The sequence below is a fragment of the Helianthus annuus genome, chromosome 5 (assembly GCF_002127325.2).
Source record: "Helianthus annuus cultivar XRQ/B chromosome 5, HanXRQr2.0-SUNRISE, whole genome shotgun sequence".
Lineage (NCBI taxonomy): Eukaryota > Viridiplantae > Streptophyta > Magnoliopsida > Asterales > Asteraceae > Helianthus > Helianthus annuus.
In genome coordinates, this window is record NC_035437.2 from 103,809,988 (window position 1) to 103,882,076 (window position 72,089).

A 72,089-nucleotide genomic window follows, 5' to 3' on the forward strand; every position below is an offset into this window, starting at 1 on the left:
TAACCTTCCTATCAACCATCTTCCCGAAAATGTGCTTGACTTTCCCATTGAAAGCTTTTTCAACATCATATTCTCCCTTATCTGCGAAGAATTGATTTGAGATCTCAACTTTTCCCACTTTCTTCATTAAATTTTCCTTTAACAATGGAGGAAAATTTTCATCGTTCACCTCTGGAACGGAAACCACAATCTTCTTATCAACCAATGACTCCTCTGATTTTATGGAATCAGATTCATTGTCAGAACTACTTTCTGTTTTAACAACCCACTTTTGTTTGTTCAAATCACCTCTTCTTTTGTAAAAACGTTTTGAACTTTCACCCTTTTCAGAACTTGAATTTTCAAACAAATTAACATTTTTCACCAATTGTTCTTTTCTATCAACACAAATCTTTTTCAAATTTGAGTTAGAAGAAACTCCCTGTTTTTGGTAATTGGTCTTGGAACAATTCCAAGCCATGTGACCAATTTCTTGACATTTGAAACAGGTTCTTCTGTCAACTCTCTCAGCAAACTTTCTCACATTTTTCTTCACTTCAGCAAGAAACTTTTGATTTGATTGCTTCAAGAATGGTTTCTTCTGTTCATCCTCTGAGTTTCCTCCTGAAACAAATTTTGTTTTTGGTTTATACGTTTTCTGATTTTTATAATTTTCTGACGAACTAAAACCAAGACCTTTCTTTTTGAGATTACCATTATGGTTTGGTTTCTTTTGGAAATTATAACCACAACCGTAACCCATTTTCTTGTTTACTCTTTGTTGAATCCTTGACACTACGTCAAATGTGACCTACGGCCACACTTTTTCAAAAACCTCCATGCCACACTTTCAAATAAATGTGTGGCTAAAGGTCACTAATGACATTTCAAAACTTTCTAGCCTACTTTTAGCCACACATGTCTTTTATTCATGTGACCATTGTATAACAATTCAAAACTTTTAGCCACACTTTCATCACTTTGTTTTTTGTTTGTGTGACGGAATCATAGCAAATGTCATGGGAAATACAAATACGTGTGACCAAATGTTAGACAATAGCCACACCATCATTACTTTGTTTCTATTGTGTGACGATCTGATAACAAATGTCATAGGAAAACAAATATATGTGGCCAAAAGATAGACAATAGCCACACTTAACATTTCAAAAATGTTTTCTGTATCTATTAAAAGTTTTTAGCTACACTTATAATAAATTCATGTGACTATGTTATAGAATCGGCCACACTTACAGTAAATTCATGTGGCCGTTGCTACCTTTTAGCCATACTTAATAGACAAAACGTTTGATTACAACAACCCTTTTTGTCACACTTTTTTTAAATTGATGTGGCTAGAACATACTTTTTAGTAAATATATGTGACTATATAATAGAAACAGTCACACTTAAATTAAATTCGTGTGGCTGTTGCAACCTTTTAGCCACACTTAATGAAGGAAATGCTAGATTTTAACCAAAAATATTGGTACCCTTTAGCCACACTTTTAAGTTCTAAGGCCACTAAAACGTATGTGTGGCTGTATGATACCTACGATGACTCGAGCTTTGGTCACATCTGACATGAAAAAAATATGTGTGGCGAAAGATATATAGTCACACTTTTTTGTGTGGCTATATCCTTATTTTGGCGTAGTGTGAAGTGTAAGGTTTAGGTTTTGCAGAAAGATTTAAATCTTTTATTTCAGAAATATTAATTTCTGTTAATTTGAAAACCCTTTTGATCATTTCAGTTTTAACACTTCTTATTGGGAATTCTTCATCAGAAAATAATTTGTCCGAATTATTCAAGATATAGGCAACCTTAAACATTTCATCATTCAAATTATTCTTTGATAACAAGAATTTTTTATTATAAACCCTCTTGACCGGTGAACTCGGACTCTTCTCAGATGAACTCAAACTATCTGATTTAGACTCCGACTTTGACTCTTCATCCATATCCAACACCTGATCGACAACTTTCTTAACTAACTCAGCCTCATGATCAGTGTCAGATGCTGTGAATGTAACATCAATATTGTCTGGTAATTCATCAATGATTTCAGACTTTAATTTGATGTTTAGAGCCTTGTTTACTTGTTCCTCGTTTGGTTTCCTGGGGGAATAACTCTCAAAGATTGGAGGCGGACATCTGTTATACATGACACTTTTTGGCTTACCAGTATCCTCTTCTTTTTCTTTCTTCTTGAACGCTTCAAGACCTGCAACAGTAGGATAAACCCGATCAATCAGATAATCACAAGTAGTATAACTCAAAAGTAATCGGTTAATCCTTTCACTCTCAATTTTCTCAAGTTCCAGCTCCTTCTTCAGTTTAGCACAATCTTCGATGTAATCATTTATGACGCTTTGCTTTGTCATCAAAGTTGCACTCGATTTGTCATTTGCTTTCTCGATTTCAGCATTCGTTCTTTTCAAACTGTCAACTGTCCTGTTCAGTACATCGTATGACTCTTTCACGTACTTCACATCTGACAGTAAATCTTCCTTAATCTTCTCTAAATCAGCAATCTTTTTATCTTTTTCTTCACAAACTTTGCAAGATTCTGAACATTTATCACAAGGCTTCGTAACTTCAACTACCTTTTCAACTATCTTTTCTACTTCGACAACTTTTTCCACTTCAACTATTTTCTCAACTTCCACGAGTTTCTCGACTTCGACAATTTTCTCCACTACTTTCTCTACTTCAACAATCTTGTCTATTACAATCTCAGCGGCTGCTTCATCTTTTGTTTCTACAGTTTCAGTCTTCGCTTTTTCATCAGCGAGTAGCTTTGCTGCTTCTAGCTCTCTCTGCAATCGAGCAATCTTCTTCTGATTCAACATCTCAACTTTATCTGCATAGAAAAAATTAAAACTGTCAGGATCAATGCTTTTTCTACATTTGTTAAGATACTCTTCCTCATCATCCGTATCAACATCACTTCCAAGATCTGGAAATATCGGAATCCATTTCTGACAATCCTCATTTTGATCCAGAATCCTGGTAACAAGTGCCACATCAGGTTTAGTTCCACTAGGTATATACTTGTCCCAGCTAAACCCCCGTGCAACAACCTCATCACTTTGATCTATTATCCCAAAATAAGCTTTCCTATTGGCTTCTTCAATCATTTTCCCATGAGCAGTTTGCGGTTCCTTTTGTTGAGGTTGTTGATCGATTTGATGAAAGATTGATTTCTGATAATAATTGCTCTTTTCTTGACTTCCAGTTGACTCTTGGTTCTTACATTCCCGTTTAAAGTGACCTTTTCCTTTACATCGAAAACAAGTAACCTTTAACTTGTCAAAACCAAGTGGAGAGGTAGCCATTCCTCGAAACTCATCTTTGCCCGTAATCTGTTGAAATTTTTCAGCTCTCCTGCAGGTACTAGCTAAGCACCACTTCACATCCATCAGCTCAAGCTCTTCTGCATCGATTTGGTCGTAATCTTCCTTTGTGAGCATCGGATTACCAATTCTTCCAGCAATCAAACTTTCATACGACTCTAACATGGCGACAAGAGATGCCATGTGTTGCCTTGCCACCTCAGGAGAAAGATGTTGACCATTCTGAATGTTCAATGTCACATTACATTGCAGATTTGTAGAATTTTGCTTTTAAGGACTAGGTGTGTTGCTGTTTGGATCAAAGCTTGAGAAAGATGAAGTAGATCCACCACTTTGAGTTGTAGTACTTTCATTTGGACTTGCAGAACCAACAACACTGAATGCAGTACTAATCTTTTGACTTTGACTAGGAGTGGCCTCAAATTTGTTCCCTCGATAGTACAGACTGACATCTTGCTTGGCATTTGGATTTGTCATTATAGCAGTCTTCTGAATATCCAGCTCCTGTTCTTCAATCTTCTGGATAAACTGAGCCAAGTTCATACTCTCAGTCTTCCTCATGAGTTTCACAATCGTCAGATACGTTCCCCACTTCTGTTGGGGTAAAGCCTCAGCTAACTTATCAACCCACTCATCATCATCTTTCTGAATATCCAATCTTCCCATTTCTAGAACCAGATGACAGTATCTATCTATTGTCTGTTTCGTGGTTTCATGATCAAATGCAGTAAACATGTCAAACGACTTCTTCAATAACGCCTTTTTGTTTTTGATCATGTCAGCACTCCCTATAAATTTCTGGATTAATGCCTCCCAGATTGATCTAGCTGTTCCGTTATGTTAAAGTAATACGAAGATGTCTTCTTTAACTGCTTGCTGTAAAATGCTGATCATCATCTTTTCACTAGTATATTTCAGCTTGTCAGCTTCTGTAAAATCATTGAAACCCTTTTCCAACCCACGCTCATTCTTGGGTCTCTCATAGTCTTTCAGTAGTGAACACCAAGCATCGAATCTGTAAGCTTGAACCCAATTCTCAAATCGGTTTTTCCAACCCTGAAAATCCTCAATATACATCAACTTCGGTGGTTTCTGATGAGTACCAGTCTCATTCTCATTGTATAATGTCTCAGCAGCAGTGACAGGTGCAATCGGTGTCGCGAAAGCATTGTAAAACTCTTCGGCCATGATTTAATAACACGTTTTTCAATAACAATGACTTATGAGCGAAATCAGAGGTCCTGGATGGTCCTATGAGCGAAATCAGGGGTCCTGGGTGGTCCTATGAGCGAAATTAGGGTTATTGGGTGGACTTATGAGCGAAATCAGGGGTCCTGGGTGGTCCTATGAGCGAAATTAGGGTTATTGGATGGACTTATGAGCGAAATCAGGGTTCTGTATGGACCTTATGAGCGAAATCAGGGCTATGGGTGGACCTTGGAGCGAAATCAGAGGTTTAGGGTGGTCCTATGAGCGAAATCAAATCGGAAGGTAATTTGGTCCATTTTTAGTCCGAATTTCAGTGTGAAACTTTCAGGGATTTGTCTATGATCAATTTCCTATGATCTGTGAAATTTTGGTCCGATTCTAACCGTGAAATCTTCCCGAACTGATGAAAGAAGGTGTAGAAGTTAGAAATAGAGATGAAAACAAGCTGATATATGCAGAACTCCTCGTCCTGAGCTCTGATACCACTTGTAGGATCGCGTGCTGACCCGAACGAGTCAATCGGAGGTGTTCTAATCCGTTTCAGGTGCGGAATAACAAGAAACGGACACGAAAAACAGCTTGTTCTACTAAATCTTGCCTTGTATATTGATTTCACACTGATTACAAGTCAAACAGCACTTCGGCAGCAATTCGGTACCGGAAACAAGAGACTGATACTGATTTCGCTCAAATGACCCCTATATATAGGGTCCTGATTTCGCCCCAAGTACCACATGTACACAAGAGCGAAATCACTGATAGCACATATGAGTGAAATCACCTGCAAAGTACATATGAGCGAAATCAGCTTCCTAAACTCTAACATCTTCCTATTTTCTCGTAAAACGTGCCCTAATCTAACATTCTAAGACTAAGACTCGATACAAGACGAAGTCGACAGATGTATGCACCAACAGAAATCACTATTTATGAGAACTTTGTTTTAATATGTATATAATAATAATAATAAATGTACCATATTTATAATAAATTTTAATAAAATGATTGGTCGAAGATATTAGTGAACGAAAAAAATTGTAGTTAACCACCCAGTCGAAATTACTGACTTTCGAAACCATGTGGAAGGAAAATAAACCAATCAAATGAAGAAAACTCTATATATCCTTTAAGCTTTTATTTCCTTCTTTAGTGTATTTCAAATATTTAAAGATATAAATTATGTAATTTTATAATAAAAGTATACATAAATTTACATAACTAAATTATTATTATTGAATATTTTAAACTGTAGTGATTTAACTTACATATTTAAATCTATAAATATTTTTTCATGCTTATATCTTAAAATTATAAATCTTTCTATACTAATAAACAAAAATCTCTTTTGGACACGTGTCATTCTCTGGTAATTTATCACCCTTATTTTTCTATTTATCTCTTCTATTAAATAATAATAATAATAATAATAATAATAATAATAATAATAATAATAATAATAATAATAATATTGTTACTTTCAACCCAAAACTTTTCATCTTTTTCAATGTAACCTCAACACTTTTTTTACTTTCAACCCTTATACTTTTCATCTTTCACAAGTTCTCCGTTTAATGTGTCGTTCTAAATTTTCCGAGTTAATACACCGCAAATCATCTAATATTTCATTGGTTCTATCACATGTAATACACATGTTTCTAACCTAATAATAAATAAAAAAAAACAAAGTAAAATTTTAATAAGTAAAACGATCCATAGTGATAAACATAATAATTAAAGTAAAATTCTAGTTTTAATGATTTAGAATTCTAGATAATATTACTTTCAAAATTATTATTATTGAATATTTTAAGCTGTGATGATTTAACTTACATATTTAAATCTATAAATATTTTTCATGCTTATATCTTAAAATTATAAATTGTTAATGATTCCAAAACGATCCATACTGATAAACATAATAATTAAAGTAAATTTCTTATTTTAGTGATTTAGAATTCTAGATAATATTACATTTATAATGTTGTTACATAAATATATAATAATCTGATGAAAATAAAATGCATAAGATATATATTTGTTTTAGCTATGATGATAAATAAGATTATATATTTATTTAGGTGAATTTTTTTTCTAGATATTGAGTTTTGAAACATTAGTAATGTTATATGCATAATCGTTATATATGTATTTATTTAAATTTAAATTATTATGATACATAAAGATATGTATTTATTTAGATATATAAACCGAAAATTTTAAACATCTTGAATTAAGAATAAAGATGATCTCATCAGATTGTGATTGATCCATGGAAAGATGTTACACCTATCTATGAAATTACGTAAAGTTTATTGATGTAAATATTTGTGAATAACAATAATATTATGAAATTATATTTTTGAGGGAAGAGGAGCAATTGGCATGTGACATTAAATGGAATAATTATATTTTTTAAGGGGGGGGGTGGAATTGTCACGTAAGATTAAGTGGAATTAGTATTAGATTATCTTGAAGACAAGTTGCTTATCCTTTATTTTTTATTAAAGTTTAACTAAAAATTATTATTTTATTTTGAGAGCAGGTTGTCTATCTAAAAGTCTTCCACATTTTATTTTTAAACTTTATAATTTTAATGAAATGTTTAAGGGACTTATATATTTAAGATTCTATTATTCATTGGTAAAAATAACTTTGATTTTACTACCGTAATTTCTGAAACAAAAATTATGGTGCAAAAGGTTGAAGTGATAAAAATCATTGTTGTAAAAATCGCGACTAGGCGACGATTAGTCGGCGATTAATCGCTAGTCGTCCAGTTACTGAGTAATTTTTCTTAAATCGGTCCATTAACCGACTAGGTCCGACTAGGCACGACTAGGTCCGACTAGGCCAGCCAAAAGTCGACGATTCCAGCAAAAAACCTGTATATTCCGGCCAAAACCTCTAAATTCCGGTCAGTTTTCAACCAAATCATTTGAATTCCAACAATTAATCATGTATACTTAAATAAATGAGTTGTGTAAGATTTAAAACCTAGCTACTTAAAATATTTACCTATAAAAATGTATATATTTATACATAAAACTGAAAATTACATATAAAAAACCCGATCCGATTAATCCTGATTAATCCCGAGTAATCCCGAGTAGTCGCTAGTCCCCACTTCACCAGCCGACTAGCGACTAGCGAGTTCTCCAACCTTGATAAAAATTATGTCAAAATCAAAAGTAAGTATTTAAAAGTTTAAATCAAATTAAGTTAAGATTAAAGGTTCTAATTAATTTTATTAATATAAAATAGCATGAACTTGATTTTAGTGATGCATCCAGAAGCTGAACCACTAGATGAGCCAAACAATGTGGCTAATAATGGCAACCTGCCAACTGAAACTCCAAAGATTATCTTGTTAAGTGTTTGCCACGAACACAAGATTGTATGCTATTGATTCAACCATGAGTGCAGACAAGAATGTTGGCTGTTAGAATCTAGCTTGGCATCAACAAAATTATATGCAACATGAAAGTGACTCTTAAACAAATTAAAGAATCGAGTTAATAGCCAAAATGGTCCCTGAGATTTGCTCACTTTTGTCACTTTAGTCCAAAATCCAAAATTTTTAAATCTGGGTCCCTGAGGTTTGCATTTTGTTGCTATTTTAGTCCAAATTTCAAAACCCCCCTTTTTTACTGTTGAAACCTGATTGTTTTGTCTTTTTATGTAGGGACATTTTGGTCATTTTTATTTTATTATAACATATTAAAGCAATCAACACACCACCACACCCACAGACCCTGCATCTCTCCCTCTTTCTCTGCCATAAACAGCGATCAGAGCCGGGTTCAGCCGGAGCTCCAGCGACCCATGTATGCCGGCGATGTCAAACCACTCACAACTCTCCTCCCTTTACACCACTCCCACATGTCACCCCTGTAACTCTGGATGCGAAATAAAAGGGAGCCGCCGCACACGGCGGCGTGGCGGAAGGACCAGTAGAGACGGGAAAGAGAAAGAGTCTTCTTTCTCACTCTGCTCTCTCTCTCTCTCTCTCTCTCTCTCTCTCTCTGAACTACCACCACCACACCACCACCACCCCCACCACCGCATCATCCCCACCACCACCATCCCACTTCCATCCTCGACGGCTTCACCTCCACCCCCGCACCACCACCACTGCACTACCATCATCCCCACCTCATCTTCTTCCCTTCTCTCTCTCTCTCTCTCTCTCTCTCTCAAAACCCTAACCCTAATGACATTTTTGACATTTTTGAGAGGTTTGTGGTTTGGGAGGGTTTGGGTCTGACTTGCAGATCCGGTGGAGTGTTAGGGTTTTGACATTTTTGAGAGGTTGTTGACGGTGGAGTTCTGGTGCCGGTGATGAGGGTTTGTGGTTTGGGAGGGTTTCGGTCTGACTTGATTTGTGTTAGAGAGAGAGAGAGAAGAGAGAGAGAGACAAAGGGGTGAAACAGATGATGATGATTCATTGTTGATGGGTGGGTGTTAATGGTGGCGGTGGCGGTGGTGGAGTTCTGGTGGCGGTGGTGGAGTTCTGGTGCCGATGATGAGTGTTTATGGTTTGAGAGGGCTTGGGTCTGAACTTTGAGGAAGATTGTGGTGAAAATGGCAGAAATGGTGGTGGTTGATGATCGGAGTGTCGCGCTCCGGTCAAAGATAATATTTATATACCCTAATTACCCTTAACAAATAGCTAGTGGTAGCAAGGGGTCGAACCACGAAGAGTATGTGGTTTGTATGCGGATTTGATTGAATTATGAAAAGTTGTCACTTTTATGAAGCTTGCTAACTTGTTTCTTTTTTTATATTTTGGTTTGATTGAAAGATGTGAGTTGAAATTACTAAAACGATTAACTAAAATTAACTACTAATTGCAAGAAGTGAAAATGATTGTTTAAACAATAATAAGAAAACAAGGCTCACACCCGGTTTCAACAATTGCAAGACCTAGAGTTACTATGTATTTTAATTAGCTTTACTTGAATTAGTTCGTTAACGGGTCGCAATCACAAAGCTTAGGTGTCAATCGCTATCAACGTTGTAAACAACGGACCATGATACACTTCGTTACTTTGGACTAACAAATCCTACCAAAAGACAAAGCATAAATACGTGCATTCATTTCACAAAGTCAAATTTAATTATTCACTCGACAATTTGCAAATTCAATACCAACGTAGGACAATTGTCTAAGATTCAAACGCAATTCAAGTTGTCACAAAACAATCAACAAAACATAGTAAACCCTAAATCTTACAAAAGTCTACACCGGGGTGAAACCTCCAAGAAATTAGCCGCTCATGGTGTAAACGGTACAATCAACGGATGCACAAGACTTCAATTGGATCATCTTGGAGCTTGAGGATGGATGGTGGAATGATTCGGGTTTAGGAATGGTTGGTGGTGATGGATGGATTAAATGTGGAAGGATGATTGTGATGGTGATGAGCTAGGGTTTTGATTCGGATCGTGATTCGGTTGTTGAAAGGATGGAGTATGGATTGGAGAGCAATTCGTAGTCAAGGGATGATGAATAATGGCTCCAAAGATGTTTTTCAAACTCCAAAAATGTTGTAACTCCCGTAATCAATGAGCTTGAACCAATAAAAATCGAACTACACCCCCCAAACAAGAATCTGCGCGTTTTCACTAATGATGAGCCGTCGCCGACGGCCTGAAGCCCCGTCGGCGACGGTGCTTGCTTTCTCACTTTTAGCCGACGGCTTAGTTTCCTGTCTACGGACATTTTTAGGCGACGGTTGTATATGAAAACCGTCGGCGACGGTGCTTGGAAGTTGATTTTTCTGTTTTTCGCATTCCTTGCTTCCGGTTGACCCATATTGCTTCCCGGTGTTTCCGTTTCCACTTCGGTGACCCATAAAGCTTCCAAAAAGCTCCTTAAACTCTAATAAACCTGCAAAACACAAATCTAATCAAGAGTAGGCAATTCGAAACTAAAACTTGTGTAAAAACATCAAGTTAAACGATTACAAGCACCGGTTTTCAACCACGTATCACATCCCCACACTTGTCTTTTGCTTGCCCTCAAGCAAATCTGTTTTTCACTTTCACGTGGGTCAAACAACGAATGTACATCCCATTCCCGAGACAAAGGTTAAGGTCTAATGTCATACTAAAGTTCAAACTCTTTACAATGTTCAATGTATTTAACGGTGACGTGATTTAGATACACTAATGGTTACCCAAGATTAACCCGCCCTCAAAACTAACAAATCATGCATATCCCTCACAATGTGCTCTCCACTCGGCTTAAAGTTTGCTAACGTGTGTAATGTGTTAGCTTTTCGACAATTAATCGCTCAAAACCAAATAGAACACGTACCCGCATAAGCTTGCAACTCAATCATTCTCCACTATCGAACACAAATACTAAGCACAAGTCAAAAGGTCTTTGAGGGGTTGTAACGGGGCTAGGCGAAGGGTAGGAATAGGATAATTTTAAGTGGCTATGGTGATGAGAAATTCGAATTTTATTACAAAAGACTATCCTAAATAAAAGCACTATAAACATCCAACATGGGCAAAAAACTTTCGCCTTTTATTCAACAACTACTAACACATCTTTTTGTGTTTTTCTCACTGCTTTTTCATTCTTTTTCGCAATATTTTCTGATTTTTTTTTTTATTTTTATTTTTATTTTTATTTTTTTTTTATTTTTTTATTTTTTTTTTTTTTTACATATAAACCATAACTATACAAACAAATAATCCTAAAATCGAATTTCTCATCACACGGGTTTAAACGAGAAAAGTTTACGGTTATGGGCTATAGGGTAGTTAAATGAAAGGTTTAGGCTCAAAGTGGGCGACTAGGGGATTTATTTGGGTAAAGGTAAGCAAATGGTGTAAAAGAAAAAGGTTTACCTAATGCCTTAATCATTCTCGTGCTTGTATTCGGTCTATAGTCTCGAATGTATCAAAAGTTGCAAGTTCTACAATACGCGACTAATGGCCCACTCAACAAAGAAACATGTAAATGTGAATCTATGATGTAGAAAGGCTCAAACCTCACGTATAAGGGTATGATATGTGATATGCATACATTGCTAGTTCCTTAAGCGAATTATTCTCAAATAACCACCCACTAAATACCCGATATGCTTATTAATTTGAACTTGACCATGACGAAAGACCAATTGGTTTGTGACATCCCTCGTTGACTTGGTTACTTGTGCTTTTGAGATTGCTTTGAAAACAAGACATTTTTGAAAAAATTTTTGAAATTTTCCCCCATCCCCACACTTGAGGTAAACATTGTCCTCAATGTGTAGAATTTAAATGAACGGGTCAAAATCGAAAATTTTTACTACTCCCCCATCCCCACACTTGAGGTACATATTGTCCTCAATATGTAAGAACTAGAGTTTGTAAAGCACAAGGGATGTGACACGGCTATCCTCCCCAAAATTATACCCCGGAAAATAGAATACAAAATACAATCCACTTATTTGCTAACTAAAAAAAATCAAAGGTAAAAAGAAACGTATGCACCTGGTTTTTCATTAGTTCCTCGTGTGCTCTTCATCTTTTCAATCAAGCGGTCGTCTCACGAACATAGCGTACCTACAAATCTTAACCCTCGTGTAGAAGCATGCTTCTCACAACCATCAAAACTTGTTAGTTACCTAGTTCTACCACTTTTATGAAATTATCACCAAGCCATACATTATTGTACCTTTAACTTTATGTGGAAAAATAATTTACAACAATAACAATCCTAACTCACTTTCGTAGGAATCACGGTTGCATTTAGCGTATGCAACAAGCCCTTTAAACCTACCGATAGCTCGGGAGGACGAGTCGGTCTCGTGAGGGTTATATAGGGAACACACCCACAAAGTTCATTTAACTAGGCAATAATTTAAATAATCAAAAAAAAATGAAACTAAACTAAAAATATACAACAACAACAACAAAAAACGTACCTTGCCTCTACCGCTGATATCTCTCATTGGGGTTCACGGGCGGGTTCGGCTGGTACGGATAACCAGTAAGGGCCTCAAGCATATCCCTATAGTTATCCAACGGGCTTGACTCTTGTTGGGGTGGCGGTTGGTATGGCATGGGAACAAAACTCGAGCCAACTGCTTCGGGCCAGTGAGGGATTGGATCGGCTGGCCCTCGCGGATGAGGAAGGTTGGGGTAATCAGTCCACCCCGAATGTTCAGCATATGGAAGCCCGGCTTGATAATCTCGTTGATGGCGTTCTTGGTCATGGATTACCTTGAAATTGTTGATTGCCATCTGATTGGAGAAAGCCAACGCCCCCCATCGGCGTTGGTCCAACTCTGCCTGTGCATTCCGGCGTCTAGCATCCTCTTCCTCCCACGCTTGTCTGTGGGCCCTTTCCTCTTCTTGCAACTGTATCATGCGTTCCATTTGAGATTGTTGTAACGCATGTTGCAGTTGCTGTTCCTCCAACTGTTTTTCCACCCTCTCGCGGAAAGATGATTGAAAACCCCATTGTTGTTGAGAGTACGCCCCTTGCGCCTCTTCCCATTCTTTCCGACTAGCATGGTACTCTCTTGCTTCACCAATACATGCCGACACATTGTCGTAGATCCCTTGATCCGCACGGTTCCACAACCGATATGACGGTGTTTGTCTTTGATTCACAAAATCTGCCACATTGGCAGAGATTTCCCTATGCTTTTTTCGGTACCTACGCCTCGGTCCCCGTGGACCGGAAGGATCAATGTCCTCCTCAACATCGGGCATCTCCTCATCGCCCCCTTCTTCCTCACCTTCTTCATCAACCTCCTCGTCGTTGAACCGATAGCTATCCCCTTGGTCATCTTCAACCGTGTGCAAATGCCCAAAGGATTTCACGGTTATATTCCAATGTCGCCTCATAGAGGCAAAGTTGAATTGATCAATGGGTTTGGATACCCATAGTGAGTCTTGAGGTAATGCGTTTTGTTGGAGAATCATGGCGCTGATCAATCTTGGGTAAGGAATCATTTTGCGTTTAAATGATTCCCGTGTATCCCATGTGTTAATCATGACAATTTGACGCCACGAGAGCTTGGGCGTCCCATATAATAATGCACGCACCACCCGACAGTCGGGTGCCTTCACCGTCCCACGGTCTCCAAACCGTACCATGATGTTCTCCAACGAGATACCTTGCAATATTTTTCCCATCAGAGACAAATCTGCCCTTGCATTACCTGAACCCCCAGAGCCGGGTAATGTATCCTCCAAGAGAGTCACTGGGTCAGCATCATTCCTCTTGTTATCCAAAAACTGATCATACCCATAATAATCGTATGCATCGACCCCAAGCGAGTCAAACCTCGCTATAGCATTCATATGCTCGAAGGACATCACCATTTGATTTTTCCCAATGTTTCCAATCAACTTCCACATATGGGCTGGTCTATCGGAATGTTCAAAACGAAGAGTGGATAGCCACTCACAAACTGCCGCCAAGTATACCCGATTGGTAATGTCATCACACCAATCAATCACTCGCTCCCAACCGAGTTTCTCGAACCTCTGCACTATCCCAATCTTCCTAAACTCTTCGATATCCACCGTACGTTCACAAACCGCCCTGTCAGGTACGGGTTTCGAAATGCCCGTAACCATTTTCATCTTCCACATCTTGGCTTCCAGCTTCTTGTTCTTGTATCTAGAAAGAGCCTTTGTTTTCTCTTCCTTCCATTTCGAAGCCGACCCACTATTCTTCGCCTCTTCCCAAGCCCAATCTTGTCTTTCAAGTTGACCATCGCCTTCTTCTACATTACTAAGTTGTTCCCATTTCCTTTGGTAAACCCCAGAGCCTGAACCGGCTCCTGAAGATGACCCTTGACCAGAAGTTTTTGCCTTCTTGCTCCCACGTAACATGGCTACAATCATAAGACAAAGATAACAACAATTAGTATATTCTAACCTTCAACAATCTCAAACTTTGAACATGATATGTGATGTTGAACTTTAATCCAATTTGAGAATCATGGTTTAACAATGTTCAACATCACTATTATGTTCAATCATGCCAAAATCTTAGTGTAATCACATCACTAAAGCGAAGCATGCTCAAATCCTACCCAAATCAAATAAACACCCTTGAATTTATGCTTAAACATCCTACATTGTGATAAACAACCTACTCTTAAACAATAAGTCTAAAATTTCGGAAGAAATCACAGCAATATATGAAAATCATGCATAAATAGAGTGAAAGTTCATACCTTTAGTGAAGATTGACAAGAATAACCAAAGAAAAGTGTAAAGACAAGAACTTGGATGAACACTCTTCAAGAACCCTAACACACACGTCCAGAAATCTTACAATCAAGCAAGAATTGGTGGAATTGGTTATGGGGGTTTTGTTCTACGTCGAAAATCACTCAAGATGGACTCAAGAATCAAACGATTTGGTGGAGATTTGAGAGAGTTATGAAGAAAAGAAGATTTAGGGTTTTAGAGGAGATTTGGGGAAGAAGATGAAGCTAGAGGTAAAAGAATGGGAGATGAATGATGTGGGTCTGACTTGGGGGTGATTTAGGTTATTTTTGGGTCAAATGTGTGGTAAAAAATCGTCCCGGGTCGAGTTCAAATACCATTTAGAAGTTTGGAAGCGAACATGAGCCACAAAAAACGAGTCAGCGTCGGCTGACTTTTGGTGAACCGTCGGCGACGGACAAGCCCACCGTCGGCGACGGTGGGTGTTTGGTGGCTTGGTTGGCGACGGCTTATCTTCCTGTCTACGGAAGAATTTGGGCGACGGAGAAATTAGGGGCACCGTGGGCGACGACCAATGTCACCGTCGGCGACGGTGTGTATTTTTTCATTTTTTTAAATTTTTTTTTTTTTTTTTTTAAATATAGGAGGAAATATAGGAGGAAAATTATGAAGTTATATTAAAGAAGCTATGTACAAAAGAAATTCCTAAAAAAAAAAAAATACTAAAAATATTTTTGTGATTTTTTTTTTTTTTTTTTTTTTTTTTTAAGTTTATAAACCAATAACCGTTAACGGCCCTACCACCCCCAAAAAATTCGTGTATTGTCCTCAATGCACCAAATCAAGTCTAAAACATACCTTGTATCGTCATGACCCGTTTGGAATGCCCGAACTTCACACAATCAAGAAAGGTTAGTATGAACCGGAAACGATTCACATCCAATTACGCAAACAATTAAATAAGTGTACATAACTTTACAAAACGTGTTACCGGACCTTTTAATTTACCTCATATGTTGGTACGCTTCCCAAGAAACATACCAACTCCACATTTGCATCCTTTTTCTCTTCATTACCATCAAGGAATGGTTTAAGGCGGTGACCGTTAACCGTTTGCTTCGACCCGTCCTTCGGGTCCTTGATCGTAACATCTCCAAGTTTCCCGACTCGTGTTATCACATACGGGCCCATCCACTTGCTCTTGAGCTTTCCCGGGAAGTATTTAATCCTCGAATTGTAGAGCCAAACCTTTTGACCCACTTCAAACTCCTTTGGCTTCAACTTTGCATCGTGTGCTCTCTTCATGTCATCCTTGTACTTTGAAGCACACTCGTACGCTTCTTCCCTAAGCTCCTCCAACTCACAAAGCTTCAACTTTCGCTCCTTTCCTGCATCGTCATATTTCATGTTAACCTCTTTTATAGCCCACCAAGCACGATGCACAAGTTCCACTGGCAAGTGACAATTTCGCCCATAAACTAAGCGATAAGGAGTAGTTCCAATAGGTGTTTTATGAGCCGTTCTATAAGCCCATAAAGCATCATTCAACTTTGTTGACCAATCCTTTCGGTCGGGTCGAACAGTCTTTTGCAAAATTTCTTTTATTTGCCTATTGGAAACTTCAACTTGACCGCTTGTTTGTGGGTGGTAGGGAGTAGCAATTCGATGGTCAACACCATACCGTTTCAAGAGTTTGCCAAAATTAAAGTTCTTGAAATGAGATCCCCCATCACTAATGATTACTCGGGGAACCCCAAATCGAGAAATTATATTCGTTTGAACAAAATTGCAAACAACGGTATGGTCATTCGTTTTGGTGGCAATCGCTTCGACCCACTTGGATACATAATCGACCGCCACCAAAATGTATAAATTGCCATGCGAATTAGGGAATGGGCCCATGAAATCGATCCCCCATACATCAAAAATATCTACAATAAGGATCGGTTGCATGGGCATTTCATCCCTTTTTGAGATACTCCCCAACTTTTGACACTCAACACAGTTTTTAGCGAAATGAAAAGCATCCTTAAAAATAGTCGGCCAATAAAGACCGCTATTTAGCACTTTGTGCCCTGTTTTGTGACCACTAAAATGGCCCCCACAAGCAAATGAATGCAAGTGCATCAAGACGCTAGGAATCTCCTCGTCGGGTATGCATCTTCGAACGACTTGATCCGGACAAATCTTGAATAAGTCCGGTTCTTCCAACGTGTAGTACTTGATTTGAGACAGGAAATGCAACCTCTTCCTTCTATCCCAATGAGCCGGCAAGTCACCTGTAACCAAATAGTTGACAATATTAGCATACCATGGTAATATTCCAACTTTTAAAATGTGCTCATCTGGAAAAGTCTCATTAATTTCTTCACGGGAAGAATCCTCTACACTCAACCGAGACAAATGGTCCGCGACCACATTCTCACTCCCTTTCTTATCTCGAATCTCCAAATCAAACTCTTGTAATAGGAGTACCCATCGTATCAACCGCGGCTTAGCATCCTTTTTCTCCATGAGGTACCTGACAGCACTGTGGTCAGAATAAATAATAACTTTGCTACCCCATATGTAAGCCCGGAATTTATCTAATGCATAAACTACCGCAAGTAGCTCTTTCTCAGTTGTTGTATAGTTAAGTTGTGCATCCGAAAGAGTCTTACTTGCGTAGTAAATAGCAACCGGCTTTTTGTCTACCCGTTGACCCAACACGGCCCCAACCGCATAGTCGCTTGCATCACACATAATTTCAAATGGTAATGACCAATTTGGTGATTGCAAGATTGGGGCTTCAACCAATTTCTGTTTCAACACATTAAAGGCATTTTCACACTGTTTGTCAAAATTAAAGTCTCGGTCTTTTAACAAAAGATTACATAGAGGTTTTGTAATATCACTAAACCCTTTTATAAACCTCCTATAAAATCCCGCATGACCTAAAAATGACCTAACACCTTTAACGGTCGTGGGATAAGGTAGAGTAGATATGACTTGTACCTTAGCACGATCAACCTCTATCCCACGACTTGACACTACGTGCCCCAACACAATTCCCTCTTGAACCATAAAATGGCTCTTTTCCCAACTTAGGACCAAACTAGTTTCAACACATCTTTTTAACACTTTGTCTAGTTGGTCCAAACAAGTCTCAAATGATGATCCAAAAATTGAGAAATCATCCATGAAGATTTCTAAAGACTCTCCCACCATATCGGAGAAGATACTCATCATGCACCTTTGAAAGGTGGCGGGAGCATTACATAATCCAAACGGCATCCGCCTAAATGCGAAGGTACCGTAAGGACATGTAAAGGTAGTCTTTGCTTGATCTTCCGGATGGATGGCAATTTGGTTATAACCAGAATAACCATCTAGGAAGCAATAAAATTTTTGCCCCGATAATTTCTCAACAATTTGATCAATAAACGGTAAAGGAAAATGATCTTTAGAAGTTGCGTTATTCAACTTCCTATAATCAATACAAATTCGCCACCCGGTTACCGGCCGGGTAGCTACCTCTTCACCTGCGTCATTTTTGACGACTTGTATGCCGGCTTTCTTGGGAACCGTTTGTGTTGGGCTTACCCATTGGCTATCCGAGATCGGGTAAATGATACCCGCATCAAGCCACTTCAACACTTCTTTCTTCACGACCTCCCGCATGTTTGGATTTAACCGTCTTTGCGCATCTCTAACGGGAGTCACATTCTCCTCCGTGATGATTTTGTGCATCACCACCGAGGGACTAATACCTTTCAAATCCGCAATGGTCCATCCAATCGCCGCCCGATTGGTGACCAACACCTCCATCAACTTTTTCTCTTGCTCTCCGGTTAAGTTGGATGCAATGATAACCGGGAGAGTATTGCCCTCTCCAACATAAGCATATTTGAGATGCTTTGGCAATGCTTTCAACTCAACTTCCGGAGGCTCCACTAAAGACGGCTTCAGTTTAGTATCAATGCTCTCCGGTAAGCTCTCGACTTGGTGCGTCCATGTCGGTTTTCCTTCTCTAACCGCAAGCACCTCTAAACTCCTCACTTCCTCGTCCATGCTTCGTTCCACCTCCACCTGTGACCTGTCAAACACATAACAATCCTCCATTGTGTTTTCCCCATAAACGACTGTGTCGCAAAGAGGTATGCACGTGTCAACAATGTCTGCCATAAAGCATTCATCATCAACTGGAGGGTTCATAAGTCCGGAAAAAACATGCAACCTCAACCTCCGGTTTCCAAATGTCATGTCAACCGTCCCCGTTCTGCAATCAATTTGAGCATTTGCAGTTGCTAAGAACGGTCGACCCAAAATCACCGTAGGTTGCTTGGTTGGGTCCTTGGCCACATAGTCAAGTACAAGAAAGTCCACCGGATAGTAAAAATCCTCGATTTTCACTATCACATCCGAAACAACTCCACGGGGTAGCTTAGGTGTCAAATCGGCTAACACCACGGTGGTGTTTGACGATTGAAGTGGACCAAATTCATATTGGTCATATAAACTACCCGGTAGGATGCTTACACTAGCACCAAGATCTAGAAGTGCCCGGTTGATTTTAAAATCGCCCACTTGAATTGAAATGATAGGCGCACCCGGATCTTGGAGCTTAGGTGGAAGTGTACCCGAAAGGATCGAACTCACATTTTCGGTTAAATCTAATTTCTTTGGAAATTTGTGAGTGCGTTTTTGGGTACACAAATCTTTCAAATACTTAGCATAAGACGGTACTTGTTTGATTGCATCCAAAAGAGGTAAATTGATTTTTACTTGTTTGAAAATTTCCAACAACTCTTCTTGTTGTGGACCTCTTTTGTTTACAACTTTTTTCGTCGGTCCCTTCTGTTGATGCATATTTTTGTCTATCGCCTTCGTCAATCCGGTTAATCCAAGTCGTAGTGAAAAGCCGAGAAGAAATCAAGCGTATTATGTCATATCTAGTGAGAAATGGCAAGGTGGCAAACTTGTAATTAGTGGGAACTCTCACTAAGTTGCCTTGACCATATAAATAGGTAGTTATGTCATATTTTTAGATAGACTTTGAAGGATGCTTAAAAGACTTTTGGAAGAGATTTAGAGAGGAGACTTAAAGAAGACTTTCTAGAGAGAGAAAGTAGAGAGAGAAAGCTGTAAATCCGTGATTCGTGTATCGATCTTGTCAAGTTATCAATGGAATCACGTTAAATGTACGCTATCGTGTGTTCGGTCACGTTCGTTCACGAATTCCGCACGTGAAACGAACGTTACGCAATCGAACGGTCGACAAACCGATCCTACAATTGGTATCAGAGCCAAGGAGGAGGAGATCTCGCATATACAGCTCGTGTTCATCACTTTTTCTGCTTCTACACCTTTCTTTTTCAAAAAACGCAACTTTTTACGGTCAAAATCGCTCCAAATTCTCACAATATGTGCGGAATCATGATTTAACAAAACCTGGAAGTTTTCAGACCTTAATTCGGCTTAAAAGTGATTAAAATTGAATTTTCGCTCGCTGACATCACTTCTGGAACCGCTCGAAAATATTGTCTTGAACCGCTCGAAAATATTGTCTTGAACCGCTCATAGGAACATTGTGTGAACCGCTCATACGTCAAGTATTGAACCACGTGAACCGCTTTAGTGGACTACTGTGGCTCGCTTTTAAGTCAAACAGGTTCATTATGACAGCCGTTATATTATCCAAAGGAAATCTGCCATGTAATCACTAAAACATGTAAACATACCCGGCCACCTTTGTTCATAGCCAATCAGCTTCAAATTGTTATAGCAAAAAATGTGCCGCCCAAATTAACCAATCAAGAGGTGTCTTAGTGGCATAAAAGGTCCAATTGGGTGCATGTTGGCTGATTGATTTTGTGTGCACAGGAGGTGATTTTTGTTTGCACGTGAAGTCCATACAAAGCCCATTAAAGACAAATTTTTGTTAACCGCCCCATTTTTCAAGTCACCGCCCAATCAACATTAATATCCACCGCCCATTAGTGAACCGCCCCACTTATACAAAGACCCAATCAAGATTAAAGGAGGTTATTTTTTTTACATCGAATATCCGAAAAAGAAATATGGCAATGGTGTTTGATGAACAGGAGAACTATTATTTCGAAAGGTTTAATGATTGGCACAACGGATTTCTAGATGAGGGTTATAGAAAAGTGAGCAAAGATGGATGGGCAAAAAGGTTCAAATATTTCGTGTGTCTGAAAGACGAAACGTTAGATGATCTCAAAGACCGATATAGTGTTTTACTGAATTATCTGAAAGATCATGAGATATATCCGTCAACTGCTGAAAAAGTGGAGAAATTTGCAGATGCATTACCAATTGAATGGAGTGAATGTTTGAAAAATTTAAGAGAGGACTCAAATTTTTCAAAACTACCTTTAAATCAATTCATCAGCAAACTTAAAGCTCATGAACTTGAAGTCAGTAAGAAAAAGAAAGAGATGATTAAGGTTTTGGAGTATAACATGCTAGATTTGGATACAGATGTGATTGAGGAAATGTACAAAAGAGTTGCTAAATGTGTCAGAGCAAAAAACGTGCTAAAATACGATTTCAAACGAGGTTGTTATATTGATAATGTTGGTAATCCTCTTGATTTCGTTAAACTCTTTTGTGCAGGTAAATTTATGGAAAATGGAGAAAAAGCTCCAAAAGCTGAAGAATCGGTGAAGAATGAAACAATGTGCTCAACATGCGATAACTTTAAGACTGATAATGACAAACTCGTGAGAGATATAGAAAGTTTGTCATCTGAAGTCAAAAAGTTGAAAGACGAGAAGCACGTTGCTGAAAAACAGATTCTTTCTTTGGAAAAAGATTGTGAGAAGTTGAAAGCCGAAAACGACAAACTGTTGATTGATTTTAACAGTTTGACTTTGAAAAATCAAGAATTTGAGGGGCAAGTGAAAATTCTTGAAGATGGGAAAAATGTGTTTAGTAAAAACAACATTGAAAAACAAAAGATGATAAATTCCCATCTTCAGAAGATTGTCGAACTTGAAAAAGAAGGTGAAAGCGCTCAAAAGAGAATCAAAGAGTTGGTAAAAGAGCTTGAAAGCAAAAAGAAATCGTCAGAAGATGAGGCTTTCTGGATAAAGCTTGAAAACAAGAATCTAAAAGCCAATGAATCAAAATTTCAGGAACAGATCAAAATTTTGATAAATGAAAAGTCTGTTCTTGAAAGTTTGAAGGTTGAGAATGACAATTCCATCAAGTCTCATCTTGAGAGAATATCTCAGCTTGAGGAAGAAGCTAAGAATTCCAGGACCAAGATAGATAAACTTGAGAAGAAATTGATCAGTTTTGCGACTAAATCTGACAAGTTGAATATTCCTTGTCCAAAACCGATCAATTCAGTTCCAATAAGTGACTGTGTCACAAACTTTGACTCTGTCAAAGTTGAAGATTGTGATGATGCATCTGATGATGAAAATGTTAAGAAAGAAAAACAAAAATTGTTTTTAAAGTTGAAAGGAAAATTTCAGAAAACTGTTCTGCAATCAACTGAAAAAGGTGAATGCTCTAAGCAAAAACCTGTGAAGAAGATTGTAAAACAGAATCAAAACTTTAAAAATGAAAGAAAAGACTCATCAGTACGATCATCCAATCAAAAGAAAAAATTACAAAAAATTGAAAATGAAAATTCAAAATTTGTTGTGTGCAGGACGAACCACAGTGCAAAAGCGTCAAAACCAGCACATTTGAGGAAGGAATATCACCAAGCCAGACAATGCTATGATCTGAGCATTTGGTGTGAAAAAGGTGGTAACTGGTATGATAACAGGGTGTGCTACAGCTGCGGATATCAGGGGCATATTGCTGTTAACTGCCAATACTGGAGTTATGAGACCAGGAGGTGCTACAATTGCAATATCAAAGGTCACATTGCCAGAGATTGCCCAAGAAGATCGAATGACAGATTGAGGGCTAATTCTCAGAAAATGGCAAAGAAAATACCAGTCGTTGTCAAGCCCAAAGAATTGAAAGTTTCGGGCCAAAATGTCAGAGAACAGAAGGTCAAAGAACCTAAAGTTCAAGAAACAAAGATAAAGCTTTCGCAGGGGCAGAAGGATCGACTGAGGAAAAAGAGAAAGAAGGCGAGAGAATATCTCGAAAAGATTTTGTCCTCGGGTTCACCCGACAGATCGAAGAAGAGTTCTGATGAATCAACTTCCTCGGCTGCAAAGTCAAGCAAGATGAATTCTTCAGATACAAATCTGAGGACTAAAGAGGATAAGAAGAAGAAGAAAGTGAAGTTTTCACTTCCTGGCGATGAATCTGTTTCTTCGGAAACAAAGGAGCCACATGTCGGCGATGAATCTGACAGGTCAAAGTCAGACAAGCCACATTCAGGCAATGATTCTGGTATGGTAAAACCAGAAGAGCCATGTGTTGAGGTAAAGGTCGAGAATTCTAGTTTAACAATGGATGAGAAAAATTTTCCACCATTATTGAATAAGAATTCAAAATCACCCAAGGCTGGTCAGGCTTGGGTGAAACTTTTCAAATAGAAAAACCTGACTTGCCGGAGCTCCCAGGTTTGTAAGCGTGGAGCATGAATCGGCATCTTTTTAAATCTGTGTTTGAAGATTTTGCAGGAATTGCCGGAGATCCCAAGATGGTATCGTGGATCATGAATCGGCATCTTCCTTGAATTTTATTCGGTAACGTCAATCATGCAAACGGTAAAGAGTTTTGGTTGTGTTTGTGAATGTTTACAAGTGGTACAGAGGATTCTGGACTGCATATGGTAAATCAAGGACATTAACTTGTACTTGGATTTTCCTACTTTTGTGTAGAAAACAAGATGATGAAGTAACCCCGTACCTAAACTGTTTGGTAAACAAACTAAGTTTTCCGGAAAATCCATTTTGATTAAAACAAACTTAAGTGTTTTGAAATCACAATGGGAAAATAGTTTGTTGTGAGGGGGAGTTCTGATTGTTTATGCCAGGTGGATAGAGAATTGAAGTGATTCTCATCAGGTTGTCAAGTTTGTACAGTTTGTTTCAAATTTTCCCAGAAAATCAAAATTGAAACATATTTTGATTTTAGGGGGAGAAAAATTTTAAAAAATTAGAAAATTTGAAAACGTCAAAAACATTAGAAAATTTAAAAATGAGTTTTGTTGCGAAACAAGAGGAAATGATAGTAAATCAGTTAGACTATCACAGCATGCTAAAGAAATGTAATGCCAAATGTGATAAACGGTCTCACTGATGATGTGACGATAGGTTTTTGTACATTTAGTAGATTTATTCGGGATATAAACCTAAAATTTCAAACTTGTGAAATTCGTGGGGAACACTACTTGGATATATAGGTAACCCCTGAAATCTCGTTTGAAAGGTCTCGTATTCTGATATACTAGGTGTTTGTACTCTATGATGTCTGGGGTATTATTCCGGGACTTCTGCTGAACGGTAGTTCTGACCTAGTCCTTGGCTAATACTTTCCGCAAAATGCTTGAAATATAGCATAAAGCCCTCAGTTGATTAGACAATAAAATTGATAATCATCTGTTGTAGCTGAAAAGATCCTCTAAAGGGGACACACTGCTAAGTCGAAGCTGATATCTCTCTGCTGAACGGAAGTTCTGACCTGAGATCCCTCAGTTCTCGCATCTTTCTCCTAATTTATGTACAGACATCATTGTAGTGTTCATACCTGTAAGACTGAATATTGGGATTCTGGATACGGGAGTATATTCAAGAGGTGGGACACATGAATTGAACTAAGTTCATAAAATACCTAAATAGTATCCTGAATAGATTGAAAATTGTATGAAAATTTAAGAGGACAATTATATCGTCAATCTACGTGAATCGTTTAGAACTTAAAACGATTAAAAGCTTAACGGTGCTTGTGTTATGTCTCAAAAACTGATATGATCCTCTTGCACAAACTCACAAAAATATGTTTGTTTTGCATTTAAATTTTGTTTTTGCATTTATGTTTCATATTTTCAAAAATCCAAAAAGATTTTCGACAACTGATGGTGAAGAGCTGATTTTCGAAATCTCAAAGGCTAAACTTGATGAACATACAGGTTGGTTAAATCGTTTGAAATGTTTAAAATGATTCATTAGATTGAATCAGTAATTGAAATGTTTCAAATGTGTAATCAGTGTTTAATTTGTAAAAATTCTCAAATGATTTGTTGATTCATTAAGTTGAATCACAACTTTATTTGTTTGTGATAGAGTGTTTGAGATGATGCAGATGATGAGCTGAACAGAGAGAAGCCAGGAGATAATTTCGATGGTGGTAACAAAATCCCAGACAACTATCCTAGCAGAGTGATAGGGGGAGTCTGATGAAAGTTATAGCCAAAGAAAGATAGATCCAGGCAGAATTCTTGAAGAAGACCGAACTATATCCGAGAATGTCTTGTTGAAGACTCTCACTGAAGATTCCGTCAACATTCAAGGGGGAGTCTGTTGGTGCAGTTGTCTGTCGACTACATCTTTGTTCGAGTCTTAGAGAGAGAGAAAGACAAGTCGTTATGATTTTCACTACGAGATTGACTACGGCAATATCCAAGGGGGAGATTGTTGATGCATATTTTTGTCTATCGCCTTCGTCAATCCGGTTAATCCAAGTCGTAGTGAAAAGCCGAGAAGAAATCAAGCGTATTATGTCATATCTAGTGAGAAATGGCAAGGTGGCAAACTTGTAATTAGTGGGAACTCTCACTAAGTTGCCTTGACCATATAAATAGGTAGTTATGTCATATTTTTAGATAGACTTTGAAGGATGCTTAAAAGACTTTTGGAAGAGATTTAGAGAGGAGACTTAAAGAAGACTTTCTAGAGAGAGAAAGTAGAGAGAGAAAGCTGTAAATCCGTGATTCGTGTATCGATCTTGTCAAGTTATCAATGGAATCACGTTAAATGTACGCTATCGTGTGTTCGGTCACGTTCGTTCACGAATTCCGCACGTGAAACGAACGTTACGCAATCGAACGGTCGACAAACCGATCCTACACCTTCAATGCTTCGGGATAAGGGGCGGTATTAACCTCCACACCCTTTTCCTTAGCCTTGGGGACGGGGATGGCCACAACGGGAGTAACATTATTCTTTTTCAAATCATTTTTATTTTGACCCGTTTGGCCATCCTCAAGCTCATCATCACTAGCATCTTCCACCACCCCTTCAACAAATTGGGGTGGTGGTGTTTTGACACCATTATCAACAACTCGACCACTACGTAAAGTGACTTTATTAATTGGTACCTCACGTGTGTTCCTCGAGCTCGACCCTTGATGCTTAGGGTTTATGGTGGTGTCACTTGGAAGCTTCCCCGTGCCTCCCTTTATTTGAGCCACTTCTTCCGCTAGTTGGCCTACTTGTTTTGCCAATGCCTCATGTGCTTTGTCTCGAATCTCATTCTCCTTTTTGGATTCTTGCATCATCGAAAGCATCGCATCCATCTTTGCATTCAAATCATTACCACCGGTTTGGTTGTTTGACCCACTTCCGTTACCGCCTTGGTTGTTGTAATTCTTTTGGTATCCACCTTGGTACCCTTGGTTGTAATTCCGTTGGTAGCCTCCTTGGTTACCACCTTGGCGGTTTTGGTATGATGACCCGCTTCCTCCTTGATTACCCGATTGGAAATTTGGGTTCATTTGATTTGAAGCATTGCCATACCGAAAGTTGGGGTGATTTCTCAAACCCGGATGGTAAGTGTTGGAGTTCATGTCATATTGCTTTCTATCTCCATACACTTGATTGACTTCTTCGGTGTAACCACTCGAACCCATTGAACATTGCTCGGTCGCATGCCCAATATCCCCACATTCTTCACAAACCGCGAATTGAACCGCATTCACCTCTTTCTTCTTTTTCAATTGAGCTATCTCCCGTTCTAAGGTGGAAATCCGGTCTTTGGAATCGAGATCGGGAAGTGACCGGGAAACCGGATGCCTTTTGGCTCTATCGGCTGATTCTTTCTCCTTGGATCGTTTGCTCATCCTCTCCAAAAATTCCCAATCGTCATCCTCATGGTTGCTCAAGAGTGTACCATTGCTTGTCGTTTCAAGCCGATTCCACGTCGCATCATCTAAGCCCCGTACGAAACATTTCACCAATTCCCATTTTTCTATTTGGTGATGTGGGCATCTCCTCATTAGTTCTTTGAATCGGGTGAATGCTTCATGTAAAGGCTCACTTGAAAGTTGACGAAATGACCGAATTTCATCCCTAGCATCATCGGTCTTGGCCATAGAATAGTATTCGTCCAAAAATGCTTGTTGCATTTGTTCCCAAGTTTGAATACTATTGGCCGGAAGCGTAAAGAACCACTGCTTTGCTTTATCTTTCAATGAGAATTGGAATAGGCGAAGCTTTACTTCCTCTAATGCAAAATTGTGTCCTCCAATAGTGTCACAAATAGATGAGAACTCCGTTAAATGGTTGTACGGCTCATCGTTAGACCTTCCGTTGAAATGAGGAAGGATATTGATGTAATGTGGTTTACAATCAAACATCCTCCTTTCGCATACTATTGGAGAATTGTTTTCGGTCACTATCGGTCGGAAACGGTCATTGACTCCCCGTGGAGGTTGTTGACGACGTTGTGGCCCATTAACTTCCTGATCTACCGGTCTTCGATTATCCCGTCTTTCATCCCTTCGATCCTCTCTTCGATTATCCCTCGGGTTACCACCTCCCACAAAACGAGGAATCCGGTTAGGGTTTACATTGTTGTTGTTATTGTTGTTGTTGTAAAACCCTTCATTCCGGTTTCGTCGGTTGTTGTTTTGTGGTTGACGGTTGTTCCCATAACCATCATTTCTTCCACCTCCATAGCCATATTCCTCTTCCCCAACGTAGTTGGCGTTTTGATAACCAACTTCCTCATCATCATACCCTCTAGCATTGTAAACATTCCCCCGATTCAAATAGCCCCAATCTTCATCATCATTAGCTCGATCATCATAATAACCCCCATCGTCCGAGTTTTCCGTATGAATGCTCACGTGTTCCGGTGATTGATAACCGGGAACACTATACGGTGCATCATCGGGGATTGCGTTCCTTAGATCTTCGATGTTGAAAAACGGGTCTTCATTCGCGGGATTACCGCGATCACGGTTACCTCTACGATCGGAGTTGACATTCCGATCATCAAGGTTGACCGGTAATGATGCTTGTCGGTGAAGGGATTGTTGTTGAGGTGTTCGTTGGACGTTGTTGGTATTTTGGTTTCGGAAAGGTGGAGTGGGTGGTCTTGCATTGGTGTTACCACCCGGTTGCTCTTGAGTGGGATAAAAGGTTCCTCGGGATTGGAATTGATTTGGGTTGAGGTTTTGGTTTGGGTTAAATTCTTGGTTGGAGTTGTGGTTTGCCATTGAATCGGTTTCAATGGTCGGTGTGAGTGGTGGTGTTTGGTTGGTTTGATTAGAAGCGAGAGTTGCTTCTAACCGGCTTGCTAGGTTTCTTCTTGCAAGTCTTTCAATTTCCGGTTCGTAGACTAGAGGTGAAGTCCTCCCGGAATTTCGTGTACGCATGCACTACCTGTAACCTGCACAAGTAACACACCCCGCGTAACAAGGAAAAAGACAATACAAAAGAAAGCAAAACAAATTAAACAGTTAATCACACAAATTCAAACAATATCCAAACACAAAGCGCACGCACTCCCCGGCAGCGGCGCCAAAATTTGATCGGAGTGTCGCGCTCCGGTCAAAGATAATATTTATATACCCTAATTACCCTTAACAAATAGCTAGTGGTAGCAAGGGGTCGAACCACGAAGAGTATGTGGTTTGTATGCGGATTTGATTGAATTATGAAAAGTTGTCACTTTTATGAAGCTTGCTAACTTGTTTCTTTTTTTATATTTTGGTTTGATTGAAAGATGTGAGTTGAAATTACTAAAACGATTAACTAAAATTAACTACTAATTGCAAGAAGTGAAAATGATTGTTTAAACAATAATAAGAAAACAAGGCTCACACCCGGTTTCAACAATTGCAAGACCTAGAGTTACTATGTATTTTAATTAGCTTTACTTGAATTAGTTCGTTAACGGGTCGCAATCACAAAGCTTAGGTGTCAATCGCTATCAACGTTGTAAACAACGGACCATGATACACTTCGTTACTTTGGACTAACAAATCCTACCAAAAGACAAAGCATAAATACGTGCATTCATTTCACAAAGTCAAATTTAATTATTCACTCGACAATTTGCAAATTCAATACCAACGTAGGACAATTGTCTAAGATTCAAACATAATTCAAGTTGTCACAAAACAATCAACAAAACATAGTAAACCCTAAATCTTACAAAAGTCTACACCGGGGTGAAACCTCCAAGAAATTAGCCGCTCATGGTGTAAACGGTACAATCAACGGATGCACAAGACTTCAATTGGATCATCTTGGAGCTTGAGGATGGATGGTGGAATGATTCGGGTTTAGGAATGGTTGGTGGTGATGGATGGATTAAATGTGGAAGGATGATTGTGATGGTGATGAGCTAGGGTTTTGATTCGGATCGTGATTCGGTTGTTGAAAGGATGGAGTATGGATTGGAGAGCAATTCGTAGTCAAGGGATGATGAATAATGGCTCCAAAGATGTTTTTCAAACTCCAAAAATGTTGTAACTCCCGTAATCAATGAGCTTGAACCAATAAAAATCGAACTACACCCCCCAAACAAGAATCTGCGCGTTTTCACTAATGATGAGCCGTCGCCGACGGCCTGAAGCCCCGTCGGCGACGGTGCTTGCTTTCTCACTTTTAGCCGACGGCTTAGTTTCCTGTCTACGGACATTTTTAGGCGACGGTTGTATATGAAAACCGTCGGCGACGGCCCAAATGGGCGTCGGCGACGGTGCTTGGAAGTTGATTTTTCTGTTTTTCGCATTCCTTGCTTCCGGTTGACCCATATTGCTTCCCGGTGTTTCCGTTTCCACTTCGGTGACCCATAAAGCTTCCAAAAAGCTCCTTAAACTCTAATAAACCTGCAAAACACAAATCTAATCAAGAGTAGGCAATTCGAAACTAAAACTTGTGTAAAAACATCAAGTTAAACGATTACAAGCACCGGTTTTCAACCACGTATCAGTTGATAGAACGGTGGTGGTGAAAATGGCATAAAAATGAAATCTGTCTGGGTTTTTTGTTTGAGGTTAAGAGATGAAATCTGTATTCTTTGAGAGAGATGATCTGGTGAAAATGGCATAAAAATGACCAAAATACCCCTGCACAAAAGGACAAAATAGGCTGGTTACAACAGTTAAAAAATGGGGTTTTTGAAATTTGGACTAAAATGGCAATAAAATGCAAACCTCAAGGACCCAGATTTAAAAATTTTGGATTTTGGACTAAAGTGGCAAAAGTGAGCAAACCTGAGGGACCATTTTGGCTATTAACTCTTAAAGAATCTCTTACGTATATTTCTCTAATAAGTTTTTTTAGTAGAAATGTCTTCTCTTCTAGTATAAAGCTAGCCAACATTTTCCTTTCTTAATTTATACTAGTTGATTTTTTCCCCGCGCGTTGCGGCGGGGATCCAATGTCTGCAAAACGCGTGCCGGCAACGGCAAGCAGATACCGAATATCAAAACATAGATAAAAATGGCGTAGTAACGATAGTCACTCCGTCCTAAAAAACAATTGAAATAATCTAATATATAATAGTAGGACCCACACGTCCTTCACGTTGGAAATTCGGTTGTTTTCAGTTCAGTTATTACGGTACTAACATGTTAAAATATGGATGAGCTCGGTACCAGTAACGACACAGAAAGCACCAAGCCCGTAAATCATTGAAATTAGGTGTCGGCACCGAAAATGCCCGGTATAATATAGTATGGTATTTGAAGGTAAAAATCAGTAAATACAGGTATGGTGCCAGACTGGTGTCGAACCGAAAGTAACGATTCTGAAAACGCCAAAAGGTGGGTACCAAATTGGTACCGAAATGATTTGGTATAGTGAATTTGGTACCGATATGATACCGGTTTGATTACAGGATTTGATACCATTTGCTCATTAACAATCTAAATATCTAAGTTAATTTACATGCTACAATTCATCCATTACTAAGAAGATAAAAAAAGAAAGCAAAAGAACTTGTGTATATAAAACTTCATTCAAACGAAATACAATTTACTTATCACTTGTACAAAAGCAATCTAAGCGGTGCAATTACTTGCGTTGCTACATTGCATGAGCTCAAAGGTGATGTTAGGGATGAGCTCGGTGTACCAACCAGTACCAAAAATACCGATACTGAAAATCCCTAAAAGTGGGTACCGATACCGAATATACTCAGTACAGTATGGTTCGGTACTGGTATTTGAGGGTAAAAACCGGTAAATACCAGTACCGTACCAGACCTGTATCAAACCGGTAACGAAAATGTCAAAAGTCGGTAGAAAATCAGTACCAAAAATGTACCGAGTTTGATGAATTCGGTACCGATACCATTTACTCATCCTTAGGTGATGTTACCATTTACCATTTACTATTCATTAGGTTGTAATTTTAACCATTTACCATCTACTATTCATTAGGTTGTAAATTTAATATAGAGTTAATTGCGAAAATCGTCCTTCAAGTTTGGGCACGTTTGCCATTTTCGTCCAAAATGACACTTTTGTACCAAATTGCCCCCAAGGTTTGTAACTTTTTGCCATTTTCATCCAAACCACTAACTTAGTTTATTTTTTCTGTTAAGTTGAGGATATTTGGATGAAACTGGCAAATATAAAACCGCAGGGACGATTTTGGCAATTTACTCAAACCCTTTTTAATTTCTTTTATTTAATTATTTTTGTTACATATATAATAAAATAGAATATACATGGAGTTTTTAGAAAAAAAATTAATAGTTTTGTCACATAATTTTTATAAATTTTCAACCAAATCACTAACTCAGTTTATTTTTCTGTTAAGGTGAAGGATGTTTTAAATCTTATAAGTTAAGACAGAAATTAATTTACAGCTTCTTTATATAAATCAGTTTTATAAAGAGAAAACGTCATTGGTGTGCAACACATAACAATCGATTACAACTTTTAGTATTTATCAGTTGTAGAGATAGAAAAAAATTGTAAAACGTTACATATTTTTTAAATGTGTTGAGCACCTAGGAAATATGTTGTTAGATATAAAATATTTATTTAATTAAGATTATGAGGGTAACTAACTAATACTTATTCTAAGTGGCTTGAGTAAAGAAACTTTTGGTTTATAGCATTATAATTACAATTTGGTGGGTAATTTTAAGGTTTGGTAATGATACGTTGTTTGATGGGGGGGGGGGTGGCACTGGCTTCTGTTTTTCCTTAGGAGCGAATTTAAAACAGTAGAAGATGAATTACAAACTTGGTTGATATGATAAGATTTTTTTATTTGACCTTTTTCAATAAGGTCACCAGCATTTTAGTTTTATAAAATTTAGAGGTTTAAGTAGATTTTATTTTTATAAAACTAATCTATATAAACAATTAGAAATTAATTTCTGTCTTAGTTTATAAACATCCTTCGCCTTAATAGAAAAATTAACTTAGTTAGTGGTTGAATGAAAATTTATAAAAATTATGTGACAAAGCTATTATTTTTTTCATATAAAAATTGCATGTATATTCTTTTTTATTATATATATGTAACAAAATTAATTAAATACAAGAAATTTAAAAGAGTTTCAGTAAAATGCCAAAATCGTCCCTATGGTTTTATATTTGCCAGTTTCATCCAAATATCCTCAACTTAACATAACAGAAAAAAATAAACTAAGTTAGTGGTTTGGATGAAAATGACAAAAAGTTACAAACGTTGGGGGCAATTTGATACAAAAGTGTCATTTTGGACGAAAATGGCAAACCTGCCCAAACCTCAGGGACGATTTTGGTAATTAACTCTTTAATATATAGATAATATGGAATCGTAACCATGGTTGTAAAACAAGGTGTCCAAGACCGATTACTCCCCGAATAGCTGAGACGACTTTCTTCAACTGCGTCTAGTTACTCGGAATCGATCAAACGCGGTCAATATCGACAAGAATCAAATCTAGTAGGTCAACTTGAGCCAAGTTTGACTTAAAAAAAAATAAAACATAATTTCTATGACTATCATATTAAAGAATGAATAACATTTTCACGTATTTTGTTATAATTATTAGTAAATTTATATTATTTAACATAATTTTAATTTCTGAAAACTAAATTCTTTATAGAAATCAATAGATTTATGGATAATTTAACGAGATTTTCATATAATATATACAAAGTCTTACTTCACTAATATATCTATACATATAATAAAAGAAACCACTTTGAGGACACTTGTCATCATATTAAGTCATGTCTTATGGATAATTATAATTTTAGTTTAATCAATTAATTATAGATAATCCTCCTACTAAATATTTATTTAGTTTAATTATTCCTTTATATTTATCTATTTACTTCAAATTCAAACTTAGTTATCTAATTTGATATTATAGTAAATTACGATTTTGGCCCCTGTGGTTATATCACTTTTACCCTTTTAGCCCCAAAAGAAATTTTTTAACAACTGAGCACTCAACGTCTTTTTTTCTAACCCTTTTGGACCCCAACCTCTTTTTTTCTAACCCTTTTGGTAGGGGCCAAAATGGTTAGAAAAAAAGACGTTGTGGACTCAGATGTTAAAAGATTCGTTTTTTGGCTATAAGGGTAAAATTGATATCACCACAGGGGCTAAAATCGTAATTTACTCTTGATATTAACTATATATTTGAACGTTTTGTTTAGTTTGGTATCAAATAGATTCTACGAAACTTAAAATAAAATTAACTTTATTATTAATTATTTCTACATTTCCAAGTTTTAAATAAATGGTTAAATTTATTGAGACTTCGTTACATTTACAAGTTTTAAATAAAGGGTTAAATTTATTGAGACTTTGTTAACAAATTTTACTACAATATAATAATCTATTTATATCAATATAAATATATATTTATACTATACTATGTGTAACACCTATCATTCATTGTAAGCATTTATTTTATGATTTTTTCGCCTCACTTCCAAGCTTATCTTATCTTATATTAGTTAAATAAATAAATGAATAATGAGCTAATATTAAATTTCATCCTACTTTAAATTTTGAATACCATTCTTCTATTTTTCTAATAAAATATTATTCTAAAATTTAAATTGTTAATTTAAGATATTTTTAAATAAAACAAATTATTTATCACGAAAATCAAACTTTGTATTAATATATGAAATATTTTTATTTTCATTACTAAAAAAAATATTATATCAATTTTATTATATAATTTATAAATCAATTTATCGGAATTGGTACCAACATTTTATCACTCAAATAGATGTTGATTTGCTTCTTGAATAACATATCTTCTTTTCAAGAACCTTCTTCACAATCACCATATCCATCGCGTATCGAGTATTATCCATTAGTATATGGAAAGATATGACTTTTTATTTGATATATAAAATTATATTTACTCAACCCGTACAATATGGTTCTTATAGATATAACTTTTTATTATTTAATATATAAAATTATAATTCTAACCCGTGCAATAAAAGAGGTTTCTAAAGATATATTGTTTTATTATTTAGTATATAAAATTCATTTATTCGATCCGTGTAATACACGGGGTTATAATAACAAAGCTGATGCTTTCTGCACGCGTTGGAGCTAATAGTCAAATACTGATTAATTATTTAGTTTAGAGAAAACGAATGTAATTAACTTTTATACAAATTACACCATTATTAAGTGTAAAAGTATTAACCATGAGAAAAAAAGTTTAGATACTATCAAAATGAATAATATAATCATCTATATAACCTTCTTTTACGAAGGTTTGTTTGACCGTAAAACACAAACTTTTTAAAAATATCTTTCTTACGATGAAATGAAGAGAAAAAGTAAGAGAAGATAAAATGAAGGTTAAATATCATTCTATTAAAATAATCAATTATGAAAAACAAAGACCATTTATTATTATTATTTTAATGTTGCAATGATCCTTGTTGTAGCAAAGTCCAACAAGTTAACATTTTTGTTCTTTGTCTACCAGTTTCTTCACTTGTTTATCTATATATTTTTTTAATAGTATTTAATTATTTTGTACTTTTTTCACTTATATAATAATAATCCCAACTTCATCTTTAAACATACAAGTATACTTCTGTCTGTGTGGTACAAACTCACACAGCCCAAAATGACAAGTATTGAAATAATTTCTAAAGAACACATCAAACCATCATCCCCAACACCTCAACACCTTAAATCATACAATCTTTCCATCTTAGATCAACTCATTCCAGCCCCTTATGCACCCATCATACTCTACTACCCAAATCAAGATCAAGCCAGCGAATTCGACATCCAACAACGCTTGAATTCGCTAAAAGACTCATTATCCGAAACACTAACTCGCTTCTACCCATTAGCCGGAACGATAAAAAGCGATCTTTTAATCGATTGTAACGATGTTGGAGCATATTTCGCAGTGGCTCGTGTCAACACACGGCTCAACAAGTTCTTGAACCATGTTGATCTTGATCTCATAAACCATTTTCTCCCATGTCAGCCTACTTTCAATGGTTGTAGTGAAGGAAGTTGTGTAAGTAATGTTCAAGTTACCATTTTTGAGTGTTGTGGGATTGCTATTAGTTTATGCATTTCACACAAGATTCTTGATGGTGGAGCATTGAGTACGTTTGTGAAATCATGGGCCGGATCGAGTTACGGGTTAAAACAAGTGGTTTATCCGAACATGAGCGCGCCATCTTTGTTCCCTGCTAAAGATTTGTGGCTCAAAGATTCGTCAATGGTCATGTGGGGATCTTTGTTCAAGATGGGTAAGTGTAGAACAACAAGATTTGTTTTTGATTCAACAAAACTAGCCATTCTTAAGGCAAAGGCAAGCAAAAACGGGTTAAAAGACCCGACCCGTGTGGAGGTGGTATCGGGTTTGCTATGGAAGTGTGTCATGGCTGCATTTGAAGAAAATACCGGTTCTTGGAAGCCATCTTTGTTAAGCCATGTGGTAAACCTTCGCAAACGGTTAGTGTCAACTTTATCCGAAAACTCGATTGGTAACTTGATCCTTATCGCAAGTGCTAAATGCGATAGTGATTCGCGGACACCATTGCATAAACTTGTTGAAAAAGTGCGCGGTGGTGTGTCGAAAATCAACGGGGAGTTTGTGAAGAAACTTCAAGGTGATAAAGGGAGAGAAGTGATGGAAGAATCTCTCAAGGGTATAAAAGATTGCGCGAACTATATCGGGTTTACGAGTTGGTGTAAAATGGGATTTTATGAAGCCGATTTCGGATGGGGAAAGCCGGTATGGGTGTGTGGTAGTGTTTTGGAGGGTCACCCGGTGTTTATGAACTTTGTTGTTTTGAATGATACACAAAATGGTGAAGGAATAGAAGCATGGGTTAGCATGGATGAAGCCGCGATCAATGTATTGAAACATGACCCTGAGCTCCTTGAGTTTGCATCCGTCGATCCGAGTCCTCTACAAATGGTATGAACCGTTTAAATGGCCGGTTTGAACCCTTGGGGTTTCTTATATTAGTTTCTTTTGTATGGGTGAATCTGATGTTAACTCAAAAGCAACCATATGTTTATGATCACTAGGGGGGTGTGTGTGTAACGGGTCCGATCGCCAGCGATACTAACTAGTCTATACGATCAATATATTCGAGCTTGGACTCAATGAGCTTTATGTGAGGCTTGAGTCTATGTAAGCTCGACTTGTTTTTAACTTTTTATAAGTAGTTCACAAACGATTCGAATCATTTACACCAATGATGGTAATAAAATATCACTTTATTGTGGATTAGGTTTTGGGTGCAACTTGGTAGGTGTGGATCTACTAGACAACTTATTTTGAACACGCATGTCAAGTACATTGAACGAATTAAAAAATAAATAAAAACAGTGTGGAATGTCAAACACTAGATTTTGGCCCCGTGTTGCGGGGCATTAAGTCGAATATTTCTCTCTTATAACATGTATGTTTGTGTTTCAGTTACTTGTACATAACACTCTACTCATAATACGATCTCAAAAAATTACATTGAGTCAAACAACTAAAATAAAACACTATCATATTTTTGCTTAAAAACAAAAACGATGGAAAACTATAATTTTAAACCGGGGGCAAATTGTAATTTTTAAGACAAATGAGCATGTGCCAGACAGCCGCCCGACACGAATAAAAATTACACAAAGTGAACCAATTAAAACAAAACATTACCACAGTTTTGTCAAAAAAAAAAATCTATCTACTATAATAAAAGAAACCAACTTTTGGACACGTGTCATTCATTGAAGGTATTCTCATATTTATATTTATCTAAATAAATAAATAATAAATTAAAATTAAATCTTATCATACTTTAATAAAATATTATCCTCAAATCTAAATTGTTAATTTAATTTTAATATATTTTTAAAACAAATACCTCTCTTATCTACTTATCTTATATTAAATATATAAATAATAAATTAATATTAAATGTTATCCTAATTATTTAAAAACATAACATTTTTTATTATTTGGTATACAAATTTATGTTTATTCAACTCGAGTAAAACGCGAGGTTTTTAAGGATATAATTTTTTTTATTATTTGGTAGATTTTTCAACCCGACTATACACGAGTTTTTTTAAAGATACGACGTTTTTAGTATTTAATATACAAAATTACATTTATTTAGGATATAATTTTTTTATTATTTGTTAGATTTTTCAACCCGACTATACACGGGTTTTTTAAAGATACGACGTTTTTAGTATTTAATATACAAAAATACATTTATTTAATCCGTGTAATACACATGGTTTTAAAAATATATTTTTTATATCTATTCAAAACGTGTAATATACGGGGTTTTTAAGGATGCAATTTTTTATTATTTGGTAGATTTATTCAACCCGATTATACACGGTTTTTTTAAAGATACGACGTTTTTAGTATTTAGTATACAAAATTACATTTATTTCATCTGTGTAATACACATGGTTTTTAAAGATATAACTTTTTTATTATTTGATATAAAATTACATTTATTTAACCCGTAAAATATATAAGATTCATAAAGATATAAGTTTTTATTATTTAATATATAAAATTACATTTATTCAACCCGTGTAATACACGGGGTTCTAACCTAGTAAATAAATAAAACGATGGCATAACTGTAATTTTAAACTAGGGACAAAATCGTAATGTGATTGGGAAAACAAACAAAAAGATAGTAAAAATGTAAATTTAAATTGAGGGCAAAATCGTAATTTGCCTTTGAGAAAAAAAACTAATGGCAAAACTGCAAATTTAAACAGGGAAAAATCGTAATTTTGAACTGAGGGCAAAAATGTAACTTTTAGCTAGGGCAAAAGCATAATTTTATTTTAAACTGGAGGTAAAAACGTAATTTTAAACCACAGAATCGTAGTTTTAAAACAAGGATAAAATCGAAAATTGGTTGGAGGAAAGAGGAGTGATAGGCCGGAGGAATGGGGAGTAACAGGCCTGACACTACTTGTATAGTATATAAATATAAATTACGGATTTATATTAGTTATATACTCATATCCATACTTTTATTGTATGGTTATCTTTTTGGCCCAATAGTCCATGTGGTCTATAAACTATTAAAAATATCTTTATATCTTCATCATCTATGAATTTATTTATTTTTAAACCAGAATTTTAGTTTTGAATATCGAGTAAATTTTATTAGATAACTGCTCAGCAAGGCGTTAAGGTAGAGTTCAAAGGAACAATTATAGAGTACTTAGACAACAAAAAGGTATCATTTCGAGCTCACCAAATAGCAAGTTTAATTTTTAAACCAAAGATAATAAAACACAAGAACACACTTTTATGTTATATAGTTTTATATTAGAATCATAATTTAAAGTTAATGAACTTAATTTGTAATGGTTATTGTATAAATCATAACTTTTTATTAGAATCATAACAAGTCAATATTTTATTAAGTTTATTATAGTTTTAAAACCATACAAATGTAAATTTTCATAAAAAGAGTCAAAGCCCAACATATGTGCTCCATAAAGTCAAGAAAATACAAATTCAAATAACGTGTTCAACCAAGAAAAGGGATGCGATATAACTTTTTATTAAATAGAGTAGGGTAGAATTTGCCTCTAAGGCCAGGGTTCTGGCTTCGCGCCCCCCGTCACCTCATGAAGTTTAGCGCCCCCTTCTAGTTAAACTACCCCGCCTCCGTTAAAGGAGGCGCTATCTTTGGCTTCCGCCAAGAGAATAGCGCGCACCAGATGAAGAAATTGATATGGATTCTGCTGTGACTTAGTAATTTAAGAACAAAGACAAAAACAAGGATATTGAGCCAAATGCTTGCTCTATTTCTGAATAATAAAACTGCCGAACAAAAAAACCTTAAATAACAAAGCAACAAAAAGAAATAACTAACTGAGTCATGGACATACCCATGATCCACAAAATCAGCAACTAACTGATAAAATGCACCACTACTTCTAGACTTATTCAAAACAAACAGTAAATAAAGTGCTAAAAATAAATAAACCGAGTAAACAATAAACTCCCAGTTGACTCCCACCTGGATGCCACCTCATTTCTTGATATTGCCACTTCAACATCCCCTCTCAATATCAAACATCACTAATCCCATGCTCCTGCTATGCTGCTTCAGCTTGGTATCATTCAGACTCTTTGTCAATGCATCAACCACTTTATTTTCTGATTCCACAGCTTCTAAATCAACATCGCCCTTTAGTACCTTTTCTCGGATGAAATGATACTGGATCTCTATGTGCTTTGTTCTAGCATGGAACACTGGATTCTTGGCCAATTTGATAGCAGAGATGTTGTCACATAACAGCTTCACAGGATACTCCACTTTCTGATTCAAGTTCTTCAACAACTCAACAAGCCACACACACTCTTGAGCCGCCATTGCACCTGCTCGATACTCAGCTTCTGTTGTGGATAGAGACACGGTTGGCTGCCTCTTGCTGCACCAACTCACAATATTTGAACCATACATAAACAAGTAACCTGTTACTGATCTTCTTTCATCTAGATCACTCGAACCATAGTCTGCATCACAGTACCCATTTAGTTTTGGTTCAGGTTCTTTCCTGAAACACAAACCTGCACCAACTGTGTTTTTCACATATTTCAAGACTCCTTTCATGGCAACCATATGGGGTTTCCTTGGATCTTGCATAAACCTACTAAGTAGGCCAACCACAAACGCCAAATCCGGCCTTGTCATTGTCAGGTAAATCAAACTCCCCACCATATTCCTATACTCAGTAGGATCATCCAGCTTTCTTCCTTCTCCAGCATACAACTTAATATTTCTGTCCATTGGTGCCACTGCAGGCTTACAGGCCTGCATATTAAATTTCTGGAGCAGATCACAAGTGTACTTTCTTTGATGCAAAATGATATCATCATCTGTATACTTCACCTCCATACCCAGGAAATGTTGCAGCCTTCCCAAATCTTTCATTTTGAATCTAGTGCACAGGTTCATTTTTAACAGATCAACTTCTTCTTGGATATCACCTGTCAAGATAAGATCATCTACATACACTAGCACACACACCACTTTGTCTCCTATATGTTTCACAAACAGACTATGATCAGCAGTTGTTAATTGGTAGCCACTTTGTTCTAAGAATTCTGCCATTTTTTCAAACCAAGACCTAGGCAACTGTTTCAAGCCATATATAGCCTTTTTCAGTTTACACACATAGTCAGGATATTCCCTATCTTCAAAACCCATGGGCTGTTCCATATGGATGACGTGATCAAGCTCCCCATAGAGGAAGGCATTATTAACATCCATTTGCCACAATTTCCACCCTTTTGTGGTAGCTAAAGCTAATATCATACGTATTGTAGTAATTTTGGCTACAGGACTGAAAGTGTCCTCATAGTCTAGCCCATATTGTTGTGTAAAACCTCTAGCTACATACCTGGCCTTATACCTTTCAATGGAACCATCAGCTTTCTGCTTGATCTTATACACCCATTTCCCAGTCACCAACTTCACATCTTTAGGCTTTGGAACAAGCTCCCATGTTTGATTTTGAATTAAAGCATTCGTTTCTTCTTTCATTGCTTTTATCCACTCTTCCTTCTGGTATGCTTCTGCAAATGAATCAGGTTCCTTTACTTCATCTTCAATAGTGGCCACATTTGCATATCTTGGATTTGGCCTCCTTTCTCTTTGAGATCTTCTCAGGGATGCATTTTGTTCTTCCTGTTGATGTTCAGTTGTCAGCTCATCTGGTTCATTTTCTTCAATGGTAGTTGGGCCTTCTTCTACATGTTGCCACTTGACCAAACTACTTTCCAGATTTTCAGTGAGTTTTTTTGAATCTTCCAACACTGAATTGTCTGGACCCCACCAAGAGGAAGCTTCATCAAACACTACATTTCTCGAAACATGCAATTTCCCTGTTCTTGGATCATAACACCTCCACCCCTTCCTTTCTGAATCATAGCCTACAAATAAGCAACGTATTGCCTTCTTTTCCATCTTGTCTCTAAGATGGTTAGGCACAAAAACATAACATACGCACCCAAAGACTCTAAAATAATGAACAGTAAGTTTAGAGCTGTGTAACTTTTCAAATGGAGACAGATAATTCAGACCTGGAGAAGGAGTTCGGTTGATGATGTAGTTGGCTGTTTGCATTGCTTCGGCCCAGTATCTACCAGATAAGTTCTTTTCATGAACTAGACATCTTGTCACTTCACCAAGGTGCCTATTTTTTCTTTCGGACACCCCATTTTGTTGGGGTGTGTTCGGACATGTAAGCTGTCTTCTAATCCTTCTTTCCTTCAAGTACTTATCAAATTCAGCTGACAAGTATTCTCCACCATTGTCTGAGCGTAGACACTTCACCTTGTGACCTGTTTCACGTTCTGCTTCTGCTTCAAATAACTTGAACTTCTCCAATGCTTCTGATTTTTGCTTCATGAAATATATCCAACAATATTTCGAGTAATCATCTATAAAGGATATCATGTAGATCATACCTTTTATAGATGGATGCTTTGATGGCCCAAACACATCAGAGTGTATTAAAGCAAGAGGCTCTTCTGTTTTGTAACTTGAAGAAGAGAAGGGTTATTGATGAGCTTTGCCATACTGACACCCAGCACATACGATGTCTTTGTTGACTTTCAACTTTGGTAGACCAGAAATGAGATTCTTTTCCATCATTAGGCTGAGCTTGTCATACCCAACGTGCCCGAGCCTAAGGTGCCACAAGTTTGCATTTTGGTTCTTCTTGGTCTTTTCAACATAAGCTTCTTCTGCAGAAAGAACATATACAGCATCTTTCCTGTGTCCTTTCAAAATTGGGATAGACGATGTGTGAAATTCCTTGAACACCTGCACATCAGAGGGGCCAAACAACACATACTTTCCTTCAGATGTCATTTGAGGTACTGACAACAAATTCTTTTTCACTCCTGGAACGTGGTATACACTTGAAAGCTTAAGTTCGGTTCTTCCATCTTCTAAAGGGAAAACAACATTGCCAGTGTGGGCAATTTGGTGCTTTGAGTTGTCTGCAAGCACCACTACTCGGCTCCCTTGATACTTGACTAAGTCTTTCATTTTTTCTTTATCGCCAGTAAGGTGATTAGAGCATCCAGAGTCCACAATCCAATCATCAAGACGATTGAATTGTTTTCCTATCACTTTTGCTGCACATACAATTGTAGTTTCTTCAGCCTCATCATTTGGGAATTTTGAGTCTTCAATACTTGCTGCCATGGCTTGAACATCCCAAGCCTCTTCATCCCTTACTACTGCTGAATTTCCTTGATCTACTTCAGTTGATTGACAATCCCTTGCCATATGACCTCTACGACCACAGCGATGACACTTGTAAGGAAATCACTTCCCAAAATTTCTAGGCTTCCGATCTGAGCTTTCACCCTTATCGGACTCATGTCCCCTCCTGGACTGGGCCTCACTTTTGTGGTTGTTATGGACTTCCCCTTTATAGTTATTATTGGGTCTATTGGCCTTGTAGTGACCACGGCCCTTGTACCGTTCTTTCCCTTTTGTTCTTTCAGCATACAGGGCTTCCGCTTCTGGTTTTGGTGTGGTCGAGATTGACATATCACCCATTTGTTTGGCTAGATTTTCTTGACTCGCCAATAGATTCTCAAATTCCCCCAACGAGGGTTGGGTTGGCCATCCTTGAACAGCAGCCAAGAAACTGTGAAACTATGGTTTTAGGCCGTGAATTATGATCCTCTTTTGTCTTACTTCGCCGATCTTGTTTTCCGGGTCAAGTTCACCAATTTCTCTGCATAGAGTTTTGACTCTATGGAAATACTGTGGGATAGTCAGGTCCTTCTGTGACACGGAGAGCAACTCATTTTCGAGTAGTTGCAATCGCGTGTCGTTTTTCCTCGAGAACAGAATCTTGAGTTCATCCCAGGCTTCTTTCGGTGATTTCACTTCTCGAATGTGGTCCAACACTTCTTCCTCCACTGTCGTTTTCAACGCGAACAACGCTTTCCCGGCCTTGATTCTCCATTTTCGTAAAGCGCCTTGTTCGTTTTCCCTCGGTGGTTCAACATCGGTTCCGTCAACGATATCCCACAGGTCTTGACCTTGCAGATACGAGCTCATGCACGTCGCCCACGTGTTATAATTCTTCTCGTTGAGTTTCTTGAGACCGCCAGTTAACTGTAGTTCTGACATCGTGAAGGTTGGCTCTGATACCAATTGAAGAAATTGATATGGATTCTGCTGTGACTTAGTGATTTAAGAACAAAGACAAAAACAAGGATATTGAGCCAAATGCTTGCTCTATTTCTGAATAATAAAACTGTCGAACAAAAAAACCTTAAATAACAAAGCAACAAAAAGAAATAACTAACTGAGTCATGGACATACCCATGATCCACAAAATCAGCAACTAACTGAGAAAATGCACCATTACTTCTAGACTTATTCAAAACAAACAGTAAATAAAGTGCTAAAAATAAATAAACCGAGTAAACAATAAACTCCCACTCCCACCTGGATGTCACCTCATTTCTTGATATTGCCACTTCAACACCAGTGGATGAAATCTAGGGCCCCACCTAATGTAAACCAATCAGATTTTTTTTATTTATCTTTTAGTATAGTTAAAAATGGGCTTTATAAGGGGCATTATTACATACCGTGTAAGTTAGCGATAAAACCCCCTGCTTATGTGTTGCCTACGTGGCGTAATAAAGCCCTTAAGGTTTTAAACCACACCCTCTAGCCTAATCGTTTTCTTCTTTGTCTAACGTATTAAATATAGCAGGGTTAGAATTTGCTTCTAGCCGTTTTCTTCTTTGCCTAATATAGGTACGAGTATGTCAAACATTTTGCTATATCTAAATTTAGAGAAATATATTTTCCCTTCTCTCCTTCATGCGTTGAACCGGATACTAGATATCAAGAAACTCGACTTTCTTCTATATTGAACTAAAAGATTAAAACTGAATCCAAATCAAACGAGTTAGAGAAAAAATAGTTTGAAAGCAAATGAGAGCAAAATCAAAACAGGTAGAAAGGCAAATATCGCTACAAATGATGTGAAAAGTTGTATTTACATTGAACAACAAATTTAAGAGAATAAATCAACACTATAAACAATTGAACAATAAAAATAGAAGGAAAACAATAAAATAACAAACAAACAAGGTAGTCAAAATCTAGATGTATCACAATCAATGCCGAACGTGGAATATTCAAAAAACATCAAAATATCATAGATTATCATTAATATCTGAAGGGGTATACTCCCAAATTCTAAGCCAACCACGTGAGTTAGCCTCAGGTCGCGCGTGAGACTAGACACAAAGTAAGCCAAAGTGATGACTTTCCTGACCTTGCGCCGACTACAAGGGTGTGTCCCAAGTCGCGCGCGAGGCCAGGTCCAAGATAAAATCAATTCTGACAATTAGGTCCTTTGACAAAAGACCTGGCTTCCTTAAATCAATTCTAGTCGTGGCATGTTGGTTGGTTGGTGGCGGAGGTGGAGGTGTGTGGGAGGAAGAACCAAACCCTGATGAGGAATTTGTTTTTTTGTCTTTTGCGATAGCTTCAAGCAAATTTGTTAGTGATTTCCATTTGTTGTTTCATAGCCGCTTGAAGGGACTCAAATTGGGAGGTTGACTGAGCAGTGGTATTGGCGTTGGCTGTCACAAATTGATCGAACTTGTCAATCAAGGTTTGAATGGATTCACCGATAGCGGCTGGGTCTTTGCGTGGAGGCATCATGTCGATCAATGAAAGCACTAAATTGATAACGCCACGTCCGAGATTGGCGGTCTCCAAATAAGTAATTTATCAGGATGTAAATCATTGCAAGACAAGAAGTTTGGATTGAATTCTTTCTACTCAACTTTGCAAAAGACACAGAAACTTAATCTCAACCTAATGTGAAGGGAAACATGTATAACGAATTTGCATGATTACACGAAAAAAAAACAAGATTTGTGCAAAATATATATGAAAATAAGCAACATGGTAACTACAAGTTTCAAGTCCATGGTGAATTTGCATGATTACACGACAAAGAAAAATATGTGCAAAAAATATATGAAAAAAGTCAAACTTGGTATGCATTCTGGTATGTCTGAGCAACAATCTTCAATATATGTTGTTGATCATTTGTATCTTTCGTCGAATCACTAGCTTGCTTTGAATATCCATTACACCTTCAAACACAAATGAAACAAAAAATCCAAAATTTAAAATATTTAAGAGGTCATTTTATGAAAAAGTGTAAATACTTAAGCAAGAAACTGACCTCATGTGTGTTTGTTGAGTTTTGCTACTCGTTGTTAAGCCTACGACTGGTAGTGGGTAACAATCATCCATAACCAATTGCTTTTGAGTAGTTTAATAACAATAATAATAATTACGATTCTAATGTCCGTCTCATATATCTCAAAGCAGACCTTAATGTAGCCCTGGCTTTAGTGTCTGGAGTGCACCCAGATTTTACCATTTCCTCATAAACACACGGAACCTGAAAATTTGCATCGTTTCGTATTTTCAAAAAATCCCCAAATTTCAATAAAATCCAGGCTGTACACAGTTTGCGTATCTATGGAGGTTGGCAAAATGAGTAAAACGGAAGATTCCATACCTCACTAAATTTTTCCACACGAATTAAAGCTTTCATAAGAGTAGTGTATGTAACTACATCTGGTTTCAAGCCCTGTATATGAATATAGTAACAATATAATTAGCAAGGGTTTAAACATCGGAAGCAAGAAAGTAAAGAATACTTGCGTTTTCCTTCATATACTGTAAAACTGCAAAGGCTTCAACGTCTCTTCTATCCTCACCAAACGCATTAACTAACGCATTGAGAGCTAATTGACTTGGTTTCAGACCATCACTGCTCATCATCTTAAACGTATTAGCCGCTTGATTCGATAGACCCTGTTCGAGAAAAATAAAAAAAAAGAAAGATTAAGTCAATCAACTTAAAAAGTTGACCAAAAAGTCAAACTGGACAAATGACGATTGACGAAGGAGTGAACATACCCTTTGTGCATAGGCATTAATCAAGGCGTTATACATGGTCGATGACGGCTTCAAACCAGCAGACTTCATCACTTCCAAACACTCGATTGCGTCATTATACCTTCCCGACTTCCCATAAACATCGATTAATGTAGTATACGTAACAACATTAGGCAACAAACCTTCACTTTGCATCTTGCCCAATACGTTTTTTACTTCATCCCACTTTTCCTGCACCCCGAATGAATTGAGCATTATATTGTAAGTAGTTGTACAAGGTACGCACCCTCTTTCGTGCATTTCATCAAACAGCGTCTGTGCTTTTTTATGATCCCCTGACTTACAATAACAATCTATAAGCGTGTTCCAAGTAACAGTATCCGGCTCAATTCCATCGTTTATCATCCTCTCAAACGTCGCCGTTACATGATCGAGAATATTATACTTCCCGAACGTATCAATCATAACGTTATAAAACTGTCTATCCGGTTTCACCCCACATTTTTGCATCTCTTTCAACACTTTAAAAGCCTTTTGCCACTCGCCTCGGTCCCTGTAACAAGCCAAAATCCGACTAAAAACAAACGAATTCGGCTTCACGTCTTTCGCTTCCATCTCTTTCAACACAATCCTCGCACTCTCCCACCTCCCAGCATTCCCATACGCGTCAATCAAAAGACTATACGTATGCTCATCCGGCAAAACACCATTCTTCTCCATCTCCGTCACTATCGCCTCCGCATCCTTCAAACTCCCGTTTTTCACATACCCTCGTAACACCGCGTTATACGCTCTAGTCCTCGGCACAACCCCGTCTTCTTTAATCTCTTCAAAAACCGCTTCCGCTTCTTCAACCCGCCCCACCACCCCCAACCGCAGAATCAACGACACAACCGTCGACGTCTTCGGATTCATCCCTTTCCCCTGAATCACCCCCAAAAAGTGCATAGCTCTATCCACATCACCCGCTTTCGCAAACCCTAACACGATATCATTCAACAACTGACCATCTAACTCGATAGAATCCGACACCATTTCGTCATACAACTTCTCTAACAAACCCGAATCGATCTTATTGCTACGAACTAATGTCTGAATAATCAAACTATAATTAACAAAATCAGACTGGTAACCTTCTCGTCTCATCTTGTTCATCAAGTTAATAGCTTTCTCCAACTCATTGTTACGCGCACACGCGCCGATAAGCGCGTTGTACGTTAACGGAGTTAGGGTTTGTGTTTGAGACAATAAGAAAGCTTCGTAGAGCTTCTCAGCGCGTCCGAGCGCGTGGATTAAAATGGAGTAGAGTAATTCGTAATGGAAACAGAGGTTGTGCTTCTGGAGCCACGTGACAAGCGCGTAGGCGAGTTGGAAAGAAGATGATGGAGAAGATGTTAGGGATTTGAGAAGTGAGTGCCATAAGGGAGCTGGGACGGCTCGGTATGAGTCAGCGAGGCGTAACTCGGAGTGACTCAGTGAGTTGGAATCGGAGTGGGAGGTGTAGGTGGAGAGAAAGGTGAGGAGAGGGGAGAAGTCGTAGCGGTGGTGGGGGAAGAGGGAAACGACGTCGGATTGGGTAATTGTGTCGGTTTCGGATAAGGAGGAGGAGGAGGATGAACGGGGTGGTGAGTGGGTTAAGGAGACGGTGGAGGAGGAGAAAGGTGGTGGTGGTGGTGGTGGGTGGTGACGGTGGCGGTGGCGGTGATGATGGTTGGTGGTGGATAAGGGTGGTGGGAGGAGGAGAGTGTTCATTGTGTAAGACCGTTAGTTGGGTGGTTCGAAAATGAACAGATTAGATATTCTATCTTTTGGAGTGTTTATAATTTTAGTCTCTCAACTATAGTGAATTTGCACTTTTTCATGATTCAAGTTTTTGGATAAGTTTTTGCTCATAATCTCTGTGTTATTGCGCTTTTTCGGTTAGAAATTAAGCATCATTACGGGGCTGTTTGGTAGCCTCTTAATAACCATTCAGATGCTACCTCTTAATGGTTTAAAACATCTGAATGAATAAGAGTTAACCTCAAGTCTGAATGGTTAAGAGGTAACCTCTGAATGGTAAATCATCACATGTCACATTCTTCTACCTTCTCATTGGTAAAATTCTTAATGGTTCCATTAAGAGGTAGACTCTTAATGACCATTCAGAGGCTACCAAACAGCCCCTTACATATGCAACTACATAGCGTAGTCTTCATTTCAAGGTTGTTGTTTGCTAAATTACCCGCGTTGCGGCGGGGGCGTAAAATCATGCAAAGTAGCACCAATGTCACACAACTATCAGGGACCAACGCCGAAAAACTCGTAAAAACAAAATAAATAGAAAAGGAGAAAAATAAAACGGAATGAAAAGCAGATGTAAAATTGTTGAACCACGCACACTCATTGGCTATCTGAACTTGCGAAACGTAAAACAAAAAACTTGTGAAAGATTAAAACTATGAGGGCCAAAGTTGAAAGTAAAAAAATGTTGAGATTAAATTGCAAAAAGTGAAAAGCTTTGTGTTAAAAGTAAAAAAACCAAAGGGGTTAAATTACATCGTGTAGTATTGCTAGGCACAGCCTGTCGTGCGCCTATTGGCTATCTGCTCTAGTACTCGTACCAGTAGTACCTTCCAAACTTATTCTTCTTGCGCTTCTTTGGTCTCGCGCCATTTCGTTTGCAGATTGGGCTACGTGTTGAGTTTTGTTTATTTTGGGTATGGCTCTGCACGTGACCTAAGATTGTCTCGTATAGCCGGCTCAGGATTAGGGACCATACCTGATGGCAATCAGCTTGATTAGGATCGACAATACCCGACAGTTTGATGACAAAATAAAACAACGGTTCCCTGCGAGATACAGACACACCACCCGCGAGTCTCGTTGAGCAGATTATACTAACCCGAACCCTCGATACAGTCACACCACGAGAAGCTGAATTAGTCGTCCAAGTTCACCTCCTAAAACCTGCCAAAATTTAGGATAGCAATGGACACAAAATACCCTCTGACTGCAGAGAATAAGTTTTCAAAAATTCAAGTCTGTTTCTTTTCATTGATAACTGCAGTACATAAACAAAAGAGAGAAAAGAAACTACCACCCACGTTTCCTACACTTTTGGAATTAAACAACTGCCTTGACTTAATCAAAATAAAATAAAATAAGTGGAAAAGAAAAGAAATAACTTGTACTGTGAAATAAAAACGTGGGGAACTAAAACACTATGCAGTCATGTCTTGGTGGAATCCAGTTGGACCAGGCTGACCCACTTCTGCTCATTCTGAACCAGGCCCAGGGGCATTGGGCTTGGATCTGGGTTACTTGTCTGGTACTCTTGGACTTGCCTATCATCCTCTCATCCGTCGAAAAAGTTTGTCCTCAAACTTGGAAGAGGTTCTTCAGGATCAAAGTAAGGTTGTAAGTCTGCTACATTAAATGTGGTCGCAACATTACCCGGAAGATCAATCTTGTAAGCATTATCATTCACTTTAGCTAGGATCTTGAACGGACCATCAGATCGAGGACTCAATTTAGAGCGACGCTTGGAAGGAAAACGTTCCTTACGCAAATGAAGCCACACTAAATCACCTGGCTGAAAAAGGATGTGTTTGCGCCCTTTATCCCGACGATATTTAAGGAGCTCGTTGTTCTTTGTGATTCTGTCATGAACTTGCTGATGAATGGTCTTAATTTCAGCTGCTAAATCATTGGCTTCCTTGCTAAACTTTGAAGTTGTATCGAGGACAGCAAGGTCAAGCGGAGTTGAGGGGTTCAAACCATATACAACCATGAAGGGGCTGAGTCCAGTTGTTTTGTTGGGTGCCCTATTGTAAGCAAATTCAGCCTAGGGTAATAAGTCTTCCCACTGTTTCAAGTTGGTCGTAATGAGTGCTCGAAGTACTAAACTTGAGTTTAGTACCCAATTTCCGTCATAGTGTCAACCAGAAATGACTCAGAAACTTAACGTCTCTATCGCTGACTATTGTCTTGGGCACCCCGTGGAGACGGACTATTTCCTTGAAATAAAGAGTAGCCACCTGGACAGCATCGTACGTAGTATGGCATGCAATAAAATGGGCCATCTTTGAGAATCTGTCAACTACCACCATAATAGAATCCTTTTGATGTTGAGTACGTGGTAAACCGATGATAAAATCAAGGCTGACATCTTCCCAAGGAGCAACCGGTACAGGTAATGGCATGTATAATCCGTGTGGAAAAGAATGGCTTTTTGCTCGATGACATGGTAGGCAACGTCGAACAAAGTGTTCAACATCACGAGCGAGCTTGGGCCAAAAGAAATGAGCGCGTAACAGGTGAAAAGTTTTATCAATACCCAGATGGCCGGCTAATCCTCCCTCGTGAGTCTCCTGGATTAACACGAATCTGATGCTGTGGCGAGGGATACAAAGCTGTTGTTGTCTAAACAGAAAACCATCAAAGATATGAAAGTCACCCGTAGCATGATTTAGACAGTTAGAAAAGAGTTCTCCAAAGTCAGGATCCGACGAGTATTCCTGTTTAAGAAGTTCAAGCCCAATGTGTCACGCCCTGATTTCCACGTGTATCACCGGTGGGCCCGGTGGGGGATTTCCGTGACGTAGTTGGCAACAATATAGTCAAACCACATAATATATATAAATGCACAGCGGAAGCATAAAGATAAATATATTTCAAGCATTGAATGTAATATCAAAGTATCACAATCGTCGAAATATAATCCACAGAGGATCAAAATAAAATATAAGTATTGTTCAACAGACGTAGGCATCTTAAGCTTGCGAGACTCTTTATTGATGCTAAGGAGAAATATCCAGCCAATTACGCTTAGAACCTGCATTTAATCTTTTTGGGGAAAATACTTCAGTTTACACTGGTAAATACATTCAACCGACACTTTTGTAAAATGTTTAATAAAATTGATTTGAATGCACAAGGCACAAACTCTTTATAACTTGGGATAATTTATAATTAAATCTTGTAAAAGAATTACATGTTTGCTATACGTTCGGTCGCCCGGGTCGTGCCGGGTTAAAGGTTAATAAACACGCCACAAAGCATAAAGCCGTGGTGGGAAAACCAACGGTTATACCTTTAATAATATAGACACATTACGGGTGTACGCCTACACCCGTTTGTCGTGGTCGTGGCCATTTCGTAAAATGATGCCAAGGATATCCGGGACATGGTCATTAAGCTCCCAAAGGCGTAAAGCCAACAAAACCAATTTTTAAACGGGTCACATTGATAATACCCGCCTACTAATGAGTTGGGGTCAATTGCCCGACCAAGTGGTATTTTAAATACCGTAACCCAAGCCCGTATAACGGAAAATAAGTTAAAAGTATTTACCTGAGCAAGTATTATCCTTAATAAACAAATGCAAGTTTCTTTTACTGGTATCCTACTCTGGAACGAAGGTTTAAACAACCTATTAGAATCCTAACGGGTCTTTAATTTAGCCTTAGCTTAGACCGGTCAGTTTCAAGGGATAATTACGGTTTAATCGCGTGAAAGGCGAAAACCGGGAATGGAATGGAATGTGATTCGGACCCAACAAGTTTGAAGACTTGTTTTATATGGGTAATATAACCACACTCTGGATTTTGAGGTCAAAACAATAAGGTTTGACCCGTTTCGGCTAGTTTATGTAAACTAGTTACATAAGCCGAACCGTGCGCGCAAAAGGCGTAACGGGTAACCGTAAGAGTCCTACACAAGTTTCCTAAGTCAAAATGCTTTAAAGAGGTTGTGGTATCAGTAGGATACCTTCCATAATGCCCGTAATGAGTTTTAATCCAATGCGTGCCCCGTAGGGATATTTCGGTCATTTTAAAGGTTATAAAAGAGGTTTGTGAGTTCTACAGGAAATATGAGTTTTCCGAACAGTTTATAAAGTCCAAAATACTCTATTTATTATTTAAAATCAGTAGCAACTGGAATCGGGTCAAAAGACCTTGTAGAACTCAAGTTATGCTCGAAAAGGGTATATTCGGTATTTACCGAACCGATGCCATAACCGTAGGTTATGAGCAGGATAAAAATGTTTAAAAACCTTTAAAAATCTCAAAATATTATTTTACATCAGTGTGTAAAAGGTTTGGTGCCGAAATTTGGGTTTAGATAGGCTTTATGCTAAATGCGCCGTTTAATTACTAAAGTTTCCGTAATTGCGCTATTTAGCATAACTCCTATTCTGGACCTCGGACTGACGTGAAATTTTAGGGACATGCTTGGAAATTAGTAACTAAGGTTATTGTCCTTTCACGTGTCCAAAATTCTCGTTTTAAAGTAAAAAGGGCGTTACGGTCAACTTTTAAGCATTTTAACGGAAATGTGCTAAAGACTCGGACAACAACGAACCGATCACAGAGGGTTATACCATCATGTAACCTGGTCCTAAGAGAGTCCTAAGGCATATCTAGATCATACCATAACGGGTCAGAACTGAAGTCAAAGCAAAAGTCAAAGTTTTGCGACTATCGGTTCCGAACCGGGTCAAAATAGTAAATGGTCGGATCAAACAAGCTTAGACTAGTTAATATACTTATTATCATGTTATATGAGTGTTAAAACAGGTTACACGCTATCTACATTACCGATTATGCATAAAATCGCAAAATAGCATTCTGTTGACTTTTTCTAAGCAAGTTTGACTCGACATTCGGACTAGTTAGAGTGGGAATCAGAGGGTGCCCTTTTAGGGGTTTAAAGCCCACATAATTACCAACAAATAACTACCTTTGATTCGGCTAATCACTGGACCATTTATGATTAACCGTTAAGTAAACCGTTAATTACGACGGTTTGACTTTTAAGCTATAACTAACCAAAAACTCAACTAAGAAAGGTTAAGGAAGCTTACCAAAGTCCTATGCACGACTAGGGATGGCTTGGTTCTGCTTTGGAGCTCCAGAAATGATCAGAAGTGCAAGAGAAAGGTGTGAAGAACTTGTTGTACATGAAGGCCTTTATATAGTGTTCATAAGGCTCTAGATTGTTGACAAACAAGTCTACCCATGCTCATTGATCATCAACAAGTGTCTCTAAGGGCCCTAAAGCAGGTAGGGGGCGCCCATGCTGCTACATTAATGGAACTAAGTCGGTTTGGAGTGAAAAGGCAAGCATGGAGCAAAAAGAAACGACCAGAGAGCCCCTCGCGTGATGCGAAGGACCCCCCCCCCCCCGGGCCTCGCGTCGCGCGACCCCCCTCTGCAGCAGATCTTCAATTTTTGATTTTTTGCGATTTAATCCTTGGCTCTTCAAACTCTGATTGGCCAACGTTTTCTTGCATAATGAGCCCTCAAAATTGACGTTTAGGGGCTTCAAGACTTATACCCATTTCGTTAAGTCCCCGGTTAACTTATTGTTACCCGAAAAGTCCTTAACTTTCAACGTTGACGTTTTAGTCCCTCGCATACGAATTTGATCACAACTTGCTCATACGATAACGAAACTTTATGAAATTTTTGTCGAGTATTCTAGTGAGCATAATTAACCGTTACAAAGCTTCGGGTTTGTCAAAAGGTCACTCAGAGGTATAACTTAAACATGTTGACACATTTGACCCCTGTAGTATGTAATTCCTCACTTTCTTCCACATTTTGTTCCGTACGATCCATGATTCATTCGTTTGAAGGTACGAGCATCATTTAGGGTTAATGTACGATATAATTATCCCTTGTTGACATTTTTAACCCTCGAATTTGCATACTTTCAATGTTTGTCAACTTTAGTCCTTTATTTAGTATTTAACACAACGTGTAAACCTAAGACACGTGTCAATACATTATTGGACGCAAAATTTCAAGGTGTTACATCCTCACCCCCTTAAAAGAAATCTCGACCTCGAGATTTATTGGAATAGATGAGGGTACTTCTCCTTCATCGTGGACTCTACCTCCCACGTGTACTCGGGACCTCTACGGGCATCCCTTTTCACTTTCACAATCGGTATGTACTTCCTGCGAAGTTTCTTAACCTGTCGATCCTCGACCGACACAGGTTTCTCATCAAATTTTAAGCTCTCGTCGATGTGTACATCTGTATGCGGTATAACCAGTGATTCGTCAGCGAAACACTTTTTTAGATTACAGATGTGGAACACATTGTGGATACCACTGAGCTCCTCCGGTAAGTTTAATTTGTAGGCAACCGATCTGACACGTTCGACTACCTCGAAAGGTCCAATATATCTCGGGCTTAGTTTGCCTTTCTTACCGAATCGCATCACCCCTTTCCAGGGTGATACCTTAAGCAAAACCTTGTCGCCTACTTCGAAATTGAAAGGCTTACGCTTCAAATCTGCGTAGCTTTTCTGCCTATCTCGGGCAGCTTTCAATCGATTGCGAATTTGGACAATCTTGTCCGTTGTTTCAAAGATAATATCAGGTCCTGTCATTTGGACATCTCCAACTTCTGCCCAACAAACGGGCGTTCTACATTTTCTACCATATAAAGCTTCAAAAGGTGCAGCCTTAATGCTTGTATGGTTGCTGTTGTTATAGGAGAATTCGACCAATGATAGGTGGTTATCCCAACTGCCACCTAAGTCGATTGCACATGCACGAAGCATGTCTTCTAACGTTTGGATTATACGCTCACTCTGTCCATCTGTCTGAGGGTGGTAAGCCGTACTAAAATTCAAACGTGAACCCAAAGATTGTTGGAAGCTTCTCCAAAAGTGTGATGTGTATCTGGTATCTCTATCAGAGATGATAGATACAGGCACTCCATGAAGGGCTACAATCTTGTCTACAAACAACTGGGCTAATATATCGGAGCTATGAGTCTCTTTTATGGGTAGGAAATGTGCTGACTTGGTCAGTCTATCAACTATTACCCATATTGTATCGTTTCCCTTCTTTGTCTTTGGTAACTTGGTGATGAAATCCATCGTCACCATCTCCCATTTCCACTCGGGAAGTTTAGGCTGTAGTAGCAAGCCTGCCGGCTTTTGATGTTCTGCCTTTACTTGTGCACAAGTCAAGCACTTTGCTACATAGGTGGCTATAGACTTCTTCAAGCCTATCCACCAGAAATTTGCCTTTAAGTCCTGGTACATTTTATCAGCACCAGGATGAACGGAATATCGGGAACTATGGGCTTCCTGAAGGATAACGTCACGAAGACCTCCATAGACAGGAACCCATATCCTTCCATTCAATCTCAGAATCCCGTCTTTGCCATAAGATACTGTTCTTCAGTTACCCCTAGCTTTTCGTTTGGATAGTTAGCTTCCAACACAGCTTCTTTCTGTGCAGCTAACAATCGTTCATTTAGACTGTTCTTTATTTCAATGCTCTTGGCATTGATCCTTATTGGCTTCACTCTTTCTTTCATGCTCAAGGCATCTGCGACTACATTGGCCTTGCCTGGATGGTACCTTATTTCACAGTCATAGTCGTTCAGAGTTTCCATCCAACGTCGCTGCCTCATATTCAGATCTTTCTGATTGAACAGATGCTGAAGGCTTTTGTGATCAGAATAGATCACAAATTTAATGCCATAAAGGTAATGCCTCCAAAGTTTTAGTGCAAATACAACGGCACCCAACTCCAGGTTGTGGGTGGTGTAGTTCTTTTCATGCACTTTCAATTGTTGCGAAGCATAGGCAATCACTTTGCCCCTCTGCATAAGCACACAACCCATACCGGTGTGCGATGCATCGCAATATACGACGAATTCTTCCATTCCGTCTGGCAATGTCAACACTGGAGCATTGCTCAGCTTTTGTTTGAGGATATCAAAAGCTTCTTGCTGCTTAGGGCCCCAACCGAACTTTATTTTCTTTCTGGTTAAAGAAGTTAGGGGTGCAGCAATTCTTGAGAAGTTTTCGATGAAGCGTCTGTAGTATCCTGCTAGACCTAGGAAACTGCGAATCTCCGTAGGTGTCTTCGACTCCTGCCAGTTCATGACGGCTTCAACTTTAGCGGGATCCACCTGGATACCACGCTCGCTGACTACATGTCCAAGGAACTGGACTTCTCGTAGCCAAAAGTCACATTTAGAGAACTTGGCATAAAGCTTTTCTTGATGAAGCAGTTTAAGAATACATCGAAGATGCTTTTCGTGGTCAGCTTGACTCTTCGAGTAGATAAGGATGTCATCGATGAAGACAATGACAAATTTATCTAAATAAGGCTTGCAAACGCGATTCATGAGATCCATGAATGCGGCAGGTGCATTGGTGAGCCCAAAAGGCATCACTAGGAACTCGAAATGACCATATCGAGTCCTAAACGCAGTTTTGTGCACATCTTCGTCCTTGACCTTTAATTGATGGTACCCTGACCGTAGGTCAATCTTGGAGAAATAGCTCGCTCCTTGCAATTGATCGAACAGATCGTCGATCCTGGGCAAAGGATACCTATTCTTGATCGTCACTTTGTTCAGCTCACGGTAATCGATGCATAAACGCATCGAACCATCTTTCTTCTTGACGAACAGGATTGGCGCTCCCCAAGGAGATGAACTTGGTCTAACAAAACCCTTGGCCAGTAGATCATCTAGCTGCGTCCTCAATTCTCTCATTTCCGTGGGTGCCAATCTATAAGGCGCTCTCGCGATAGGTGCGGCTCCTGGAATGATGTCGATGCTGAATTCCACTTGTCTGTCTGGTGGCAAACCAGGCAGTTCTTCCGGGAAAACTTCAGGATAGTCGGAGATGACTGGAATGTCTTCAATTCTGGGTTTCTCCTCACCGATGGTTACTTGTGCCATATAAATGACACATCCTTTCTTCAAGCATCTGGATGCCTTTAGCATAGATACATGTGCAGGCAATCCATGTCGAGTATCTCCTTGGATGGTAAGTGGTTCTCCAGACGGAGTCTTGATTATCACTTGTTTCTGGTTGCACACGATTTGGGCTTGGTTTTGCGATAACCAATCCATACCCAATACTACGTCGAAACCAGCGAGTTTAAAGGGTAACAGGGATAAAGGAAATGAGTGATTCCTAATGGATATAACACATCCATCTAAAACAGTTGAAACTGTCCTCATAGTCCCTTTAGCTAGTTCTACTTCATATTTCACATTCAAGGTTTTAAGAGGCAATTTTAATAACTCGCATAACTTATTATCCACAAAGGATTTATCTGCTCCAGAATCAAATAAGACTCTTGCGAAAACATCATTGATAAGGAACGTACCGGTTATGACATTGTCGTTCTGGATAGCCTCTTTAACATCCATCTGAAAGACCCTCGCATTGGTCTTTTTACCTTCTTCATCCTTCTTTCTTATCTTCGGGCAGTTAGTCTTGATGTGCCCTTTCTCGTTGCAACTATAGCAAGTTGCATCCTTGAGTTTCTTGCACTCAAGAGTCCTATGCTCAGAGGACTTGCATATCCCACACGCCTTCGGTGGGGATTTCTTCTCAAATCTGCACCTTCCCTGCACAAGGGCTTATCGCCCGACTGTCGATCATTCTTCTTGTTCTCTGACCCCTTCTTGTGGTCACGATTGCCCCGATGCTTCTTGTTGGATCTACGTGAATCATCATCTTCACGTTTCCTCTTTTCGCTATCAGCAATTCTCAACGACCTCTGCCTCACTGCATCCAGCGTGAGAGACAAAGATATATCTGCCACGGATCTGAAGGTAGCAGGCCTAGAAGCCTTCACGCTAGCTTTTATTTCTGGGGCCAAACCCCCAATGAAGCGCGCGATCCGTTTGGGTTCCGGTGTAACAAGGTACAGAACCAATCTCGACAGGGTGTTGAAAGTCGTGAGATATGCCTGGCAGTCCAGGTTCTTCATGACCAGCGATAAGAAATCAGACTCGATATTTTCAACCTCGTGCTGAGGGCAGTAATTTTCCTTGATGAGAGCAATAAATTCCTCCCATGACATGCTATACAAAATAGCCTTCCCAGAGGCTTGAACCAGAGATCTCCACCACGCTAGGGCTTCACCCTTGAATGACTGGGAAACAAACTTCACCACGTCTCTCTCAGCACAACCACTGATGTCCACAACTGTGTCCATTTCGTCTAACCAGGTCATACAATCCACCGCACCCTTTTCCCAAGTAAAATCTCTGGGTTTGCAAGAAACGAAATACTTATACGTGCAACCCCTGGTGCGAGGTGCATCATCGACCACTTTCTTCTTAAGGTGGACGCTATTCTCATTGGATGAGTGCCTATCGTCGTCCTTCTTAGGCTTAGACGGAGTCGAGGGTGGTTTGCTGTGAGATTTAGAGTGGGTTTTTGGCTTTGAGTGTGGTGTAGATAGGGTTCTGCTTCGAGACTCGGTGTACTCTTCGTACTGTCGATCCAAGGCTGCCTTAACAGCGCCGTCTACTAGAGCTTTCAATTCAGCGCCCGTCAAATGAATCTGGGCGTTATCGTTGTCATCCTCCTTTGATTGACTATTAACTCCACTTGGATCAGCCGTTGCAACTTGAATCTGCTACAGAAGATAATGACAACGTTTTATTTAGGAGTTTATTATGGAATTGTCTTTTATGGTAATTCATTAACCATGGTAAACATAGACCATATTTGGTTAATTTGTTACTTACTTTTATTTAGGATTTGAATATAACCTATCCTATTTACAAATAATATAGTTAGTGGCACAAAGCCTAGTCACAAGGACGTTTTTATAATATAAGCCGGGATCACAGAGAATCAAGGCATCAAGGTTTGAACCGTAGTCCTTTTACCTTTTCTGACAGGGAGTCATAGACTACAACTGTCTTTTGTCTTATATGACAATAAGTATGGCTCGTGGGCACTACATCACCAATGGATGTTTGATAAATGATCATCTTTATTGACGATTTAATCCATGATTTACTAACCATTAACTTGGGTTTTGGAATCCCTTGATGGATTCGTATATATAAGAATGACGCGTGTGATTTTAACGAATCACATCTGCCAAGGATGTTAACATGTTTACAGAGGTTAACTGGAATCTGAATCTTTTAATTACGTCTTACCATCTTGGCCGGGTCTTATAATGACACCAGGCTAGGTTTCACTATTAAGATTCTTTATTTAGGCAGATTAATTTAAAAGGAATGATTTTTGATTTATTTCATATAATAATGTATATAATAACAAAAATGAAATTTATAAGCTTAACATTCCATTAGTCATAATAATGCTTACACACTGCCCTAAACGGGACTTTTTAATAGACAAATACCTACGCAGAGGTTTACAGAATAACAAGTCCACGCAGGGACTAATACAAGGATAGATGTCCGCACAGGGACTAAAAGATAAGTCCATGCAGGGACTGAAAAGCAATTGTCCACGCAGGGACTAAATACGATAGATGTCCTCGTAGGGACTAAAATACTCAAAACAAATGTCCTCGCAGGGACTTGATTGTAATAGTAAATACTATAGTACATAAAGAGACTAATGATCTCGTTTCTTCCTCCCTTTTAGTAGGTTTGCTAGGCCTTTAAGGAATCCACGATTACTTTTACGTTCTTGCTCAAAGTCTCGTTCCACTCGGTTTAGACGGTGGAGGATTTCTTCCTGCTCCGGTGGAGAAAAACGTGGCTGTTGCGACGGTTGTTGAACCGGAGGTCTAGGAGGTGCTGGATACCCATGAGCTGAGTAATCTACTCCCCAAAGGTTTCCATGAGGTCTGTCGGGATGTAGGGCATTGTAATTAGCCGCTACCACGTATGGGTCGGCATCATAATTATAGTTGTAATGCGTGTGAGTCGGCTGCTCAAATGGGTTGTACGCGGTGGAACCGCCGTACGCTGGTATCAGATTGTCATATCCGAATGGTGGCGGAGGTGGTGCAACTGGTGCAGAATTCACCTCTGCAGGAAGACCAGAAGGTTCCCCTAACTGTGGTTCTTCAGGCACTGGCGGAAAGTGACTTGCACTCGAGTGGCGAGGGGTGCTAAAGTGGAATTCCCCTCCTCGGGTAGACATCCGTGCGCCTGATCTCCTACGCCTTGGCGGATCAGGAGGTGCTTGTTGAACTGGTGGCGGAGGAGGCGGTGGCGTAACTGCCACGAAACTCGGATCCTCGGAAGGATCCTGTTGCTTTTGTTGTTCCTGAGGCGAGAAGTGATGAGATGGTGTGAAGTACCAATCACACTGGTTAAACCTTGCCTGGTATTTGTCGGGACCTTGATAGGGTGTTCCATGAAAGGATGACCCATCAGAGATCTCGATAGGGTGGTTGGGAGTACCTCGTGCGGGTTCTATGGGATCTGTGTCTTCATCCATATCTACCGCATTATCTTCGGAGAAATGGTCTTCAGGTCCTAAAGGGTTATATCCTATTGGTTCTTGGACATAATCAGCCAGGTTAAAACTGCCTTGAAAGAAAGGAGTAGGATCGCCAAAGGAACGGTGCGAAGCAGATCGCTGGAGAGGTATAAACGAAGGTTGAGGGTTACCGGGATTGTTCTCCGAATCTGGTCCAAAAGAGTGACGGTATGAAGGTGTCGAACTATGTGAGGTAGACCGTCTTGCTGGCTCAAAGAGGTTTCTTCTACGTCTCTGAGGTTCTTCACTCCTCGTGCTGGAAGGAGCTCGCATGTTCGAAGGTCCGGCCTCGTGATCATTATGGGTAGTGATCGGCCCTTTGCCTCTTCCTCCTCTTTTAATTGCTGGTGGCATAATTCCTACTTTCAAAACTTTTAAATCAACAATATACAATAAAAGGCAAATTGGAATAACAATTCGAATTTGTCCTATGTTCTTGTCTAGACTCAAGTATGTGCAATTGTGTCATTGAGATTAAACACATAAGGATAGTGTTTAATTCACTCAACGTTGGCTCTGATACCAACCTGTCACACCCCGATTTCCACGTGTATCGCCGGTGGGCCCGGTGGGGGATTTTCGTGACGTAGTTGGTAACAATATAGTCAAACCACACAATATATATAAATGCACAGCGGAAGCATAAAGATAAATATATTTCAACCATTGAATGTAATATCAAAGTATCACAATCTTCGAAATTAGGGGTGTGCATGGGTCGGTTTGGGTCGGTTTTTACTATTAACCATAACCATAACCGCTAGTTCGATTATGGAGTTTTCGTAACCATAACCAAACTTCGGTTATGGTTAATCGGTTATGAAGTCGGTTATGGTTCGGTTTTGGTTAATTTCGGTTACGTAACCAAGCAAGGTTTGAAATAAATAGGGTTGTGCACGATTTGAACTTAGCTTGAGCCTATTTTATAAGATAACGAAGACTAAACTTTTTGGTTAAACTGCCGATTTAGAGTTCTTTTTAATAAGGTAATTCTCAAACAAAAACAGTTATGGCCATAACACCTTAGTTATTTATCAAAATAAATGACATCTACATCAAGATCATTTTGTTACTAACATACTTTTATATTAGTAAAACCCTCTATATGGTTTTGTAAAACACAAATCTGTTATGTAAAGTTAACATCACAACTTCGGTTCGGTTTCGGTTATATTCGGTTAACCAAAGCTTCATAACCATAACCATAACCGATTGAGCGGTTATACAAAGTTTCATAACCATAACCATTGGTTATATTGGTTATCGGTTATTAGTGGTTCGGTTATGTCGGTTATAGTTCGGTTATCGGTTATGGTGGTTAATTTGCTCACCCCTAGTCGAAATATAATCCACAGAGGATCAAAATAAAATATAAGTATTGTTCAACAGACGTAGGCATCTTAAGCTTGCGAGACTCTTAATTGATGCTAAGGAGAAATATCCAGCCAATTACGCTTAGAACCTGCATTTAATCTTTTTGGGGAAAATACGTCAGTTTACACTGGTAAATACATTCAACCGACACTTTTGTAAAATGTTTAATAAAATTGATTTGAATGCACAAGGCACAAACTCTTTATAACTTGGGATAATTTATAATTAAATCTTGTAAAAGAATTACATGTTTGCTATGCGTTCGGTCGCCCGGGTCGTGCCGGGTTAAAGGTTAATAAACACGCCACAAAGCATAAAGCCGTGGTGGGAAAACCAACGGTTATACCTTTAATAATATAGACACATTACGGGTGTACGCATACACCCGTGTGTCGGGGTCGTGGCCAGTTCGTAAAATGATGCCAAGGATATCCGGGACATGTTCATTAAGCTCCCAAAGGCGTAAAGCCAACAAAACCAATTTTTAAACGGGTCACATTGATAACACCCAACTACTAATGAGTTGGGGTCAATTGCCCGACCAAGTGGTATTTTAAATACCGTAACCCAAGCCCGTATAACGGAAAATAAGTTAAAAGTATTTACCTGAGCAAGTATTATCCTTAATAAACAAATGCAAGTTTCTTTTACTGGTCTCCTACTCTGGAACGAAGGTTTAAACAACCTATTAGAATCCTAACGGGTCTTTAATTTAGCCTTAGCTTAGACCGGTCAGTTTCAAGGGATAATTACGGTTTAATCGCAGAAAGGCGAAAACCGGGAATGGAATGTGATTCGGACCCAACAAGTTTGAAGACTTGTTTTATATGGGTAATATAACCACACTCTGGATTTTGAGGTCAAAACAATAAGGTTTGACCCGTTTCGGCTAGTTTATGTAAACTAGTTACATAAGCCGAACCGTGCGCGCAAAAGGCGTAACGGGTAACCGTAAGAGTCCTACACAAGTTTCCTAAGTCAAAATGCTTTAAATAGGTTGTGGTATCAGTAGGATACCTTCCATAATGCCCGTAATGAGTTTTAATCCAATGTGTGCCCCGTAGGGGTATTTCGGTCATTTTAAAGGTTATAAAAGAGGTTTCTGAGTTCTACAGGAAATCTGAGTTTTCCGAACAGTTTATAAAGTCCAAAATACTCTATTTATTATTTAAAATCAGTAGAAACTAGAATCGGGTCAAAAGACCTTGTAGAACTCAAGTTATGCTCGAAAAGGGTATATTCGGTATTTACCGAACCGATGCCATAACCGTAGGTGATGAGCAGGCTAAAAATGTTTAAAAATCTTTAAAAATCTCAAAATATTATTTTACATCAGTGTGTAAAAGGTTTGGTGCCGAAATTTGGGTTTAGATAGGCTTTATGCTAAATGCGCCGTTTAATTACTAAAGTTTCCGTAATTGCGCTATTTAGCATAACTCCTATTCTGGACCTCGGACTGACGTGAAATTTTAGGGACATGCTTGGAAATTAGTAACTAAGGTTATTGTCCTTTCACATGTCCAAAATTCTCGTTTTAAAGTAAAAAGGGCGTTACGGTCAACTTTTAAGCATTTTAACGGAAATGTGCTAAAGACTCGGACAACAACGAACCGATCACAGAGGGTTATACCATCATGTAACCTGGTCCTAAGAGAGTCCTAAGGCATATCTAGATCATACCATAACGGGTCAGAACTAAAGTCAAAGCAAAAGTCAAAGTTTTGCGACTTTCGGTTCCGAACCGGGTCAAAATAGTAAATGGTCGGATCAAACAAGCTTAGACTAGTTAATATACTTATTATCATGTTATATGAGTGTTAAAACAGGTTACACGCTATCTACATTACCGATTATGCATAAAATCGCAAAATAGCATTCTGTTGACTTTTTCTAAGCAAGTTTGACTCGACATTCGGACTAGTTAGAGTGGGAATCAGAGGGTGCCCTTTTAGGGGTTTAAAGCCCACATAATTACCAACAAATAACTACCTTTGATTCGGCTAATCACTGGACCATTTGTGATTAACCGTTAAGTAAACCGTTAATTACGACGGTTTGACTTTTAAGCTATAACTAACCAAAAACTCAACTAAGAAAGGTTAAGGAAGCTTACCAAAGTCCTATGCACGACTAGGGATGGCTTGGTTCTGCTTTGGAGCTCCAGAAATGATCAGAAGTGCAAGAGAAAGGTGTGAAGAACTTGTTGTACATGAAGGCCTTTATATAGTGTTCATAAGGCTCTAGATTGTTGACAAACAAGTCTACCCATGCTCATTGATCATCAACAAGTGTCTCTAAGGGCCCTAAAGCAGGTAGGGGGCGCCCATGCCGCTACATTAATGGAACTAAGTCGGTTTGGAGTGAAAAGGCAAGCATGGAGCAAAAAGAAACGACCAGAGAGCCCTTCGCGTGACGCGAAGGACCCCCCCCCCCCCCCCCTTGGGCCTCGCGTCGCGTGACCCCCCTCTGCAGCAGATCTTCAATTTTTGATTTTTTGCGATTTAATCCTTGGCTCTTCAAACTCTGATTGGCAAACGTTTTCTTGCATAATGAGCCCTCAAAATTGACGTTTAGGGGCTTCAAGACTTATACCCATTTCGTTAAGTCCCCGGTTAACTTATTGTTACGCGAAAAGTCCTTAACTTTCAACGTTGACGTTTTAGTCCCTCGCATACGAATTTGATCACAACTTGCTCATACGATAACGAAACTTTATGAAATTTTTGTCGAGTATTATAGTGAGCATAATTAACCGTTACAAAGCTTCGGGTTTGTCAAAAGGTCACTCAGAGGTATAACTTAAACATGTTGACACATTTGACCCCTGTAGTTTGTAATTCCTCACTTTCTTCCACATTTTGTTCCGTACGATCCATGATTCATTCGTTTGAAGGTACGCGCATCATTTAGGGTTAATGTACGACATACTTATCCCTTGTTGACATTTTTAACCCTCGAATTTGCATACTTTCAATGTTTGTCAACTTTAGTCCTTTATTTAGTATTTAACACCACGTGTAAACCTAAGACACATGTCAATACATTATTGGACGCAAAATTTCGAGGTGTTACATCCTCACCCCCTTAAAAGAAATCTCGACCTCGAGATTTATTGGAATAGATGAGGGTACTTCTCCTTCATCGTGGACTCTACCTCCCACGTGTACTCGGGACCTCTACGGGCATCCCATTTCACTTTCACAATCGGTATGTACTTCCTGCGAAGTTTCTTAACCTGTCGATCCTCGATCGACACAGGTTTCTCAACGAATTTTAAGCTCTCGTCGATGTGTACATCTGTATGCGGTATGACCAGTGATTCGTTAGCGAAACACTTCTTTAGATTACAGATGTGGAACACATTGTGGATACCACTGAGCTCTTCCGGTAAGTTTAATTTGTAGGCAACCGATCCGACACGTTCGATTACCTCTACAGGTCCAATATATCTCGGGCTTAGTTTGCCTTTCTTACCGAATTGCATCACCCCTTTCCAGGGTGATACCTTAAGAAAAACCTTGTCGCCTACTTCGAAATTGAAAGGCTTACGCTTCAAATCTGCGTAGCTTTTCTGCCTATCTCGGGCAGCTTTCAATCGATTGCGAATTTGGACAATCTTATCCGTTGTTTCAATGATAATATCAGGTCCTGTCATTTGGACATCTCCAAATTCTGCCCAACAAACGGGCGTTCTACATTTTCTACCATATAAAGCTTCAAAAGGTGCAGCCTTAATGCTTGTATGGTAGCTATTGTTATAGGAGAATTCGACCAATGGTAGGTGGTTATCCCAACTACCACCTAAGTCGATTGCACATGCACGAAGCATGTCTTCTAACGTTTGGATTGTACGCTCACTCTGTCCATCTGTCTGAGGGTGGTAAGTCGTACTGAAATTCAAACGTGAACCCAAAGATTGTTGGAAGCTTCTCCAAAAGTGTGATGTGTATCTGGTATCTCTATCAGAGATGATAGACACAGGCACTCCATGAAGGGCTACAATCTTGTCTACAAACAACTGGGCTAATATATCGGAGCTATGAGTCTCCTTTATGGGTAGGAATGTGCTGACTTGGTTAGTCTATCAACTATTACCCATATTGTATCGTTTCCCTTCTTTGTCTTTGGTAACTTGGTGATGAAATCCATCGTCACCATCTCCCATTTCCATTCGGGAAGTTCAGGCTGTTGTAGCAAGCCTGACGGCTTTTGATGTTCTGCCTTTACTTGTGCACAAGTCAAGCACTTTGCTACATAGCTGGCTATAGACTTCTTCAAGCCTATCCACCAGAAATTTGCCTTTAAGTCCTGGTACATTTTATCAGCACCAGGATGAATGGAATATCGGGAACTATGGGCTTCCTGAAGGATAACGTCACGAAGACCTCCATAGACAGGAACCCATATCCTTCCATTCAATCTCAGAATCCCGTCTTTGCCAGAAGATAACTGTTCTTCAGTTACCCCTAGCTTTTCGTTTGGATAGTTAGCTTCCAACACAACTTCTTTCTGTGCAGCTAACAATCGTTCATTTAGACTGTTCTTTATTTCAATGCTCTTGGTATTGATCCTTATTGGCTTCACTCTTTCTTTCCTGCTCAAGGCATCTGCGACTACATTGGCCTTGCATGGATGGTACCTTATTTCACATTCATAGTCGTTCAGAGTTTCCATCCAACGTCGCTGCCTCATATTCAGATCTTTCTGATTGAACAGATGCTGAAGGCTTTTGTGATCAGAATAGATCACAAATTTAATGCCATAAAGGTAATGCCTCCAAAGTTTTAGTGCAAATACAACGACACCCAACTCCAGGTCGTGGGTGGTGTAGTTCTTTTCATGCACTTTCAATTGTCGCGAAGCATAGGCAATCACTTTGCCCCTCTGCATAAGCACACAACCCATACCGGTGTGCGACGCATCGCAATGTACGACGAATTCTTCCATTCCGTCTGGAAATGTCAACACTGGAGCATTGCTCTGCTTTTGTTTGAGGATATCAAAAGCTTCTTGCTGCTTAGGGCCCCAATCGAACTTTATTTTCTTTCTGGTTAAAGAAGTTAGGGGTGCAGCAATTCTTGAGAAGTTTTCGATGAAGCGTCTGTAGTATCCTGCTAGACCTAGGAAACTGCGAATCTCCGTAGGTGTCTTCGGCTCCTGCCAGTTCATGACGGCTTCAACTTTAGCGGGATCCACCTGGATACCACGCTCGCTGACTACATGTCCAAGGAACTGGACTTCTCGTAGCCAAAAGTCACATTTAGAGAACTTGGCATAAAGCTTTTCTTGATGAAGCAGTTTAAGAATACATCGAAGATGCTTTTCGTGGTCAGCTTGACTCTTCGAGTAGATAAGGATGTCATCGATGAAGACAATGACAAATTTATCTAAATAAGGCTTGCAAACGCGATTCATGAGATCCATGAATGCGGCAGGTGCATTGGTGAGCCCAAAAGGCATCCCTAGGAACTCGAAATGACCATATCGAGTCCTAAACGCAGTTTTGTGCACATCTTCGTCCTTGACCTTTAATTGATGGTACCCTGACCGTAGGTCAATCTTGGAGAAATAGCTCGCTCCTTGCAATTGATCGAACAGATCGTCGATCCTGGGCAAAGGATACCTATTCTTGATCGTCACTTTGTTCAGCTCACGGTAATCGATGCATAGACGAATCGAACCATCTTTCTTCTTGACGAACAGGATTGGCGCTCCCCAAGGAGATGAACTTGGTCTAACAAAACCCTTGGCCAGCAGATCATCTAGCTGCGTCCTCAATTCTCTCATTTCCGTGGGTGCCAATCTATAAGGCGCTCTCGCGATAGGTGCGCCTCCTGAAATGATGTCGATGCTGAATTCCACTTGTTTGTCTGGTGGCAAACCAGGCAGTTCTTCCGGGAAAACTTCAGGATAGTCGGAGATGACTGGAATGTCTTCAATTCTGGGTTTCTCCTCACCGATGGTTACCTGTGCCATATAAATGACACATCCTTTCTTCAAGCATCTGGATGCCTTTAGCATAGATACATGTGCAGACAATCCATGTCGAGTATCTCCTTGGATGGTAAGTGGTTCTCCAGACGGAGTCTTGATTATCACTTGTTTCTGGTTGCACACGATTTGGGCTTGGTTTTGCGATAACCAATCCATACCCAATACTACGTCGAGACCAGCGAGTTTAAAGGGTAACAGGGATAAAGGAAATGAGTGATTCCTAATGGATATAACACATCCATCTAAAACAGTTGAAACTGTCCCCATAGTCCCATCAGCTAGTTCTACTTCATATTTCACATTCAAGGTTTTAACAGGCAATTTTAATAACTCGCAGAACTTATTATCCACAAAGGATTTATCTGCTCCAGAATCAAATAAGACTCTTGCGAAAACATCATTGATAAGGAACGTACCGGTTATGACATTGTCGTTCTGGATAGCCTCTTTAACATCCATCTGAAAGACCCTCGCATTGGTCTTTTTACCTTCTTCAGCCTTCTTTGTTATCTTCGGGCAGTTAGTCTTGATGTGCCCTTTCTCGTTGTAACTATAGCAAGTTTTGAGTTTCGTGCACTCAAGAGTCCTATGCTCAGAGGACTTGCATATCCCACACGCCTTCGGTGGGGATTTCTTCTCAAATCTGCACCTTCCGAAGTGGTGCTTCTGACAAACCCTGCACAAGGGCTTATCGCCCGACTGTCGATCCTTCTTCTTGTTCTCTGACCCCTTCTTGTGGTCACGATTGCCCCGATGCTTCTTGTTGGATCTACGTGAATCATCATCTTCACGTTTCCTCTTTTCGCTATCAGCAATTCTCAACGACCTCTGCCTCACTACATCCAGCGTGAGAGACAAAGATATATCTGCCACGGATCTGAAGGTAGCAGGCCTAGAAGCCTTCACGCTAGCTTTTATTTCTGGGGCCAAACCCCCAATGAAGCGCGCGATCCGTTTGGGTTCCGGTGTAACAAAGTATGGAACCAATCTCGACAGAGTGTTGAAAGTCGTGAGATATGCCTGGCAGTCCAGGTTCTTCATGACCAGCGATAAGAAATCAGACTCGATATTTTCAACCTCGTGCTGAGGGCAGTAATTTTGCTTGATGAGAGTAATAAATTCCTCCCATGACATGCTATACAAAATAGCCTTCCCAGAGGCTTGAACCAGAGATCTCCACCACGCTAGAGCTTCACCCTTGAATGACTGGGAAACAAACTTCACCACGTGTCTCTCAGCACAACCACTGATGTCCACAACTGTGTCCATTTCGTCTAACCAGGTCATACAATCCACCGCGCCCTTTTCCCCAGTAAAATCTCGGGGTTTGCAAGAAACGAAATACTTATACGTGCAACCCCTGGCGCGAGGTGCATCATCGACCACTTTCTTCTTAAGGTGGACGCTATTCTCATTGGATGAGTGCCTATCGTCGTCCTTCTTAGGCTTAGACGGAGTCGAGGGTGGTTTGCTATGAGATTTAGAGTGGATTTTTGGCTTTGAGTGTGGTGTAGATAGGGTTCTGCTTCGAGACTCGGTGTACTCTTCGTACTGTCGATCCAAGGCTGCCTTAACAGCGCCGTCTACTAGAGCTTTCAATTCAGCACCCGTCAAATGAATCTGGGTGTTATCGTTGTCATCCTCCTTTGATTGACTATTAACTCCACTTGGATCAGCCATTGCAACTTGAATCTGCTACAGAAGATAATGACAACGTTTTATTTAGGAGTTTATTATGGAATTGTCTTTTATGGTAATTCATTAACCATGGTAAACATAGACCATATTTGGTTAATTTGTTACTCACTTTTATTTAGGATTTGAATATAACCTATCCTATTTACAAATAATATAGTTAGTGGCACAAAGCCTAGTCACAAGGACGTTTTTATAATATAAGCCGGGATCACAGAGAATCAAGGCATCAAGGTTTGAACCGTAGTCCTTTTACCTTTTTCTGACAGGGAGTCATAGACTACAACTGTCTTTTGTCTTATATGACAATAAGTATGGCCCGTGGGCACTACATCACCAATGGATGTTTGATAAATGATCATCTTTATTGACGATTTAATCCATGATTTACTAACCATTAACTTGGGTTTTGGAATCCCTTGATGGATTCGTATATATAAGAATGACGCGTGTGATTTTAACGAATCACATCTGCCAAGGATGTTAACATGTTTACAGAGGTTAACTGGAATCTGAATCTTTTAATTACGTCTTACCATCTTGGCCGAGTCTTATAATGACACCAGGCTAGGTTTCACTATTAAGATTCTTTATTTAGGCAGATTAATTTAAAAGGAATGATTTTTGATTTATTTCATATAATAATGTATATAATAACAAAAATGAAATTTATAAGCTTAACATTCCATTAGTCATAATAATGCTTACACACTGCCTTAAACGGGACTTTTTAATAGACAAATACCTACGCAGAGGTTTACAGAATAACAAGTCCACGCAGGGACTAATACAAGGATAGATGTCCGCACAGGGACTAAAAGATAAGTCCACGCAGGGACTGAAAAGCAATTGTCCACGCAGGGACTAAATACGATAGATGTCCTCGTAGGGACTAAAATACTCAAAACAAATGTCCTCGCAGGGACTTGATTGTAATAGTAATACTATAGTACATAAAGAGACTAATGATCTCGTTTCTTCCTCCCTTTTAGTAGGTTTGCTAGGCCTTTAAGGAATCCACGATTACTTTTACGTTCTTGCTCAAAGTCTCGTTCCACTCGGTTTAGACGGTGGAGGATTTCTTCCTGCTCCGGTGGAGAAAAACGTGGCTGCTGCGACGGTTGTTGAACCGGAGGTCTAGGAGGTGCTGGATACCCATGAGCTGAGTAATCTACTCCCCAAAGGTTTCCATAAGGTCTGTCGGGATGGAGGGCATTGTAATTAGCCGCTACCACGTATGGGTCGGCATCATAATTATAGTTGTAGTGCGTGTGGGTCGGCTGCTCAAACGGGTTGTACGCGGTGGAACCGCCGTACGCTGGTATCGGATTGTCATATCCGAACGGTGGCGGAGGTGGTGCAACTGGTGCAGAATTCACCTCTGCAGGGTGACCAGAAGGTTCCCCTAACTGTGGTTCTTCAGGCACTGGCGGAAAGTGACTTGCACTCGAGTGGCGAGGGGTGCTAAAGTGGAATTCCCCTCCTCGGGTAGACATCCGTGCGCCTGATCTCCTACGCCTTGGCGGATCAGGAGGTGCTTGCTGAACTGGTGGCGGAGGAGGCGGTGGCGTAACTGCCACGAAACGCGAATCCTCGGAAGGATCCTGTTGCTGCTGTTGCTCCTGAGGTGAGAAGTGATGAGAAGGTGTGAAGTACCAATCACACTGGTTAAACCTTGCCTGGTAGTTGTCGGGACCTTGATAGGGTGTTCCATGAAAGGATGACCCATCAGAGATCTCGATAGGGTGGTTGGGAGTACCTCGTGCGGGTTCTATGGGATCTGTGTCTTCATCCATATCTACCGCATTATCTTCGGAGAAATGGTCTTCAGGTCCTAAAGGGTTATATCCTATTGGTTCTTGGACATAATCAGTCAGGTTAAAACGGCCTTGAAAGAAAGGAGTAGGATCGCCATAGGAACGGTGCGAAGCAGATCGCTGGAGAGGTATAAACGAAGGTTGAGGGTTACTGGGATTGTTCTCCGAATCTGGTCCAAAAGGGTGACGGTATGAAGGTGTCGAACTATGTGAGGTAGACCGTTTTGCTGGCTCAAAGAGGTTTCTTCTACGTCTCTGAGGTTCTTCACTCCTCGTGCTGGAAGGAGCTCGCATGTTCGAAGGTCCGGCCTCGTGATCACTATGGTTAGTGATCGGCCCTTTGCCTCTTCCTCCTCTTTTAATTGCTGGTGGCATAATTCCTGCTTTCAAAACTTTTAAATCAACAATATACAATAAAAGGAAAACTGGAATAACAATTCGAATTTGTCCTATGTTCTTGTCTAGACTCAAGTATGTGCAATTGTGTCATTGAGATTAAACACATAGGGATAGTGTTTAATTCACTCAACGTTGGCTCTGATACCAACCTGTCACACCCTGATTTCCACGTGTATCACCGGTGGGCCCGGTGGGGGATTTCCGTGACGTAGTTGGCAACAATATAGTCAAACCACACAATATATATAAATGCACAGCTGTAACACCTCGA

At 39.1% G+C, this 72,089-nt stretch overlaps 3 protein-coding genes across 4 annotated transcripts; 1 reads left to right on the forward strand and 2 right to left on the reverse strand.

Annotated features, from left to right (window-relative positions):
* Positions 1-34,890: 34,890 nt before the first annotated feature.
* LOC110941043 (stemmadenine O-acetyltransferase) lies at positions 34,891-36,576 on the forward strand. The gene has a single exon (XM_022182643.2). The coding sequence runs from the start codon at positions 34,942-34,944 to the stop codon at positions 36,262-36,264; it is 1,323 nt and encodes a 440-aa protein (XP_022038335.1). The 5' UTR covers positions 34,891-34,941; the 3' UTR covers positions 36,265-36,576.
* Positions 36,577-42,667: 6,091 nt separating this feature from the next.
* On the reverse strand, positions 42,668-43,486 carry LOC110943461. The gene is made up of 2 exons (XM_022185210.1): positions 43,046-43,486; positions 42,668-43,003 (listed from the first exon to the last, which is right to left on the reverse strand). Exons 1-2 carry the CDS (start codon positions 43,484-43,486, stop codon positions 42,668-42,670), a joined length of 777 nt encoding a protein of 258 aa, XP_022040902.1.
* A 1,751-nt stretch (positions 43,487-45,237) lies between these two features.
* Positions 45,238-48,099, reverse strand: LOC110941044 (pentatricopeptide repeat-containing protein At5g42310, chloroplastic). 2 transcript variants are annotated; one of them, XM_022182645.2, is made up of 6 exons: positions 46,322-48,099; positions 46,064-46,216; positions 45,918-45,989; positions 45,727-45,797; positions 45,576-45,621; positions 45,238-45,483 (listed from the first exon to the last, which is right to left on the reverse strand). In XM_022182645.2, exons 1-5 carry the CDS (start codon positions 48,050-48,052, stop codon positions 45,600-45,602), a joined length of 2,049 nt encoding a protein of 682 aa, XP_022038337.1. In that variant the 5' UTR covers positions 48,053-48,099; the 3' UTR covers positions 45,238-45,483; positions 45,576-45,599. The 2 variants fall into 2 exon arrangements, 1 of the variants encoding a protein (XP_022038337.1); XR_004892653.1 differs by having other exon boundaries at positions 45,576-45,797; positions 46,322-48,098.
* Positions 48,100-72,089: the final 23,990 nt, after the last annotated feature.

Bases quoted from the DNA above. Each gene is read 5' to 3' on its own strand.
- LOC110943461 (XM_022185210.1), bottom strand. From the start codon at position 43,486: ATGTCAGAACTACAGTTAACTGGCGGTCTCAAGAAACTCAACGAGAAG. The intron at 43,004-43,045 runs GTAAGACAAAAG...CTAAAACCATAG, and splicing joins CGGAAAACAAGATCGGCGAA to TTTCACAGTTTCTTGGCTGC.
- LOC110941044 (XM_022182645.2), bottom strand. From the start codon at position 48,052: ATGAACACTCTCCTCCTCCCACCACCCTTATCCACCACCAACCATCAT. The intron at 46,217-46,321 runs GTATGTTCACTC...TTTCTCGAACAG, and splicing joins TTAATGCCTATGCACAAAGG to GGTCTATCGAATCAAGCGGC. The intron at 45,990-46,063 runs GCAAGTATTCTT...ATTCATATACAG, and splicing joins TACAGTATATGAAGGAAAAC to GGCTTGAAACCAGATGTAGT.
- LOC110941043 (XM_022182643.2), top strand. From the start codon at position 34,942: ATGACAAGTATTGAAATAATTTCTAAAGAACACATCAAACCATCATCC.